The sequence below is a fragment of the Astyanax mexicanus genome, unplaced genomic scaffold (genome assembly GCF_023375975.1).
Source record: "Astyanax mexicanus isolate ESR-SI-001 unplaced genomic scaffold, AstMex3_surface scaffold_48, whole genome shotgun sequence".
NCBI lineage: Eukaryota > Metazoa > Chordata > Actinopteri > Characiformes > Acestrorhamphidae > Astyanax > Astyanax mexicanus.
Window position 1 is genome coordinate 243,382 of NW_026040058.1, and position 72,089 is coordinate 315,470.

The following is a 72,089-nucleotide window of genomic DNA, read 5'->3' on the forward strand; positions in this document are numbered from 1 at the left end:
TTGATTTTAGTACCTTTAGCACTAATTATTGGAACATAACATTTGCATGGTAAGTTCATTGACCCTTGACCTACATACACAGGTGAATCCAAATATGGTTAAGGGTTATGGTGGCCAGTTGCACGTTTTTTTCCTCTTTGCATCTTCTCTGAAGAGTGGCAACATGGGAAGGATTTACCATGTTTGGGAAGGATACATAGTGGAACATAGTGAGGAAATGGAAGACCACAGGCACAGTTCTAGTTAAGACTCGAAGTGGCAGAACAAGAAAAATCTCAGATAATCAGAGGAGAAGGATGGTGAGAACAGTCATAGTCAACCCACAGACCTACAGACCAGCTCCAAATTCCAAACATCATCTTGCTGCAGATGGTGTCACTGTGCAAAACCAGGTAATGGTCATTCTTTCCAGTGGAGGTATGGCAGATTAAACATAAGTGTCTTAACCACTGAGAACATTTCTTCCAAGATATGAATACAAATATTGTCATTTTGAGCTTTTATCTGCAGAAAATGAGAAAGGTTCAAAATAATGAAAAAGGTACAGTGTTTTAAAACCTTAAATAATGCAGGCCTTAAATAATAAAGTACAATTTTTAGCTTTGCTCAACATCTGGCCGTCAAATGTTTAGATGGAGACCTGCAGAGGTGTACTGGGGATGCTTCAGCAAGGCTGGAATTGGGCAGTTTGGTCTTTGCGAAAGACGCATGAATAAAGACGCATACAAGGTTATCCTGGAAGAAAACTTGCTTCCTTCTGTTCCCCAACTTTGAGGACTGTTTTTCTCTAGCAGCACAATGCTCAATTCCACACAGCTAAATCAATTATGAAGGACCACCAGATCAAGACAGTGTCATGGCCAGCACAATATTCAGACTTGAAGCCCATTGAAAATCTATGGAAAGTAATCAAGAGAAAGCAAAGTTGAACTGCTTGAATTTTTGCGCTAGGTGTGGCATAAAGTGAAAGCATGCTGAGACACAATAAAGCTGTGATTAAAAATGTGGGTTATTCTACCAATTATTGATTCTGAATTCTTCCTTAGATAAAACTGTTAGTATTGTTCTTGTTTCTAAATGAAAACCACAATTATAATTTTAACATGTACCTATAAATAGTTACATCAGAGAAACTGATTATTTTGAAGTGGTCTCTTAATTTTTTTCCAGAGCTGTGTGTCCCGGGTAACACTATCTGTTCACAAGCAGTCATCCTCATCCTCCCTTTTTTTTACCGCTTCAAGGATTAAAACACACTGCATTCACAAAAAACTCCCTCTGCATCACGATCAGGGAATTCAACTCGTCCCCTTTTTTTCTGAGAGGCCTCACGTTCCTTATAATGATGGACAGAATGAATAGCTTGCAACATCTCCTCTTTGCCTTCGTCTTAGCTCCAGCTCTGCATCCTCTGAACGATTTCTGCACTTCTTTGGGAATGTAAACATTGACGGAGCGTGAATTAAATTTACAGAGGTGCAGTAACTGCTTGTGTGAGTAGGCAAAATGAGCCACACTCTCTCTATTGTTCCCCATATCGAGTTAGGAAATAAAGCTAAGTGATGAAACATCTAATAGAGCTAAAATAATAGTAAAAACTTTTCTTAGGATGGAGTTGCTGCAATCTGCTTTCGCTTGCATGGCACATGCCTAGTCTAAGTTCGGCCTTTAGTTTGGAGATGGTACCAGGACTCACTCTAAATAAAGCCACAACTTGATTTTGCAGAGACCTACTGACTACTGTAGCAGGACCCATGCTCACAGCTGCTGCACCTGGGGTACCATTAGTTTAAGCTGTTTGGCTTTGGCAGAGAAGATTTGGCCATTTTTTTATGGGCACACCCTAAACACACAGCTCTGCTGCTCATCCCAAAAATGCATGTTCCTTACAAATGTGGCTCCATTTAAAAAGAGACTAACAGGCTTTTCAAAGGTATAAGATTTATTTCCAAGAAGCACTGTTACTCAGAGGACAGAAATAACAAATTTGTCAAGCAATCTCTGTGGGGGGACTGCCATTAAAGATTCATGCTGTTTGTGACATGTTTTTTGTGTGTGATCTTCTGTAATGCTAAACCCATGAGATTTTATAAAGATCTAAAACCTCATCTCACCCTTGTCTATTATTATAACTGGTTGAGCCGCCTTTTGCAGCAAAAACTGCTATCAAGCTTTTGGGGTAACTTACGTAATGGAATTATTCATTTAAAAGAGGAAAACATCAAATGTCTTTGAGTAACATTTATTTTGAGAGCAGGCATTGAGACAGACATACAGAGTATGAGTCGAAGACAGCTGTCAGGAATACCCAGGCAGGGTGACGAGGAAAGCGGACACAAGTGCAGTTAGGGTGAAATCAATAAATAATAATTTAATAAATAAATAACAAGTAACAAAGAAACAAGAAACAAGTAAACACTTAAATACGGAACAGGGAGATATATACAAGGAACAAGGGAGTGAACCAAATAAATGAAACTAGATAAACAAATAACCAATAACCAAAACAAACCAGTAAGACTAGAGAACATAAATTAAGCAAAACAAGAAGTACTAATGATAAACAAACAGGGAGTAAATAAACAAAGAAACAAACGAGGTAAGAACACAAAGAAACTAGAAACTACCAAGAATAACCAAGAAGATAAACAAAACTAAACAGGGCAGGGATATATATTTACAAGGGAAAACAAACAAGAAGCTAATACTAGACAGGGAAAAACTAGGCTAGATAATAATAAATAAACTAAGCAGAAAGGAACTAAACACTAAGCAGGGAACTGGGGAAACAAGGAAGAAACAAGAAACTAGAAAACTAAACAAGAAATAAACACGGAGCAAGAACTAGGGCTATGAAACGCAGAGAAACACAGAGAGACAAAACAACAGGGGAAGGTGCAAAGACCGACAGAGACAAAGTGGCACAGGGGTTCTATTTAACAAACAGGAAACACACTAGAATTGGAAACACCTGGGGAAGGGGCGGAGCTACAAATGAGAAACAGGTGGAAAAGTACTGAGACGGGAGACACAGGGGAGTACAGGTCACGTGGGGAAGACACACAGAGACACGAGACGAGGCCAAGATATGACAACAGCTCTGACCACCCCCGCCCCACTCTGGCCAACTGTAGATTATATATGTACATGGGCATTTCCCTCAGTTCAATCAATCACTCAGTTATTACTAAATAAGGTAAAGAAGATTAGCCATGATAAGTTGCACACACTCTCATGACACTATCGAGATAGGATGTATAGCTGGGACACCCAGCCCCCTGTTTGTTGGGTCTGTGACTAGAGGTGTGAAGTTTCAGATCTCACTTACCAGATCTTAGATCTTAGATAGCAGAACTTCTTTTCTCGTTTTCGTCTAGGAACTCTGCCATTTAGGCCATTTTTGACCAGTCTCCTTCTGATGGTGGAGGCATGAACACTGACCTTAACTGAGGCAAGTGAGTCCTGCAGTTCTTTGGATGTTGTTGTGGGGTCTTTTGTGACTTCTTGGTCACAAAAGTCGTTGCTGAGCTCTTGCGGCAATTTTGGGCGGCCGGCCACTCCTGGGAAGGTTCACCACTGTTCCATGTCTTCGCCATTTGTGGACAATGGCTCTCACTGTGGTTCGCTGGATTCCCAAAGCTTTGGAAATGGCTTTATAACCCTTTCCAAACGAATAGATCTCAATTACCTTCTTTCTCAATTGTTCCTATATTTCTTTGGATATCGGCATTAAGTGTAGCTTTTAAGGGTCTTTTGGTGGACTTCACTTTGTCAGGCAGGTCCTATTTAAGTGATTTCTTGATTGAGACCAGGTGTGGCAATAATCAGGCCTGGGTGTGGCTAGAGACAGTGTACTCAGGTGTCAGAAACCACAGTGACGGTATGTTTTAACAAGAGGGCAATCACTTTTTCACACAGGGACATGTAGGTTGGGATTTTTTTTCTCCCTTAATAATGAACACCTTCTTTTAAAAATAGCATTTTGTGTTTATCTGTGTTGTCTTTGACTAAAATCTAAATTGGTTTGATGTTCCGTAACATTTAAGTGTGACAAACATGCAAAAAATTCATGCTCCTTAGGTATTTTCTATTTCAAGCACAATGGATCATCGACATGCTAAATATCAGTTTAGCATCTTTTGTTAACTCCACCACTTTTGTCTGCTCTGTGATTTAAATTTTTATTGAAATGATCTCTAATAGGTATTTCAGAATTTCTCTGATACAGGAGCTCAGTTCTAATTCTTCAGGTTAAAAGGTGCTCTCTTCTTTAAAAAGCTTAGATATGCATATGCAATGTGTATGCATTTCTTCTTTTTTTTGCATGTTTATCACTCTTAAATATTTCAGGTTATCAAACAAATTTAAATATTAGTCAATATTAGTAAAGACAACACAGTAAATACAAAATGCAATTTTTAAATGAAGGTTTTTATTATTAAGTGAGAAAAAAATAAAACCTACATGGCAGTGTGTAAAATTGGTTGCCCTCTAGACCTAATAACTGGTTGAGCCGCCTTTTGCAGCAAAAACTGCTATCAAGCTTTTGGGGTAACTTACGTAATGGAATTATTCATTAAAAGAGGAACACATCAAATGTATTTGAGTAACATTTATTTTGAGAGCAGGCATTGAGACAGACATACAGAGTATGAGTCGAAGACAGCTCTGACCACCCCCGCCCCACTCTGGCCAACTGTAGATTATATATGTACATGGGCATTTCCCTCAGTTCAATCAATCACTCAGTTATTACTAAATAAGGTAAAGAAGATTAGCCGTAGCAACAGTAAGTTGCTACGTACATGATAAGTTGCACACACTCTCATGACACTATCGAGATAGGATGTATAGCTGGGACACCCAGCCCCCTGTTTGTTGGGTCTGTGACTAGAGGTGTTAAGTTTCAGATCTCACTTACCAGATCTTAGATCTTAGATAGCAGAACTTCTTTTCTTGTTTTCGTCTAGGAACTCTGCCATTTAGGCCATTTTTGACCAGTCTCCTTCTGATGGTGGAGGCATGAACACTGACCTTAACTGAGGCAAGTGAGTCCTGCAGTTCTTTGGATGTTGTTGTGGGATCTTTTGTGACTTCTTGGTCACAAAAGTCGTTGCTGAGCTCTTGCGGCAATTTTGGGTGGCCGGCCACTCCTGGGAAGGTTCACCACTGTTCCATGTCTTCGCCATTTGTGGACAATGGCTCTCACTGTGGTTCGCTGGATTCCCAAAGCTTTGGAAATGGCTTTATAACAATTTCCAGACTAATAGATCTCAATTACCTTCTTTCTCAATTGTTCCTATATTTCTTTGGATATCGGCATTAAGTGTAGCTTTTAAGGGTCTTTTGGTGGACTTCACTTTGTCAGGCAGGTCCTATTTAAGTGATTTCTTGATTGACACCAGGTGTGGCAATAATCAGGCCTGGGTGTGGCTAGAGACAGTGTACTCAGGTGTCAGAAACCACAGTGACGGTATGTTTTAACAAGAGGGCAATCACTTTTTCACACAGGGACATGTAGGTTGGGATTTTTTTCTCCCTTAATAATAAACACCTTCATTTAAAAATAGCATTTTGTGTTTATCTGTGTTGTCTTTGACTAAGATCTAAATTGGTTTGATGTTCCGTAACATTTAAGTGTGACAAACATGCAAAAAAAAATCAGGAAATCAGGAAGAGGGCAAACACTTTTTCACACCACGGTAGTAACTGTAATACATCTTTATTTAATAAGAGTATTCAATACTTATCTGTCTGATTTTAAGCAGAAAAGTGTGAATAGTAAGGAGCTTGCAAAATAAACAGATAACCAGGTAGTATCTTTTCTGTCATTTTTCTGTACGAGTCCCACAGCTAACTAGCAAGATAGCTACCTGAGCAATAGGTTTAGCTAAGTTCCAAATGAGCAATTATGAAATGTGAAGGGAACAAAGCTTTATTGCGGGTGATGCCCATGCTCCTTAGGTATTTTCTATTTCAAGCACAATGGATCATCGACATGCTAAATATCAGTTTAGCATCTATTGTTAACTCCACCACTTTTGTCTGCTCTGTGATTTAAATTTTTATTGAAATGATCTCTAATAGGTATTTCAGAATTTCTCTGATACAGGAGCTCAGTTCTAATTCTTCAGGTTAAAAGGTGCTCTCTCCTTTAAAAAGCTTAGATATGCATATGCAATGTGTCATGTCTTAGCCCTGTCTCATGTCTCTGTGTGTGTCCCACGTGACCTGTGCCCCTGTGTTCTGTCTCAGTACTTTTCCATGTGTTTCTCATTTGTAGCTCCGCCCCTGCCCCAGGTGTTTCCAATTCTAGTGTGTTTCCTGTTTGTTAAATAGCCCTCCTCTGCCACTTTGTCTCGGTCGGTCTTTGCACCTTCCTCTGTTGTTTTGTCGTTCTCGTGTTTTCTAGCCTAGCCCTCGTTTTCTTAGCTTTAGCCCTTGTTCTTTGTTTATCTCTTGTTTCTTGTTTATTTCTGTGTTCCCTAGTTCCTTGTATATTACTAGTGATGGCAAACCGGGGCTTTCTGAAGCACTGAAGCCGTTTTCCTAATTGTATCGAAAAAAGGTTCATTACTCGGAGCTTCATAACACAGTGGACATCAGCGGCACCTGGTGGGCAAAACCTGAAAGTGCTTTGTGTATTTAAAGGACGAGGGGCGTTTTTTTGTCTTTTTATAGTTTTTAAATCTGTTCCAGTGCATTTACATGACATTTGAGGTTTAAATAAAAACTGAAAAAAGGAAATGGAAGAATACTTTGATGTCTGGATAATTTAATGCATTATATTAAAAGACATAACTGTAATATAGTTTTAATTAATATATAATACACTTAGAATGTACCTTGATAAGGCACACTGGAGAAACTACACTTGTAATTCTAATTGCATTCACATTGTTGCTTTTTTCCCTTCACCATGTTATTAATCTGTTAATATACCAAATTTTAAAATTATATTATTCACTATTATTCACATCTTTCCAAGCAGGGTTTGTAACATGTTTACATGTATCACTAGTCCATTGCCTATTTTTCCATAGGCAAGGCTCATGTAGATATGCTGCATGGGGGATATGGAAGAATTTGATGAAAGAAATGTATGCTCATAAAGGTGAAGGTGTTTGTGTAAGGGGCAGGGGGCACATATTTAATGGACGTGGTTATGTACATGTGTAATTTAGTTTTTATTTAGGAATAAATTTTTTTCCACAGTGCTGGGGTTCAGTTGGTTTCTTTTTTTAGTCACAACTTCTCCAGCCTTTGAAAAAATCCGCTCACACGGGACAGAGGAGGCTGGTGTGCATAAAAACTCCAGTGCAAGATGATAAAGGTGGGGATACACATTTTTCTATGATGCCCAGAATCTCAAGGGATCCTCAGTCCGTGGTATGATTGGATCACTTAGGTACCTCTGGACCTCAACAGTGGCATCTGCAGTGGCATTTCTTACTCTCCTGGTTTCTACCACATGGCTGTCCAACAAATCCCACAGCCCTTCACCTGAAAGAATTAAGAAGCATAATAGTCAAATATTTCTTAAAGCATTTGGCACTACATTTTCATGACAGTTATAAGTAAAAACAAAGTTTCATAGGGAGTACCTGTGCTAGGTGTAGTACTGGATGAGGCTACTGTTGCTTCTAATTGTGGCTGACTGGTGGCACTGGAAGTAGATGGAGTGTTTTGTTGTTCTTGGATCCTTATTACAGTTGCACATTCTCCTGTGAGACGTTTAACAGCAGCTTAAGCATTAGACTGGCTACAGAATCCCACAGTTTTATATCGTGGGTCTAAAAGAGTGGCCAGTGTCATTATGCTCATTGTTTCATAGGAGGACACTCGGTCATTTAGCAATCTGAACAGGTTGCTGCACAATTGTATTGACTTTTCATCCTGTGCTTGTGACTGCTTTGTATTCAAGGCATGTCTCAGCATTCGAATGAGGGGAATTACCTTGGATCCTGACACTCTCCGTTCCTCGGATAACTCCGTGGTTGCTTCATTGAATGTAGATAACACACCGAGACACTCATTAATGGTGTGGTATTCTTCTGAAGTCAAAGGTGTCAAATCTGTCTTCAGTGTGACTAAAGCGGCACCAACTGGCTCTCTTTGCTGATACATCCTCTGCAGCATGGCAAAAGTGCTGTTCCAGCGGGTCTCTACTTCTTGAATGAGTTTAAGTGTAGGCCTACCCATTTGCCCTTGCATTTGGAACAGTCTTTCTTTGGCAGTTGTGCTGGATCTGAAATATCCAGCAATCTTTCTGGCCTTTGATCTAATGTGCTCCAGTCCAGGTGTTTGATCTATGGCCTTCTTTACAATCAAATTTAAGGCATGTGCAATGCAGATTGTGTGACGCATTTTTAACAGTCCTGCGCATGCCACCATATTAGGTGCTGCATCTGTCACAAGACATCTCACCTTCTTCTGAATACCCCACTCTGCCATCAGAGCTGTCTTCACCTCAGCCAAGTTTTCAGCAGAATGAGACTTTGGGAATTTTCCCACTCCCAGCAGAAAAGTTGATAGCTCATCCTTCTCATTTATAAAGTGACATGTGATGGCCAAATATGCATCCATATGTATAGATGTCCACATGTCAGATGTAAGGCTCACAGCTGTGGCTTTCTGCACCTCTTCTTTGGCCTTTTCTTTTGTCTCTGTGTACTTCGCTTCCACCATACTTTTCAACGCTTTTCTTGATGGGATGACATAAGTAGGATCCAAGATACCTACAAACTCCCTAAATCCAGCATCATCCACTATTGTGAAGGGCTGTAAATCCTTAACAATCATATTCACCAAAGCACTGTCAAGCATTTGTTGTCTTGGCCCTGAACAAATATAGGGATATGTTACATATGTTTAATTGTACAGAATTTGTAATGTGATTCACTAGAATTTGGCATACTGTGTATATACCAATCTATGTTGGAAGGTGACCTTTGCCAAATAATACACAGGATTCACAAGAAAGAATAAATAATGAGTGGCATACGATGAAGGATAGAATATGTAAACTAATAAAAAAGAGTAAGCAATACCTTGGGTACTTGACAGAGTTGTTCGGCTTTGGCAAGGAATGTTTTCATGTTTTGCTCGAAAATGTCTTAGCAGCAGACTAGGCACTTCACCTGAGGCAAAACATCCACAACTTTTAAACCAGGAAATGCATACAGGGATTTTAACATTTAAAAATGGTGTGCATCTCTGTATAAAAATTATTTCAAAATATGTTGTCATAAGGCAACACTTTTACTGGATGTATGCCATGACAGTACACACATTGAACTATGAGGATATATATATATATATAATTATTGTACACTCTTACAGAACTAATAAAATGCCATATGTCTAAAAGGCATAGTTTTCTTCCAAAGTTTATATTTTCTAAATAATAATTTTCTACCTTATTTGATGGCAAAAGTTCAAAGTGTTCCCAAACTTCAGAACGGCCTCTTTTTCTTACTGGTTCCATTCTAATATTTTATTATCTACTATCTATATCTTATCTATCTATCTATATATGATCTATCTATATCTTATCTTATCTATCTTATCTATCTATCTATCTATCTATCTATCTATCTATCTATCTATCTATCTATCTATCTATCTATCTATCTATCTGTCTCTCTCTCTCTCTCTCGCTCTCTGTATCTGTATCTCCGCTAACAACCCTCGAACTGCGCGCCAGGATTTGCCGCTTTTGAATCTTTCCCTGAAGCAGTCACGTGGTTGTGTGCCGAAATGAAGCTTCGGACGTCATTGGTCACGTGATCTTTGTAGAACGAATCAAGAATCGGCTCAGTGATTCGAACCAATGCGTGTCGTTTTTTCAACACACGCCTCGAAGCTTCAGGATCAAGGGTAGCATCACTATATATTACTCTGCTTTGTGTTTATTAGTTTATTCCCTTGTTAATATATCCCTGCCCTGTTTAGTTTTGTTTATTTCTTGTTTGGTTTTTCTAGTTTCTTGTTTAGCTCCGTGTTCCCTAGTTCCTTGTACATACCCCTGCTTTGTGTTGATTCCTAGTTTAGCTCCTTGTATATATTCCCTGTTTGTTTATCATTATTATTATCTCTAGTTTGTTTGTTTTAGTTCTCTGGTTCCTCTCGTTTGTTTCTGGTTATTTTCAGTCATTTAGTTTATTCCATAGTTCCTTGTATGTATCTCCCTGTTTTATGTTTAAGTGTTTACTTGTTTCTTGTTTTTGTTTATTTATTTATTAAATTATTCATTTTTCCCTTACCTGCACTTGTGTCCGCCTCCTCGTCTCCCTGCCTGGGTCATTCCGTGACACAATGTGTATGCATTTCTTCTTTTTTTGCATGTTTATCACTCTTAAATATTTCAGGTTATCAAACAAATTTAAATATTAGTCAATATTAGTAAAGACAACACAGTAAATACAAAATGCAATTTTTAAATGAAGGTTTTTATTATTAAGTGAGAAAAAAATAAAACCTACATGGCAGTGTGTAAAATTGGTTGCCCTCTAGACCTAATAACTGGTTGAGCCGCCTTTTGCAGCAAAAACTGCTATCAAGCTTTTGGGGTAACTTACGTAATGGAATTATTCATTAAAAGAGGAAAACATCAAATGTATTTGAGTAACATTTATTTTGAGAGCAGGCATTGAGACAGACATACAGAGTATGAGTCGAAGACAGCTCTGACCACCCCCGCCCCACTCTGGCCAACTGTAGATTATATATGTACATGGACATTTCCCTCAGTTCAATCAATCACTCAGTTATTACTAAATAAGGTAAAGAAGATTAGCCGTACATGATAAGTTGCACACACTCTCATGACACTATCGAGATATAGCTGGGACACCCAGCCCCCTGTTTGTTGGGTCTGTGACTAGAGGTGTGAAGTTTCAGATCTCACTTACCAGATCTTAGATCTTAGATAGCAGAACTTCTTTTCTCGTTTTCGTCTAGGAACTCTGCCATTTAGGCCATTTTTGACCAGTCTCCTTCTGATGGTGGAGGCATGAACACTGACCTTAACCTATGTAAGTGAGTCCTGCAGTTCTTTGGATGTTGTTGTGGGGTCTTTTGTGACTTCTTGGTCACAAAAGTCGTTGCTGAGCTCTTGCGGCAATTTTGGGCGGCCGGCCACTCCTGGGAAGGTTCACCACTGTTCCATGTCTTCGCCATTTGTGGACAATGGCTCTCACTGTGGTTCGCTGGATTCCCAAAGATTTGGAAATGGCTTTATAACCCTTTCCAGACTAATAGATCTCAATTACCTTATTTCTCAATTGTTCCTATATTTCTTTGGATATCGGCATTAAGTGTAGCTTTTAAGGGTCTTTTGGTGGACTTCACTTTGTCAGGCAGGTCCTATTTAAGTGATTTCTTGATTGAGACCAGGTGTGGCAATAATCAGGCCTGGGTGTGGCTAGAGACAGTGTACTCAGGTGTCAGAAACCACAGTGACGGTATGTTTTAACAAGAGGGCAATCACTTTTTCACACAGGGACATGTAGGTTGGGATTTTTTTTCTCCCTTAATAATAAACACCTTCTTTTAAAAATAGCATTTTGTGTTTATCTGTGTTGTCTTTGACTAAAATCTAAATTGGTTTGATGTTCCGTAACATTTAAGTGTGACAAACATGCAAAAAATTCAGGAAGAGGGCAAACACTTTTTCACACCACGGTAGTAACTGTAATACATATTTATTTAATAAGAGTATTCAATACTTATCTGTCTGATTTTAAGCAGAAAAGTGTGAATAGTAAGGAGCTTGCGAAATAAACAGATAACCAGGTAGTATCTTTTCTGTCATTTTTCTGTACGAGTCCCACAGCTAACTAGCAAGATAGCTACCTGAGCAATAGGTTTAGCTAAGTTCCAAATGAGCAATTATGAAATGTGAAGGGAACAAAGCTTTATTGCGGGTGATGCCCATGCTCCTTAGGTATTTTCTATTTCAAGCACAATGGATCATCGACATGCTAAATATCAGTTTAGCATCTATTGTTAACTCCACCACTTTTTCTGCTCTGTGATTTAATTTTTTATTGAAATCATCTCTAATAGGTATTTCAGAATTTCTCTGATACAGGAGCTCAGTTCTAATTCTTCAGGTTAAAAGGTGCTCTCTCCTTTAAAAAGCTTAGATATGCATATGCAATGTGTATGCATTTCTTCTTTTTTTGCATGTTTATCACTCTTAAATATTTCAGGTTATCAAACAAATTTAAATATTAGTCAATATTAGTAAAGACAACACAGTAAATACAAAATGCAATTTTTAAATGAAGGTTTTTATTATTAAGTGAGAAAAATAAAACCTACATGGCAGTGTGTAAAATTGGTTGCCCTCTAGACCTAATAACTGGTTGAGCCGCCTTTTGCAGCAAAAACTGCTATCAAGCTTTTGGGGTAACTTACGTAATGGAATTATTCATTAAAAGAGGAAAACATCAAATGTATTTGAGTAACATTTATTTTGAGAGCAGGCATTGAGACAGACATACAGAGTATGAGTCGAAGACAGCTCTGACCACCCCCGCCCCACTCTGGCCAACTGTAGATTATATATGTACATGGGCATTTCCCTCAGTTCAATCAATCACTCAGTTATTACTAAATAAGGTAAAGAAGATTAGCCATGATAAGTTGCACACACTCTCATGACACTATCGAGATAGGATGTATAGCTGGGACACCCAGCCCCCTGTTTGTTGGGTCTGTGACTAGAGGTGTGAAGTTTCAGATCTCACTTACCAGATCTTAGATCTTAGATAGCAGAACTTCTTTTCTCGTTTTCGTGTAGGAACTCTGCCATTTAGGCCATTTTTGACCAGTCTCCTTCTGATGGTGGAGGCATGAACACTGACCTTAACTGAGGCAAGTGAGTCCTGCAGTTCTTTGGATGTTGTTGTGGGGTCTTTTGTGACTTCTTGGTCACAAAAGTCGTTGCTGAGCTCTTGCGGCAATTTTGGGCGGCCGGCCACTCCTGGGAAGGTTCACCACTGTTCCATGTCTTCGCCATTTGTGGACAATGGCTCTCACTGTGGTTCACTGGATTCCCAAAGCTTTGGAAATGGCTTTATAACCCTTTCCAGACTAATAGATCTCAATTACCTTATTTCTCAATTGTTCCTATATTTCTTTGGATATCGGCATTAAGTGTAGCTTTTAAGGGTCTTTTGGTGGACTTCACTTTGTCAGGCAGGTCCTATTTAAGTGATTTCTTGATTGAGACCAGGTGTGGCAATAATCAGGCCTGGGTGTGGCTAGAGACAGTGTACTCAGGTGTCAGAAACCACAGTGACGGTATGTTTTAACAAGAGGGCAATCACTTTTTCACACAGGGACATGTACACTGAAAAAAGAGAATTGTTGGACCAACTTAAAAAAATTACTTCAATTGGTAACACATAAATAAATTAAGTTTTTCCAAATTAAATAAATAAGTTAGATTAACACAATTCCTTTAAGTTAGCGCAACATAATTATTTGATTACTTTCAAGTTGACAGTTTTCATTATCTCAACTTAAATTTAAGGCAAATCAACTTAAATTATCCAGTTTATCCAACTTAAATATGTGCTTTACTTAAAGTAAAGTAAGTAAAATTTTTGTGCTTCACAATTTAAAAGTCTGATTTCAAATAAGGTAGCATTTTAGTTTCTTAAATGTTATTAAATTTAAGTCCAAAAATAAAAACAAATTAAGTTGGTTAGGGAAAAAACAAAACAAAAAAAACCCACCACTTAAGTCCAATGTTTCACATTTTATTCTGTAAGCAAAGTTCACAGCTCAAAAATCTGCATAAAACCTGCATAAAACAGATGTAATTTGTCCCTTCCTCTTAACACACATGCAAAACATGCTTAAACATTTAAAAATAGCATAGAACCCATATGAATTTAAGAGGTCAACAAATGTAGCACAAACAGTAACAAATTATCAAAATATTCCACAATTCCAGCTTCTCAAATCATTTCAAACTACATGTTAAGGCACTTCAAGTTTCGTACATCGATTATAACAATTGAAACCATCAGCTCAGAAAATGTTTCTTTCTCGAAAAATAGCCAAACAGAAACCAATTGGAACAAGCAATAATGTGCCCCTGCAAAAATGTGCGCATAATCAGAGCTAAGGCTTTTCCACATTGCGGTAGAGCAAATCCAATATGTACGTTAAAACATAGAAAAGATTCAACACATGAAAAAAGGCCAAATATCTGTGCTTAAGTTGCATGACTATTTCCGTGAGCACTTTAAGAAAATATGCTTCCTTTTGTTTCAGTTTAACTGGTTTTGAAATGCATTAAAATGAAATACATGGACAACAAAAAACTCTTGCTCCTACAAAGATTGGTGAAAAAGCCTTAACTCTTGCAGTGCAGTAGGAAAACATGTTTTGTGCCAGTAAATGCGTCCCAACTCGGACCTTTATGTCACATGTAACCCATATCCTTTGTATTTGTGTTACCAGGAAAAAAATAAAAAAATGAAATTCAATTCCATTTCCCACTTCAGCATGAGTTACTGAAATCTGATACATATCCGATAAGAGATTCAATGAGACTGTAAGAACAGCCATCAAAACTGTACACTTGTCAATGAGAAGAAAAAAAAAATTACTGGGAGAAGACAGCAGCAGCAGAGAGTCGCAGCTCCACAGTGTTACTAATAAACTGCCCAAACATAGCTGTAACATCTAAAGAAATTTAAACTGAAAAACTGAAGAACTCCCCACCCCCCCTATTGACAAATTCTCAGCTAATGTAAGCTAACTTCAAAGTCTAACACAGAGGTTTTGGACTTTTGGGGACATCTTCTGCTGCTCAAGTTGCATGATGATTTTTTTGGAGCACTTCAAAACTGAACCGGAGGGGTTTTGGATATGCTAGGTTAAGCACATATATCAAACCTAGGAGCAGGGCACAAGCTGAGGCCACTGAGGACAGTTCATGCAACACAGTCACACCCTCAATGACAATGCCAACGTCTTCTGGTGGCTCCTGTGCTCCACCCCCCCCTCTTCGAATGACAAACACAGCAATGGTCTGCTGTTCCAGGTCCCCCTGAGCATCATCCAAGTCCTAAAAAAAGGTTACATGGGGAAAAAAATAGATACTAGAAATACTTCATATTACAAAGTAACTGTATACTAAAAAAGGGAAAAGAGGCTTGAGTGGCAGTTTACGTTAACTTGGACATTACTACACAGATGGATTATCTACTTCCACAGTTTTTGAAAGGTTAAGGCTACACAATTATTTAATAAATTGGCTACAAAAGATGTCACTAAAATAAGCCAAAAGGGACCATGTTTTTAATACATGTTCAGCCACAAAGCTCATGATTGCCAAAGTCAAAAGAGGAAAAGAAGAAAGTCTATTTTTTAAACATAACATAGAAAAAACTACTGTAAAAATAAGTATTTTATCCGATCTCTCATTTAGGTATAGTTCACAATTTCACAGGATTTTCAGTCAACAATGCAAACAAAAAAAAAAAAAATGCTCAGAGGCAAATTTGCAATCTCGCTTATTCATGAAATGTAAACTGCTGAAAGATGCTCACTCTGAGCAGTCACCAACTGATTGCAGACCAATCACAGGCACCCGTCAAACATTCTGCAGGTTTAATATCAAGATTGCAAAGAGAGAACCAACATATCTTCTGCATGGTCATTGACATTTATGTAAATCCTGCTCTGCTGCTGACCAGTCATGTAGTTTGAACGACATAACCTGCCAACTTGCGTATAGTGTGAATCAGGAATGAGCATTACAAGGTGGCTTCCTTGTGAAAAATCACTTAACTTTAAGAGTTACAGATTAGTTAAGAATCATTCTTTTACATGATACAGGATAGCTGAAAATCTAGAACATTTAGTTTCCTCTCTGACAAGAGATGACACGCATATTGGTTGTTGAAACATACATGATATTCCTTGATCAGGTCATCTGCATTTTCACCCAGGAAGATGATTAGAGCTTTCAGCACACACTCTCTCCGAAGATGAATGTCCTCAGTCTAGAACAACAACAACCAGTGGTATGTCAAACTGGCATCCATGATCTTGTAATACATTGCTAACAGTCTGTTGAGTAATTGGCAGAGAAAGAGATCCAATTAAATAGCTAAACTCCTGCAAAAGCTCATCTACTGCTGCATTAGACACAAGATAGACATTTTGTAACTTAAGGAGGATTGAAGCAATCTTAAGTTCAATGTCCTTCTCCAAGTTTTCAGCAACCCCAATGCCCAAATCAGTATCTAAATTGACAATGCTCCCTACACTTTCCACATCTGAAGTGTCATTAGTGACACTGGCACTAGATTCTTCCACAGAACATATTTCCGGCTTAAAGATGTTCACGGTACCAGAGTGTTTTCTGTACTTGTGGCTTTTAAAGTTCTCATAAATGTTAGTTTTATATTCACAGTTTTGGAACACACACGTTACAGTCTCCTTATTTTTAAGATGCTGAAAGATGTGTTGGAAATATTCCCTTTCACTGGAAAGTTGATTATAACCACAAACAAGGCATTTGAATGTGGATAGGGCATTTGTTCTTTGAGCGGGGTGATTTCTGGACAAATGGCTCAGTAAGGCATTCCAGGTCTTCAGTCTACATGAACAATTTAAGTAAGTGCATGGATAGGTGTGACCCCGACCGTTATGTCTATGATTTAGCTTGTAGTGCTTCAGCAGTTCAGATCTTCTTGTAAAATCCCCACCACAGTCTTTGCATCTCCACATGCAGTACCACACTGGAAGAACAAAGAAAGGGGCTTTACTAGGCATGCCTTTGTATGCAATAAATTACATACAAACGTTTTGAATGAAAAGGTAGGGCTGCTGATTAGACTAATTTGAGAAGTTAATTACAAAAAAAAAAATTAAATTACAGTAGTTCTGTCGTATGCATTAATCAATTTATCTGATTCACACGTGAACTAAAGGGAACTTACTCATAAAAAAATATAAGTTCAGAACATTTGTATAATTCAGAGTGAAAGTCTAATTGTAATTATACCGTTTCATTCTTTCCCATTTGAATTGGGATTACTACAATGTTATGTGTGAGCACCATAAATTAGCTTACCTTAGGTGGTCTAAGGAGTCGTGTTCCCAGGCCTGAATTCACCAACAATCAAAACAAACAAAAAAAAATATATTACCCACACGTTTATATAAAAACATATATTTGACATGGTGTTAATTTCTATCCTACGAGTCAAACACATCTAAGGTAGCAAGTTACCTAGCTAGCTAACAGAGTTCAGTCTTATTCGCAAAGGGTCGATGCTGCAGCAGCTTGTATTAGCTAACCACTTTTCTGAAAGTTAGCGAGCTAACTGCACGGCTTATTGGGCCGCGATAGCGAGCTAGCTAGCTAACTGCACTGCTATTTTGAAAGCGCTATAGACAAATATATGTAAAGCACACCGTCTAACTTTTTTTTCTAAAAGTTAGCGAGTTAGCTATGGAACTGCACAACCTATTGGACCACGCTAGCGAGCTAACATTAACTAACTGCAAGGTTTAATGGACGCGCTAGCGAGCTAGCTAACGTATTTGACCGCGCTAGCGAGTTAGCTAGCTAACTGCATAACCTATTGGACCGTGCTAGCGAGCTAACATTAGCTAACTGCAAGGTTTAATTGACACGCTAGCGAGCTAGCTAACGTATTTGACCGCGCTAGCGAGTTAACTAGTTAACTGCACAACCCATTGGAGCGCGCTAGCGAGCTAATGTTAGCTAACTGCAAGGTTTAATGGACCGCGCTAGCGAGCTAGCTAATGTATTTGAACGCGCTAGCGAGTTAGCTAGCTAACTGCACAACTTATTGGGCCGTGCTAGAAAGCTAGCTAGCTTACTTATTGGACCGCGCTAGCAAGCTAACATTAGCTAACTGCAAGGTTTGATGGACCGCGCTAGCGAGCTAGCTAATGTATTTGAACGCGCTAGCGAGTTAGCTAGCTAACTGCACAACTTATTGGGCCGCGCTAGCGAGCTAGCTAGCTAACCTATTGGACCGCGATAGCGAGCTAGCTAGCTAACTTATTGGGCCACGCTAGCGAGCTAGCTAGCTAACTTATTGGGCCGCGCTAGCGAGCTAGCTAGCTAACTTATTGGGCCGCGCTAGCGAGCTAGCTAACTAACTTATTGGACTGCGCTAGCAAGCTAATATTAGCTAACTACATGGTTTATTGTACCGCGCTAACGAGCTAGCTAGCTAGCTAGCTAACTGCACAGCTACGGGCCCCAACCCGGGTTCATATGAGCTGGCTCTCTGCAAGTGTCTGTGTGCCGCGTGGAACGTGAGGAATATGTGGGAAAGAAGCCAGGTAAACCTCACCGCTGTGCCCGCCCGGTGTTCGGTGGAGCGAGAGCTAACTAGCCAATAAAGCCATGCACAGCGATAGTTGGTTCGGTTAAGCGAGTTCGCGAAAATGTAAAAACAGATTAACCAACTATAGTGGATCACTTCATATCAAACATTCCACATTATTTAATGAAAAATATAAGATAATTTGCCTAAGACTCACCTTCTTCCAAGTCCAAACGGAGAGAGCAAAAATGGCGGTTCAGCTGCCAGAGAAAAATCTCCAAAATGTGGACGTCACAGCAAGCATGGACGTCATGACGTCAGACGCACAAGCAAAACTTAACAGATGCGCTTTTATTGAAATCACAATTTTAGGTTCAGCGGACAATGTGTATTTTTGAGTTGATATAATCCACAAAAGTATACTTTTATCACTAAAGCAGAGAGATGAATTATATTTATTCAAAGTATTACATTACTTCAACTACTTCTCAAATACACTTTTTACAGTGTAGGTTGGGATTTTTTTTCTTCCTTAATAATAAACACCTTCATTTAAAAATAGCATTTTGTGTTTATCTGTGTTGTCTTTGACTAAGATCTAAATTGGTTTGATGTTCCGTAACATTTAAGTGTGACAAACAGTGTTGGGCACGTTACTTTGAAAAAGTAATTAGTTATAGTTACTCGTTACTTCTCCAAAAAAGTAACTGAGTTACTAACTGAGTTACTCCACTATAAAAGTAATTAGTTACCAGTAAAAGTAACTATCGCGTTACTTTTTATTATTCGCCCGTCAAAAAAAGAAAATCAATTATGCATTTACTATTATTATTAGAAAAATAACAAACGAAAATAAACCCAAAATGTTGACAAAAATATAATCTAAAGAATTTCAAAAGAATAAAACGAAATTCTCCACACAACCAAAGAAAATTACTAAAACTTGTAATACTGAAAAACATGAAAAACGCGTCTGGGGATGAAATTAAACAAACCAAGCCACACTCAAAGGAAATATGTATATATAAACAAAACAAAATAATGGACAAAAACAACAATTTAATGCCCGTTAAAATGGTATTAATATAACAGCTTCACCAAAAGGGAATAGAGGTTAGATCGGGCGCAAAAAATCCGACCCGACCCAGCCGGAGCCCGTGCACGTTCTGCCCGAGCCTGAACCATGAACTGTCATTATGAGCCTGACCCGATCCGCCCCATAAACTGTCTGTTTTCGGGCTGATTGAATGAGCGAAATATAATCAGAATTATGTTAATTTACACTGTAACATAAAAGCATAGAACTATTATTTAATTTAAATGTTTTTTTAAGAACAGCTACACACAGTGCTGCAAGTCAAACGCGGAGGCGTTCACGTGCGCCCAGAGCTACGTGATTACATTTTTCATTATTATTATAGTTTAATTTTATTTTGTTTTTATTTTTTCTGTTCAGTAAGTTTTTAGGGTGGGCTTGCTAGCGCGAGCGCTTTACACAAGAACTAAAGGACCACGAGGTGCCGCGCGCTCGGCACAACACCGCCCGCTGTACAACTCCGCTGTACAACAGCGCTTATAAATAAATTAAACACGAAAATGAGGATATTCTATCTGTAATTTCAGTTCGTTTTAGTTAGTTTTATAAACACAAAATACAGTTCGAGATAGTTATGTTTTTTCCTTTTAATTACCTTTTTTATTAGATTCAGTTAACACAAATGTTTTTTTCACTTTCAATTTTCGCTATTTCGTTCGCTGTAGTGAACAATAATAATTGGTTACTTAGCAACATTGTGATTATCACATCAGAGCTTTATATAAAATAAAAAATAGGAGCTAATAGGAGCTTTCTCTAAAAGAGGAAGCAGCAGCACCACAAAAACCGGAGCAGCTAAAAAGAGTTTAACGTCCTTAATTCGGAACTTGGGCTGTCCACGGCAATCACTGAATTAATTAGAGCAGCAAATCGTCACAATTGTGCCTCACTTCACCACGCCAAACCACAGGCACAGCGGCCAGAAGCTCAAGTTCACCGGACAGAGGATCGGTTAACCAGGGCAAAGCGAAGTAAAAAAAAGTGCGGCCAAAGTAACGTGCAGTAACGGGGTGTCGGAAATGGTAACGGCGTTATAGTTACAGTCAGAGTAATTAGTTAGATTACTCGTTACTGAAAAAAGTAACGGCGTTAGTAACGCCGTTAGTTTTAACGCCGTTACTCCCAACACTGCTGACAAACATGCAAAAAATTCATGCTCCTTAGGTATTTTCTATTTCAAGCACAATGGATCATCGACATGCTAAATATCAGTTTAGCATCTATTGTTAACTCCACCACTTTTTCTGCTCTGTGATTTAAATTTTTATTGAAATGATCTCTAATAGGTATTTCAGAATTTCTCTGATACAGGAGCTCAGTTCTAATTCTTCAGGTTAAAATGTGCTCTCTCCTTTAAAAAGCTTAGATATGCATATGCAATGTGTATGCATTTCTTCTTTTTTTTGCATGTTTATCACTCTTAAATATTTCAGGTTATCAAACAAATTTAAATATTAGTCAATATTAGTAAAGACAACACAGTAAATACAAAATGCAATTTTTAAATGAAGGTTTTTATTATTAAGTGAGAAAAAATAAAACCTACATGGCAGTGTGTAAAAGTGGTTGCCCTCTAGACCTAATAACTGGTTGAGCCGCCTTTTGCAGCAAAAACTGCTATCAAGCTTTTGGGGTAACTTACGTAATGGAATTATTCATTAAAAGAGGAAAACATCAAATGTATTTGAGTAACATTTATTTTGAGAGCAGGCATTGAGACAGACATACAGAGTATGAGTCGAAGACAGCTCTGACCACCCCCGCCCCACTCTGGCCAACTGTAGATTATATATGTACATGGGCATTTCCCTCAGTTCAATCAATCACTCAGTTATTACTAAATAAGGTAAAGAAGATTAGCCATGATAAGTTGCACACACTCTCATGACACTATCGAGATAGGATGTATAGCTGGGACACCCAGCCCCCTGTTTGTTGGGTCTGTGACTAGAGGTGTGAAGTTTCAGATCTCACTTACCAGATCTTAGATCTTAGATAGCAGAACTTCTTTTCTCGTTTTCGTCTAGGAACTCTGCCATTTAGGCCATTTTTGACCAGTCTCCTTCTGATGGTGGAGGCATGAACACTGACCTTAACTGAGGCAAGTGAGTCCTGCAGTTCTTTGGATGTTGTTGTGGGGTCTTTTGTGACTTCTTGGTCACAAAAGTCGTTGCTGAGCTCTTGCGGCAATTTTGGGCGGCCGGCCACTCCTGGGAAGGTTCACCACTGTTCAATGTCTTCGCCATTTGTGGACAATGGCTCTCACTGTGGTTCACTGGATTCCCAAAGCTTTGGAAATGGCTTTATAACCCTTTCCAGACTAATAGATCTCAATTACCTTCTTTCTCAATTGTTCCTATATTTCTTTGGATATCGGCATTAAGTGTAGCTTTTAAGGGTCTTTTGGTGGACTTCACTTTGTCAGGCAGGTCCTATTTAAGTGATTTCTTGATTGAGACCAGGTGTGGCAATAATCAGGCCTGGGTGTGGCTAGAGACAGTGTACTCAGGTGTCAGAAACCACAGTGACGGTATGTTTTAACAAGAGGGCAATCACTTTTTCACACAGGTACATGTAGGTTGGGATTTTTTTTCTCCCTTAATAATAAACACCTTCATTTAAAAATAGCATTTTGTGTTTATCTGTGTTGTCTTTGACTAAAATCTAAATTGATTTGATGTTCCGTAACATTTAAGTGTGACAAACATGCAAAAAATTCAGGAATAGGGCAAACACTTTTTCACACCACGGTAGTAACTGTAATACATCTTTATTTAATAAGAGTATTCAATACTTATCTGTCTGATTTTAAGCAGAAAAGTGTGAATAGTAAGGAGCTTGCGAAATAAACAGATAACCAGGTAGTATCTTTTCTGTCATTTTTCTGTACGAGTCCCACAGCTAACTAGCAAGATAGCTACCTGAGCAATAGGTTTAGCTAAGTTCCAAATGAGCAATTATGAAATGTGAAGGGAACAAAGCTTTATTGCGGGTGATGCCCATGCTCCTTAGGTATTTTCTATTTCAAGCACAATGGATCATCGACATGCTAAATATCAGTTTAGCATCTATTGTTAACTCCACTACTTTTGTCTGCTCTGTGATTTAAATTTTTATTGAAATCATCTCTAATAGGTATTTCAGAATTTCTCTGATACAGGAGCTCAGTTCTACTTCTTCAGGTTAAAAGGTGCTCTCTCCTTTAAAAAGCTTAGATATGCATATGCAATGTGTATGTGTGGTGTATTAAAATGGTAAAAACGCTGTATTCATATGAAAATGTATTAGGAGTTTGTATTCCATACAATAGAATACTGGGTCATTGAGTTTGAGAGGAGCACTGAGTTTGCCTGGACTGAGGGTCCTGAGAGATGTTGGAATGTGGGCTAAGAGCCAAGAACACCCCACATCTGTTTCCTACTTTTACTTTGCCTGAAACATATACATGTCCTTTTATGGTAAAGAGATGTGATATGCTGTGGTCTGAGGTATAAAAGCCCTTGAACACAAAGAAAGAGGAAGAGAGCTTGGGATCAGATTTGGGAACCTCTCTCCAAGCAAAACCGGTTTGCTTGTTAATGATGCTGTTATCTTTTGTACTAATTTTCCTTTTTTCTGTAATAAATTTTCTTATATACAAAGAACAGTATCAGCGAAGACTTATTTCATGCATCTACATGGCATCACAGCGCAAGATACTACATATGCATTTCTTCTTTTTTTGCATGTTTATCACTCTTAAATATTTCAGGTTATCAAACAAATTTAAATATTAGTCAATATTAGTAAAGACAACACAGTAAATACAAAATGCAATTTTTAAATGAAGGTTTTTATTATTAAGTGAGAAAAAAATAAAACCTACATGGCAGTGTGTAAAATTGGTTGCCCTCTAGACCTAATAACTGGTTGAGCCGCCTTTTGCAGCAAAAACTGCTATCAAGCTTTTGGGGTAACTTACGTAATGGAATTATTCCTTAAAAGAGGAAAACATCAAATGTATTTGAGTAACATTTATTTTGAGAGCAGGCATTGAGACAGACATACAGAGTATGAGTCGAAGACAGCTCTGACCACCCCCGCCCCACTCTGGCCAACTGTAGATTATATATGTACATGGGCATTTCCCTCAGTTCAATCAATCACTCAGTTATTACTAAATAAGGTAAAGAAGATTAGCCATGATAAGTTGCACACACTCTCATGACACTATTGAGATAGGATGTATAGCTGGGACACCAAGCCCCCTGTTTGTTGGGTCTGTGACTAGAGGTGTGAAGTTTCAGATCTCACTTAGAAGCAAATCACAGATCTTCTTTTCTCTTGCAGTAAGAAAATTCTTACACAGAATCAAACAGAAATATATGAACTATGTTATATGAACTAATACAAGCATTAAGTTCAGTTCAATTAAATTTTATTTATATAGAGCTTTTTACAACAAACGTTTTTACAAAGCAGCTTTACAGAGAAATGGGTCCAAGCCTCTTATTAGGGATCACAACAGTGATGCCAACAGTGGCAATGTTGTGGTGGCAACAGTGGCAAAAAAGCTCCATCATCCTAAGAGGAAGAAACCTTAGGAGGAACCAAGACTCAGTCAGAGGAACCCTATCCCCCTCGAGTCGACCCGGACAGTACAAAAAAAAGAAAGCTCAAAAACAAATATACAAAGAGATAATGTGGAATGTAAAAAACAATTGTTGGGAAATCCACACTACCCCCTACTGCTCCAGTGTGTTCCCCCTGGATTCTTTTGATGGAAGCCCGAAGTAGAGTTGATAGAGAGACAGGACCTGCCAGACCTTATATCACCCAAAACCCCACCCAGACATATTGTGTAAAGGTCAGTGAAGTGGTTCCTCAAAAACTGGTTCTAACTAATTGAGTTAAAAAGTTATCTATTGATTACTACTATTCTCTACCTGCCAGGTGGCCTACCAACCGGCCTTATCTCTGATACTTAGGCGCTGACTTCTGCATTACATACTACAGACAGGACATTCAGTTTTGATGTGTCAGCTTAACTGTCCTTTGCACAACCACCCACATACACAGTTCAATTTAAATATCAAGAAAAAAACTCACTAGTCTATTACTATTTAATATTTCTTAACAAGAACGCACATAGATAATAATGCAGAGATATAACTAATGTAAAAACAGATTATGAGTTATAAGTGTGAACAGGTGCTGTGCACATGGTTAATAATGTGGAGCTATAACTAATGTAAAAACAGGTTATGAGTGTGAGTAGATGATGGACACATGCTAATGTTGTTAATGTTAATCAGTGCAGGGTTGTAGAGCAGGAATGCATCACAGCGGGCAGTGAAGAGCCAGGCCGGGCAACTTCAGGAACAGGGCATCTCGATACATGAAAAAGAAATCAGAAAGGATAGAAAGAAGAAAAGGGTTTTGAATGGTTGTGTGAAACTCTGATGAGAAGTGGGACAGGCAGCTCAGGACAGGGGGAAGAAAGAGAAAAATAAGGATTAGAACAGGCTTTATGTTTTATTTGTGACCTGTAAGAGAAATAGTTAGAGGGACAACAACAATAATGATTCAGTCCCTGTGATCAGAGAAAGTATTAGATGATGAGTGTAGATTTAAAGACTGAGAGTATGTCTTGTACATTCATTAATTCATTTTCCAAAGTTGGGGAGCTTTATTAAAGAATGCTGTTTGTCCTGCATTGTTTTTCTAACATGCGGGACTGATAATAGGCAAGCGTCTTGGGAGCAAAGTGTACGTGGCGGGTTTTAAGGTGTAAGAAGTTCTGCCAGATAATGCAGGGCCAAACCATTGAGAGATTTATACGTCCGAAGAAGTATTTTATAATCTATATGAAATTCAACAGGTAACCAGTGTAGGGATGAAAGAATAGGTGTCGTACCTTAACCTGTGTCTGTCTTGTGTTTTCCTTTTTTTAGTCCTTCCTGCTCCTGTCCTTTATTCTCTTGTATGTCTCTGGTATCAGCTCCAGCAGCACAACCCCTCTAGCACAGCTTCAGTATCAGCTCTAGCAGCACAACCCCTCTACCCCAGCTTCAGTATCAGCTCCATCAGTGCCCGCTACCCCAGCTTCAGTATCAGCTCCAGCAGTGCCCACAACTCAAGCTCTGGTACCAGCTCCAGCAGCACCAACAACTCCAGCTTCAGTATCAGCTCCAGCAGCACCCACAACTCAAGCTTCAGTATCAGCTCCAGCAGCACCCGCAGATCCAGCTTCAGTATCAGCTCCAGCAGCACCCACAACTCAAGCTCTGGTACCAGATCGAGCAGCACCCACAACTTCAGCTTCAGTATCAGCTCCAGCAGCACCCACAACTCAAGCTCTGGTACCAGATCCAGCAGCACCCACAACTTCAGCTTCAGTATCAGCTCCAGCAGCACCCACAACTCAAGCTCTGGTACCAGATCCAGCAGCGCCCACAGATCCAGCTTCAGTGTCAGCTCCAGAAGCACCCACAACTCAAGCTCTGGTACCAGCTCCAGCAGCGCCCACAGATCCAGTATCAGCTCCAGCTTCAGTAACAGCTCCAGCTTCAGTATCAGCTCCAGCAGCACCTACAACTCAAGCTCTAGTACCAGCTCCAACAGCACCCACAACTTCAGCTTCAGTATCAGCTCCAGCAGCACCCACAACTCCAGCTTCAGTATCAGCTCCAGCAGCACCTGCAGCTCCAGCTTCAGCATCAGCTCCAGCAGTGCCTGCAGCTCCAGCTCTGGTACCAGCTCCAGCAGCATCCACAACTCAACATCTGGTACCAGCTCCAGCAGCACCTGCAGCTCCAGCTTCAGTCTCAGCTCCAGCAGCACCCACAACTCAAGCTTCAGTATCAGCTCCAGCAGCACCCGCAACTCAAGCTTCAGTATCAGCTCCAGCAGCACCCACAACTCAAGCTTCAGTATCAGCTCCAGCAGCACCCACAACTCAAGCTTCAGTATCAGCTCCAGCAGCACCCGCAACTCCAGCTTCAGTATCAGCTCCAGCAGCACCCACAACTCAAGCTTCAGTATCAGCTCCAGCAGCACCCACAACTCAAGCTCCGGTACCAGATCCAGCAGCGCCCACAGATCCAGCTTCAGTATCAGCCCCAGCAGCACCCACAACTCTAGCTCTGGTACAAGCTCCAGCAGTGCCCCAGCTTCAGTATCAGCTCCAGTAGCACCTGCAGCTCCAGCTTCAATATCAGCTCCACCAGTGCCTGCAGCTCCAGCTTCAGTATCAGCTCCAGCTCTGGTACCAGCTCCAGCAGCACCTGCAGCTCCAGCTTCAGTCTCAGCTCCAGCAGCACCTGCAGCTCCAGCTTCAGTATCAGCTCCAGCAATACCCTCAGCTCCAGCTTCAATATCAGCTCCAGCAGCGCCCACAACTCAAGCTTCAGTATCAGCTCCAGCAGCACCCACAACTCAAGCTCTGGTACCAGATCCAGCAGCGCCCACAGATCCAGCTTCAGTATCAGCCCCAGCAGCACCCACAACTCTAGCTCTGGTACAAGCTCCAGCAGCGCCCCAGCTTCAGCTCCAGCTTCAGTATCAGCTCCACCAGCACCCACAGCTCCAGTTTCATTATCAGCTCCAGCAGCACCCACAACTCAAGCTCTGGTACCAGCTCCAGCAACAACCACAGCTTCAGTATCAGCTCCAGCAGCACCCACAACTCCAGCTTCAGTATCAGCTCCAGCAGTACCTGCAGCTCCAGCTTCAATATCAGCTCCAGCAGTGCCTGCAGCTCCAGCTTCAGTACCAGCTCCAGCTCTGGTACCAGCTCCAACAGCACCCGCATCTCCAGCTCTGGTACCAGCTCCAGCAGCACCCACAACTCAAGCTCTGGTACCAGATCCAGCAGCACCCACAACTCCAGCAGCCCCCACAGCATCAGTATCAGCTCCAGCAGTGCCCACAACTCAGGCTCTGGTACCAGCTCCAGCAGCACCCACAACTCAAGCTCTGGAACCAGCTCCAGCTGCTCTAGCTTCAGTATCAGCTCCAGTAGCACCTGCAGCTCCAGCTTCAGTGTCAGCTCCAGCAGCATTACATTACATTACATTACATTTGGCAGATGCTTTTGTCCAAAGCGACTTACAATATTGAAGTGCAAATAATAGAAGAGGTTAAGTACAAAAATAATAGAAGTTAAAAAATAAAACATCTTTAGATAGGGCCTTAAGGAGGTCAGAGGGAAATAATGGGATAGAGGAGTAGAGAAGAGGAAGAAGGAGATGAGGTTAGAATTAGTTTGTTAGAGGTGTTAGGAGAGTAAGTGCTCTTTGAAGAGCTCTGTCTTCAGGAGTTTCTTAAAGATAGCGAGAGATTCTCCTGATCTGGTAGTGGAAGGTAGTTTGTTCCACCATTGTTTGGCAAAGCGAGGCGACGTTCATTGGAGGAGCGCAGCGGCCGGGAGGTAGCGTAAGCCTTCAGGAGCGAGTGCAGGTAGGAAGGAGCCTGTTCTGTTATCACCTTGTGGGCGATTGTAAGCGCTTTGAATTTGATGCGAGCAGCAACCGGTAGCCAGTGGAGCTCAATGAGCAGGGAAGTGACATGTGCCCGTTTTGGCTGGTTGAAGACCAAACGTGCTGCTGCATTCTGAAACATCTGTAGTGGTTTTACTACACAGGCCGGGAGGCCAGTTAGTACGGCATTGCAGTAGTCGAGGCGTGAGATTACCACAGCTTGTACCAGGAGTTGGGTGGCCTGTTGCGTCAGAAACGGTCGAATTTGTTGTAAAGCGCAAAGCGGCAGGATCGAGCAACTGAGGCCACATGGTGCGTGAAGAGAAGCTGGTCATCAATCATGACACCCAGGTTCCTAGCAACCTTTGTCGGTGAGAGAGAGAGAGAGTCGATGGTTATAGCGAAGTTGTGTTGAATAGAAGGTTTTGCTGGTATGACCAGAAGTTCAGTCTTTGAGAGGTTTAGTTGGAGGTGATGTTCCTGTGATATTCGTGTAGAGATTGAGTGATCATCGGGTGAGAACGACAGGTATAGCTGAGTGGCGTCAGCAAAGCAGTGGTAGGAAAAACCATGTGAGCGGATAACCCGACCTAGAGAGGTGGTGTATATTGAGAAGAGAAGAGGTCCCAGTACCGAACCCTGGGGAACCCCAGTGGATAACGAGTGGGCTGAGGACAGCCGTCCTTGCCATGACACCCTGAACGAGCGCCCAGTGAGGTACGATCTGAACCATGACAGCGCACTGTCTGAGATCCCCATGTTCGAGAGTATAGTTAGGAGGAAGTCATGGTTGACTGTGTCGAAAGCAGCCGAGAGGTCCAGCAGAATGAGCACTGAGGACTGTCCTGCAGCTCTAGCAGTTTTTAACGCTTCCGTCACAGACAACAGAGCCGTCTCAGTAGAGTGCCCTTTCTTGAAACCAGATTGGTTCTGGTCCAGGAGGTCATTTTGGGTGAGGAAGCCAGAGACTTGATTGAGAGCTGCTCTTTCTAATGTTTTAGAAAGAAAAGGCAGTAGGGAGACCGGTCTGTAGTTATCAACCTGGGCGGGGTTGAGAGAAAGCTTTTTAAGCAGTGGTGTGACCTGTGCTTGTTTAAAAGCAGTCGGGAACACACCAGATGTTAAAGAGGCATTGATCGTGTGAGTAATAGCCGGAATGATTGCAGGTGCAATGGTTTGCAGAAGGTCTGAAGGAATCGGGTCAAGTGGACACGTAGTAGGACGGCTACAGCTCAAGCTCTGGTACCAGCTCCAGCAGCACCTGCAGCTCCAGCTTCAGTATCAGCTGCAGGAGCACCTGCAGCTTCAGCTTCAGTATCAGCTCCGGTTGCCCCTGATCCTGTGTCCACAGCTCTGGTTGCCCCTGATCCTGTGTCCACGGCTCTGGTTGCCCCTGATCCTTTGCCCATGGCTCTGGCCACCCCTGATCCTTTGCCCATGGCTTTGGCCACCCCTGATCCTGTGACTCTGGCCCCTGAATCCAGAACTGAGCACATCCTCAGGTTGTGTGCTCCCAGACCCACCCCAAGATCTCCTGCACCCTCTTCTAGAACTTTGCCCAGGCTGGCCCCTCAGACTTTTGTCAGTCCTGGGCCATTAATGTTTGTACATGTACTTGAACCTGTGTCTCTCCCAGTATTGGTACCTGTTTCCATCTGTGTCCCTGTACCAGTGTTGTCATGTTTCATTTCCTGTCCCCGTCGCTGTGTTTGTGTCCATCCCAATTAATGTTTTTGTCCCTGTTCCCTTGTCCAGTTTGCCCTCCCTGTCCAGTCCCCATTCCCATCTTCTATCCAGCCCACATTCCCAACTCCTGCCCAGTGTACTGTCCAGCCTCGGTTTTGTGTAGTGTTCAACCCCATGTTCAGTCCCCATTCCTGCCTTCTGTCCAGGCCTGTATGCATCCCCTGTCCAGTCTATTTAAACCCCCTGTCCCGTCTATGTTTTAGCCCCCTGTGCAGTCTTTCGTCCAGTCAGTGTCCTCTGTCCAGTCTTTTGTCCATTCTCTGTTCCTATCCACAGTCGAGTCTCCATCCACTCTCTGTCCAGTCTAAACCCCTTGTCCAGTCTGCGTTTCCTGTAGAGTCTCAGCCCCCTGTCCAGTCTGCATTCCCTGTCAAGCCAAAACCCTTGTCCAGTCTGCATTTCCTGTCCAGTCTCAGCCCACTGTCCAGTCTGTGGTCCAGTCTATGTTCCCATCCACAGTCCAGTCTCAGTCTCTGTCCACTATCTAGTCTTTCCTCATGTCTAGTCCTAAGTCCAGTCACCTGTCTTGTCCTGTGTTCCAAACTCTTAGTTTAGTCTCGTCTTGTCCTCTGTTCTCCCTCTTTCGGGGCCTCTGGAAGTGGCACCATTGAGGGGGCGTTATGTCACACCTTAACCTGTGTCTGTCTTATGTTTATTTTTTTTTGGTCCTTCCTGCTCCTGTCCTCTGTTCTCTTGTTTTGTTCACCTCCCCATGTCCTTCATGTGAAGCAAGTGGCTCTGTTTTTATGTTTGGTCTTGTGTCTGCCTTAGCTCCACCCTGTCATCTGTAATCCCTCCTGTCTCGTTTGTAACCCCACCCCCTCGTTACTTTCACAGGTGTTCCTTGTCTGTGCCTGTACATAAATACCCCATTTGCTTCTTTGTTTTCTGTAGTGCTTTTTGTTTGACCCTGTCCTGGTCTACCCTGTCTGAATGTTTTTTTATCAGAGTTTGTTGAGCCTCTGACCTGCTGTGTTTTGGTCTACAGAGTTCTGGTTTGTTTTCATTAGTTTGTTTGATTCTTTGTTTGTTCATTGCACTTCTTTGTTAGTTAAGACCTGGTTAGTCATTTGTTTTATAGTATTTAGTTTTTAGTCTTAGTGTTTATTTCTTTGTCTCAGTTTTGTTTGTTTTTGTAACATAAAAAAAAAAAACAATTTGCATTAGCATCCTGCCTCCAATGTGTTACAATAGGATTAATGTGATCCAATTTTCTAGATATAGTGAGCACTCTTGCAGCTGCATTCTGAACTGGCTGAAGCTTGAAGTTATGAAGTTATTTACATGGACTTTCAGCCAACAACAGATTGCCGTAGTCCAGCCTCAAGGTTATGAATGCATGCACATGCTTCTCAGCATCTTCCAGAGAGAGTATATTTTTTGTTATTATACAGTTATTATACAGTTATACAGTTTTGTTATAATGTGGAATAATAGTGGACGAATGCAGTTTTAAATATACTGCATGTGTGTGCATCAAATGAGAGAACAGAGTCAAAAATGATCCCTAGGTTTCTCACAGTTTTACCAGGTATAATTAAATGGCCGTCTATGTCAACAACAATATTAGAGCAAGCATTCTAACATACAGAGTATGAGTTGAAGACAACTCTGCCCCCCCAGTCGTGCAACCTCTAGGTCATATATGTACAAGGGCATTTCCCTCAGTTCAATCAATCACTCAGTTATTACTAAATAAGGTAAAGAAGATTAGCCGTAGCAACAGTAAGTTGCTGCGTACGTGCTAAGTTGCACACAAGCTCATGACACTATTGAGATAGGATGGGACACCCAGCCCCCTGTTTGTTGGGTCTGTGATTAGAGGTGTCAAAGTTTAGGATCTCACTTAGCAGCAAACAGCAGAACTTCTTTTCTCTTGCTGTAAGCAAATGATTATACAGAATCAAACAGAAATATAGTAATGATATTATATTAATTAATTCAAGCTTCCTGAGTCCTTCAGTTGTTGAGACATGTACACTACATGACTGATCAGCAACACAGGGTCACATATTTACACGATTTCTCATCATGGGAAATCGCAGACTCACTGGCTGCTCTTTAGAAACGCACAGAGAACTAGAGATGCCATGCCACAGAATCTCTATAAAGGAGAATACGCACTTGCAATGAGTCATGAACATAAACAGGTTCATATGAAGCAACTGAGCAAAATCTGAATTTATAAATGTCTGATCATCTTATACTGAAATATAGACTTATGTTCTCAACACAGAACTATGTCAAATGTTTTTGTACCGCAGACATCTTTTTTTTTCATGTTGAACTCCAGTTATACGCCTTTTAAACATGCTCTACCTGTATCTCCAGGATCAGCTCGCCAACCAATCAGTTCACAGTGGCAGTAATGTTTTCTTTAGATAAACTGAAATATAAAGGCAAACTTTCTTAGTTTTTGTTTTAGTAAAATACATTATTCTACTTTTAAAATAAAAAAATATATATAGAACAAATAGTTCAAAATTATATTTAGTTTAAAGTTTTTAGCGTTTAGCTCCATTCAAACATATTCATATAGGACTCACTTATGGGCTCCCTCTAGAGTCATTTCATGATATAACAGGGGGAATGGTAGGGTGGTCAGACTCTCCATAAACAGCTCTGGTGTGTTTTGGACCCATGGTTCTCTCTTTCTGTGCTCTTATTGGCTGTATGTAGCCACTTCTTCTGGTGTCTAGTCGCCGACTGAGCCAGATATTAAACATGTTAAATATTGGCCGGCCGTCTGCGACTGGTTGGTGATCAGTCGGCGGCAGGTCAGTGAGTGTCTTTCAGTTGTTCACACTACATGACAGCGTGAGCGCCGAGAGATCCCCAATTTCCCTCCGAGTTTTTGTCGGCGATCAGTGAAAAACTGTTGACGACTGAAAAACTGGCCCAAACTTGTGTAGTGTGAACCTGGCATTAGGAGAAACCAAGACAGTCAGAAAAAAAAAACAAATCAAAAACAAATGTACAAAGACATAATGTGGAGCTATAGCTAATGTAAAAACAGATTCTGAGTTATAAGTGTGGACAGGTGATGTGCACATAGTTAATAATGTGGAGCTGTAAATGAAAGCGCAGTGAAAGTTCTACTAAAGACTCCAATGCTACGTCACCTAATTACCTATCCAATCAGCTGTTCCCTTCTGCCTTTAAATAAGATCACTCATTCAGTACCTTTGCTGCCTTTCAGACTTCTTCTGCCGTTCTTACTACTGGCGCTACTCCCCTGGTCCGGTCGGCGGTGCACGGAAGACGAAGTCTGTCTGCCTCGCGCCGCGACGTCGGCTGGCCGGCCCGCTCCTCAACCTCCTCCTGCTCTGTCCCACCGCCGCCCCTGCCCTCTGTCGGCAATAGTGGATCTGCTTCCGGGTTACCTCTCCCTGTAACGCCAGTGTTCTGTCAAATTGTGCAACCCATTGAGATGTGCTTCTCGATGCCAGTGCTCATGCGTGGGACCATTATTTATTTCTTATTTTCTGTCAAGTTATAATCTCCCCTCATAACTGTAAACTGTCTCACGATAATTTGTTTCAGTCTTTCCGATTATCCCGCTGATGCATGTTAAAATATGGGGCTTTTCTAGGGTAGCACAGTTTGACAGGGTGGCGAAACCCTACAGAACACCGGATCGCCCGGGCCCCTCTGCCTTAGTGACGCCTCCCATGGCCTCTGCTGTTGCCGCGCTGCCTGGCGCGCTCTTACCCGCATCTTTCTCCTGCTGCCGCACTTTCCCTGGCCTCTGCTGTTGCTGCGCTGCCTTGCACGCTCCTGCCCAGATCTTCTCCTGCTGCCGCGCTTCTCCCTGGACCTTCTGCCTTTGCTGCGCTGGCTGGCGCGCTTCTGCTCGGATCTGCTGCTGCTTTGCTGCCTGGTGTGCTTCTGCCTGGATCTGCTGCTGCACCGCCTGGCGCATTTCTGCCTGGGTCCTCTGCTGACATGGCCTCTTCATCCTTCTATTTAGCTGCTGCGGCGCGCGGATGGTCCTCTCCACGGTCTTTGAACTTTTGGCTGGCTGCCCTTCTACCCTTTTTCGTTTATTCCGATCTGTCTTCTTTCCTGTTTTCTTATCCTGTTCGCTGTTCTGTTGATTTTCGCTTCAACTTTGCTTATTGTTTCAATGCTTCACTAACAGAATTACCCAGTTATAAAACGATCTGAGCTACTCTTCCAACACATGTTTATACCTAGCTTTAAGGCTTTATGGTCCGTGGTCATTTACATAACACATGCTTAGGGGACGATCCCCTCTTTAGCTTGGGCTCACAGCCCAGCAAACATGACATGAGGACTATGGCATGTTACTAACAGCATGTTTCTTCAGGGGTCGAACCCTGCGCTTGCCAGTCTCGACGCCCAAGCGTTTTAAAGGGTGTGCAGCCCGTTACTAACAGCAACGCATGCTTTGGGGGCAGTCCCCACGCATGATGGGCTTGACGCCCAACCTAGATGCATGTTTGGCCCATGGCCCTCACTAACAGCAACGCATGTTTTGATCGGGCGCGATACAAGCGCATCACTGGGCACTACACCCACGTTAACTTTGCTTGAAAATGCACAGAACACCCCACATTTACATAAAGCAAGCATGTGCTCACCTCCACCTAAGCTTCCAGCTACCAGTATTGAAGGTGAAGCATTTCCTTGTGACTGGGGCAAAAGCAGAGAGGCAGCGCAAAGAGCAGGAGATTCAGTTAAGTCATTTGCACCCCCTTCTCCAGGGAGGGGCTCAGGGAAAAGTCCAAGCGCCTCCTCCTAGTCGCCTTCCGAGGCCCATTTGTTCGCGGGGCCAGGCGCAGTGTTGCAGCTGAGTGCGGGGAGGAGCAGTGTGGCTGTGAGCAAACAGCGGGGGCGCGTGGCCAGGAGCACGGAAGTAAGCTCTCCAGCAGGGGGGTCAGGTGGTGGAAGTGGGGCCTGCAGTGTGTCCCTGAGGCCAACAGGGGTCACTCCATGAAAAAATGGATGCTCTTCACCACGGCTGTGTGTGCTGCAGGGCCGTTAAATCCCGGGCCACACTCCAGAACAGATGGGGATGCTGCAGCTGGGGAGGCCCTTGGGCTGTCCGACAGGCCTCTAGTAGGTGGGGGCCCACTATCCTCAGTGGCTGCTGGTGTAACAGGTAGAGGCTGTCACTCTCCCTGAGTTAGGGATTTTGGGCTTGGGTGGCCACCATAGTGCTGGGAGCAGTCTCCCCCCTCCCCTCTGTGTTTGGGCTGCTGCAGGTAATTTAGCTCCAGGTGTATATAGCCACAGTCAGCGTGCCTCGGGCTAAGCTCGTGCTTCCCTGGATTACTGGGCCATATAATTGCAGGACTTGCTGCTGGTTCGCTGTTTAAGGTATGTGCCCGTTCGTTTCAGTGCATTGGTTCTTTTTAAAGGCAAATATAATGCTCAGTAACGCTAATGCGTTGTGCTTAGGGGTTTCTGCCGGAAAACGGGCGTCCCTCTCGCTCCACCTCCCTCCCTGGATTTTCCACGCTGTTAGCTGCTAGCTGTTAGCACCAGTACCCTTTCAAACATCACATTTACATCGGTTTTACGTGGATGTGAGCTGTGTTCGCTATAAGGTAGGCTTGTGAAGCTTCTTAATACTTATTTGCGTTGGGTTTTCACCTTGTATATGATGGGGTAACCGTAAATAAATCTGATTTAGGTGGGTTTGGCGAGAGCGTTGTTAGGTAGGGAGTTCCTTTCCTTTCTTACATAATATTAAGCACATTGCAGCATTGTTTTAATGGGGTTTGTTAATCTTCTTGTAGATTTGTGCATGAAACGACCCTATTACTTCAAATATTGAAAACAGTGTGACCAAAGCAAGTATTTATATTAATTCCAGCTTAAAGGTGGGTTTGCTTAGTTGTGGGGTTAAGGGCTCCTTTATTTTAAATAAATACTTTTTCTTATTTAAATAAACTGTTTTGTTTTTAGGTGTCCCATTGATGTGCCTCATTGACGGTGTCTAAGTGGCATTGAACACACTTTCTTCCCTAGCGTCTGCTGCTGTTTTGCCTAGGCTGGTGTTTGGCCTAGGCTGTTTTGCCTATATTGTTTTGCTTATATTGTGTGTTTAATCTGATTTGAGATTTTATATTTGACTGCTCTAACACTGCGTCTAATCCATGGGGTTGAATTATTAATTTTGTTTATTTTCTTTATTTTTGTTTGTTTTTTGTTAATTTGTTTTGATTCTGATATTCTTTGTTTATTATCTATTTTGTTTAATATTGTTATTGGATCTCCATGACAACCCTGTTTGTAGCCTGGGTTTTGGCATAGAGCTAAGTGTTTTATTATGGATACTTGCTTGGGTCAACTGGTATAACCTGTGATATCAATTGTGTTATTAACAGTGTTGGGCACGTTACTTTGAAAAAGTAATTAGTTATAGTTACTAGTTACTTCTCCAAAAAAGTAACTGAGTTACTAACGGAGTTACTTCACTATAAAAGTAACTAGTTACCAGTAAAAGTAACTATTGCGTTACTTCGTCCTGTAAAAATAAATAAATAAAGAATAAATAAAGAAAATAAATGATGTAATTACTATTATTATTAGAAAAATAACAAACGAAAATGAACCCAAAATGTTGACAAAAATATAGTCTAACGAATAAAAAAAAATAAGAAACGAAAAACTCCACAGGACCAAAGAAAATTACTAAGACTTGTAATACTGAAAAAAAAACAGAAAAAACAAATACGCGTCTGGGGATAAAAATTAAACAAACCAAACCACACTCAAAGAAAAAATGTATATGTAAACAAAACAAAAGAATGGACAAAAACAATCCGTAAAAAAAAACTCATTTAAATCCATTAAAAAACTCATTTAAAACAATCACAGGCTTTTTGCGCAGAATAATAAAAGTTTCGGTTAGTTTCAGTTTCAAATCATGAAAACAGCTCACCAAAACCTCAACCTATCCTTTATATTTGACAATATTTGATTAACTTACAGGTCCTTACTTATTTTTATTTAACTGAACTGAGTTGTAAATTATTTATAGCCTCGCGCTGAATTCAGCTCCGCGCTGCGAAAGAGAGGCGCAGCGCATTTTGCCTGATTTCTCTTTATTAATTAACAGTACATTTGTTGGCTTTAGTAAGTTTAATAACATTAATTTTAGTATACTTGTCAGATCTTATTTATAAAAACTTTTTTAGAAGACAGAGGTTATTCTGTGCGCAATGCCGCGCGCGCTGCGCCAAGCACCACTTTGCGTGCCTGACATTTCAGAGAGCTGGACGAGATTTTAATTCATGAATTAATATATTTAATATTTTAATAAATTTGCCCTGGTGATAAGAAACGAATGCTAACATATAGCTTTATATTTCTGTGTATTTCAAATGTTTTAAGTTTTATATAATTGACGGGCAGCACCACGTGCCAGATTGACAATGTGCTTTGTTTTTCAAATATAAAAGTGAAATTCAGTTAAATAATAGCAAAGTTAACTAAAATAAATTTATGTTCAGTCAAAGTTATTTTCTCTTTTAATTTTCCATTTCAAAACTCCAGCATTTGAGTGAGAATAAGCATCTGTTGAAATTTTTAAACAGCAGAATGCCTAGTTACAGTTATTTAGTCTGTGTACTAAACATAAATATAAATCCTTATAACTGACAGAAATAAATATAACTAATAATAATTTATAGTTACAGTGCAGATTTTTAAGTATATATTTTTTTTTATAGTTGATTGCTGAAGGCTCTGGGTGTGTTTTATTTTTATGTGGTAAAGATGTGATGGTATGGAGTATTTTGGAGCGCAGGGTGAGCAATCGCGCTAAGCTTTTTTCCGCCACCAAGATAGAAACACGCCAGAAATTTACCTCAACATACATCATTTCCAGACCACCACGCCCATCTGTGTTAATATATTCCAAAAGTCCAACGCTATTTTAAGGACGCCTGCAAGGCCTAAAAATAGACTGTTGATGGGTGGCAACGCGCCACACTATACGCCTTGCGCGGGGTGTATGATAGGGCTCTTTGTCTGTATGCGCAAAGTTAAAAAAAAGTTCATTCAGCTGCTAAAGTAACGTGCAGTAATGGAGTGTCGGAAATGGTAATGGCGTTATAGTTACAGTCAGAGTAATTAGTTAGATTACTCGTTACTGAAAAAAGTAACAGCGTTAGTAACGCCGTTTATTTTAACGCCGTTACTCCCAACACTGGTTATTAATCATCTGTCTATTGTACTCTGTTTTTAGAACTTCAGCACACGTTTCTCCTTTAGGCTGACTGGTTATCTTCTTTGGAGATTCCCTTTTCTCTTCACTTCTATTACACTGGGGTTGCTGTGATGGATTTGAGGTTTTGTAGTGTGTGTGTGATTTGTGTATTCTCAACTGTGAACTTAAAACAGAATTTAAATTGACATTTGATGATAACATTTTGAAAGAATTTGCTAAACCAGTAAACTTTTATTTGATTTTAATTCTTAAAGTAATCACTGAGCATTTTTCTTTTATACAATAAGAATGTATTATTAAAGTGTTTACTGGTTTGATGTTGTCACGTCTGGTGCTGTAGGCACTTCCTGTCCTTCCACACTGGTCTCCAATGGAGGTTGTCAGCCTAACAACTACAATACCCAGAATGCACCACCCGCTGACAACACACACACTGCTGATCACGTGACACCTCACCTGCTCCGGCCAGGAAGCCCTGAGTATTAGCACCAGTATAAAAGTACTGCTCAGACGCTCATCTGCGCCGCGTATTGCCTAGGTTTCGTCCGACATTACAAAGCGTTATTTCTGTGATTATTTTCTGTGTATGACCTTGCCTTTTGTTTTTTGACTACCGATTTTTGCCTTTGCCTTCGTTGTGGATTTTTTCGTGTATTACCCTGGACTGTTTATCGTTTATGTTTTTCGGATCACCTTTGATACTGCCTGCCTCGTATATGACCATTGGACTGTTTATCGTTTCTGTTTTTGGATTGCCTCTGATACTGCTTACTTCGTGTATGACCACTGGACTGCCTCACTATCCTGTTAAGCTCTTCGCTCCCAGGTATACCTTTACTGGTGTTTTGTTTACACTGCTAATCTCATTCTCTGTACCCTGTGGGTTTTTAATAAAATCCTTGACTGGTTCCGCGAGTGTCTGTATTCTGTACCCCACCATGACAGATTTATTGTATTTGCTATTTTAAAAACGTCTAGTAAAGCAGTTAACTGAACTCCATTCCATGTCTCATGAGTCTCTTCCTCTCAAATGAACCTGTGTGCTATAAAGGTGTTTTCAAAGGTGTATCTGAACCATATTTCCTGAGGTGAAATTCCCCAGGTGGCGTAGGCGAGCTATTAATTATTTAAGTGGTTTTATATAAATAAGTATAAATCATCTGATAATGTTCTAAGGGTCACACAGGGGCTGCAGCAGGGGTGGAGACAGGGCCACCATCCAGAGTGGTCCTGGGGGCCGCAACGCGGCAGGGGTTCAGGGCAGGCTGGAGCTGGATCGTGGGCCGCTTCTGACTCCAAACCAACCGCCGAGGAGACCCGAAGGGGAGGCGGAGCATTGTCGGAGAGTGGGCCGGGAAGAGAGCCAAGTAGCTCTCGGTCATCCCCTGGCCTTGCATTTGGCACAACAAAAAAAGGGGGAGGCGCGAGGGAACCTGTTGTCGGAGACTACTCCGGAGCACTTAACACCGATAAGGTTGAGGAGGTTGTCGAGCTTGTCTTCTCCTCCGTGAATACACAGCAGCACCAGAAGTCTGGGCCGGTGTGTGTGCTGTCCCCCTCCCAGTGCCTGGGCTGAGGGGCACCATTCACACTATCCGAGCTCTGGGCGGGGCATCCACTGCTGCTGCAGGCGCTCCTCACTGGCCTCTTTATGGAGCTGGTGGAGCCACTTCAGGGTCTCTGGCGTCGTTCTGGTCGGCTGGGGTTCAGGCTGGGACGCTGGCTTTACTCCTCCAAGCCAGTCGTAGTGTGGATCCAGGAGGAGGGAGGCAAAGAGGTAATCCATGGGGTCCCAGTCTGAGAGATGCGGTGAGTAACTGAAGGCTGACTTGTTTTTCTTCTTCCCGTGTGCCATTGTGTACTGCGGTTAGCGCCATAGAAAAATCAAGGCAAATAAAACTGAGGAGTGGTTTCTGGGAGCCAAACAAAGGCATGAATTGAGCCATTGAACCCAACACAACCCCACCTCAGGGGGCAGTTCCGGTATTCTCCACCAATGTGACAGATGCCCCTGGGGATAGGAGCAAGGCCACAGTGACCCCGCAGTCAGGAAGCACACAGATACACAGACACAGGGATTGAATGAGCTCAAAAGCTTGCTAGGTCTAGGCTATGATTCATTGTTTTAAGTTTGTTTGGAGAGCTTTAAATTTTATGAGTTTAGGTGTAGAGGTGGGTAATCTAGGTTCAAAAAGTAAAACTCCATCCCAGGATTTCACTCCCACTGCCTGGCTGGCTCTGGAGCTAATTGGACCTAATCCCTGGTGTAATTGCCATCGAAGTAAATAAAGTTCTCACGGCATGTTATCATGCTCTTTGTGTGATTAAAGCCCGTAACGTAAAGAACCATTTGATTCGTGATTGCGACTTGAGAGGAAGTTACACCTGGGATAGATTTTTTATTTTTGCACCTGGATTAACCACCTTTAGCTACATGTGAGTTTGGGCCATCCTTAAAGAACCATTCTTGGTTCCAAGTTGGCTAAGAGAGCATTGAGAGTAGGTAACTCTGGCATCAAAGCAAAAGCTTCTACTTTATCCTCTTAACGTGCCCTGGCCCGCAAAATGTCATAATTAATATCTGGCTGTGTTTATGAATATTATAGGCTCAATATAGACACCCAATATGCCATATTAAGGCTTAGACTCTCTGGTTTTCATTTGTCTATCTTATTTAGCTGTATTTCCTTTTAGAAAATAAACATTAAGGGTGAAATATGCCTTTTTTATTTAAAAATATTATTCATAATTTGCATATTTGCATTTTTCATACGTCCATATTTTATCCAATGCGGACATGTTATACATCATTCCAACCATCTAACTCTCAGGATTACGGAACTGCAAGCCATTTCACTGTATGGTTCCTTAATTAGAGCTGAAAGAGTGCGTTATGCTGTTTTATTCAGTTTTTCAGCAGCTTGTGTAATCCTCTGGGGTTTCTAGAGGTCAACACTTACACACCCAGCGCTTTCCTGTCTCTGCTGGCTTCAAAATCGCTCCAAACATGAGTAAATCCATCAGTCAATTTGCCAGTAATCCTCATTTATGTCCTAGCAGTGCTTCAAGAAAGTTGATGCGTAAAAAAATATATAATATCGGGTTTACAGCTTACTAATGCACATGCTCATAATCTCCAGTCTTCTCTGAAGAAAGACATGTGAATGAGAAAGGTGGGGAGGGGGGTGTAACCCGACCCTGTCACTAAGCAGAGAGTCCTGCAGTAGTTTTTGTTCTTATTAAGTTTCCAGCCCTTTGGAGAAAGACAAAAATATCCCAGGAGCAGATCACTACTTTATCTCACCAGTGAAAGGGAGCAGATTATAATTTTACATGGTGAATGTAAACTCCTTATAGCAAAATGTAGAGCTGCAAAAACACTTAATCCATATAAATATTTCATTTTATGGATATGAAAATAAAAATAAAAATTTAAATATTGAAAAGCAAGTGTATTTTTAACTATATTTTGAGTATTTAAATTTAATTGTTTGTGTTTTCAGTTAATTTTGTAAAGACTTCTACGTTATATTAATTAATAACATTAAATTCTCTGACTAATTTAATATTAGAGTGAAAAGCCTTAACATTTGGTTATGTATTTTTAGGCAGAAATTTGTAAAATTAGGCTTGGAGCTTAAGAGGTTATAGGTTTTGTTGACTATTTTTCTGTTTTGTTTACTGCATAACTGTGTAAATTTATATGCCATAGATTTGATAGCGTCAGTATCAAAACTGAGAATTAAATGTGTCGAAACTTTTGACTGGTACTTTATATTATTGCTATATGCAATATGTAACGAGGAGAGCAGACTGGAGGCAGACGCAAAAACGGGTAAGACAGATAAAGGAGTGGAGGATGAAGGAGGTGTTGATAGGTCAAAGGTCAAACGGAAAGCAGAGGGGTAGGGAGAAAGGAATCGGTCAAAGATCCAAAGTTAAATGGCCAGGCACAGGAGACAAGATGGTATGGAGGAGTATTAATGATGATTTGAAAGGTATGTTGGAAGGTTTGAAGGGAACAGCAGAGAGTAAATTGAACAGGCTAGGTAAAGTTATTTATGATTATGGAATGGCAAGATTTGGTGTTGTGCAGAGGAACGTAAAGGGTCAAGATGTATTTAAATCAAGGCGGCAGGTAGAAATAGAAAAACTGGTTAAGGAATCAAGGTTACTCAGAAAGAAGTGGATAGATAGATAGATAGATAGATAGATAGATAGATAGATAGATAGATAGATAGATAGATAGATAGATAGATAGATAGATAGATAGATAGATAGATAGATAGATAGATAGATCCATCCATCCATCCATCCATCCATCCATTTATCCATCCATCCCTTTGGGAGGTTCCCTCACGGAAAGTAAGGTTCCAGTAGCAGCATCAATGCAGTACACACAGATAGAAACAGATAGTAGGTGACAGGGAGTAATAAAATAAAACTAAACAATCTTACAATATAAAAGTGCAAAGCAAGTAGACAAAAGTATAAAACAGCAAATATAATTAGTATAACTATAAATATAAATATGCAGTGAATGTATTTGAATAGAATTTTTATTGCACTTATTCCGTATGTATTATTTTATTGCGCTTAGTCCGTATGTGTTATTTTATTGCACTTAGTCCGTTTGAGTTGCTACTGCTCCTCCTCATCCTCGGTCCTCCTGTTACTCCTCCTCCCCCCAGGGGAGGAATTGTAAAGTCTGATGGCATGATGGACAAAGGAGTTTCGGAGTCTGTTGGTCCTGCATTTGGGGAGGAGCAGTCTGTCACTGAACAGGCTCCTCTGGTTGCTGATGACGGTGTGCAGAGGGTGACTGGCATCGTCCATGATGTTCAGCAGTTTGTCCATAGTCCTCTTCTCTGCCATCGTCACCAAGGAGTCCAGCTTCATGCCGACCACAGAACCAGCACGCCTGATCAGTTTGTCCAGCCTGGATGAGTCCTTCTTTGATATGCTGCATCCCCAGCACACCACGTTGTAGAACAGGACACTGGCCACCACAGACTGATAGAACATCCACATGAGTTTCTTGCAGATGTTGAAGGACCGCAGTCTCCTCAGGAAGTACAGCCTGCTCTGACTCTTCCTGTACAGGTGGTCAGAATTACAGGTCCAGTCCAGCTTGCTGTCCAGCCACAGCCCAAGGTACTTGTAGGAGTCCACAGCCTCCACCTCAACCCCCTCAATCAGAACTGGTCGTGACCTTGGTCTGGACCTCCCAAAGTCAATAACCAACTCCTTGGTCTTTGAGGTGTTGAGCTGCAGATTGTTCCTGTGGCACCAAACAGCAAAGTCCCTCACCAGAGTTCTATACTCCTCCTCGTTGTCGTCCCTGATACACCCCACGATGGCTGTGTCATCTGCAAACTTCTGAATGTGACACAGCTCGGAGTTGTAGCAGAAGTCTGCGGTGTACAGGGTGAAGAGGAGAGGGGCCAGCACCGTGCCCTGAGGTGCTCCAGTGCAGCTGATCACAGTGTCAGACGTGATGTCCTTCAGCCTGACGTACTGCGGCCTATCAGTGAGGTAGCTGAAGATCCAGGCGACCAGGTAGGGGTGCACTCGCATCCCATCCAGTTTATCCTGGAGCATAAGGGGCTGGATGGTGTTGAAGGCACTCGAGAAGTCCAAGAAGAGCATCCTCACTGTGCTTTTCCCCTTGTCCAGGTGTGAGTGGGCTCGGTGTAGCAGGTAGAGGATGGCGTCTTCCACACCAACACCTGCCCTGTATGCAAACTGTAGACAGTCCTGGGCATGCTGCACCTGCGGTCTGAGTAGACAGAGGAAGAGCCGCTCCAAAGTCTTCATCAGATGTGAAGTGAGTGCCACTGGTTGGAAGTCATTCAGCTCACTGTGCCGGTTCTTTTTCGGAACTGGCACTAAGCATGATGTCTTCCAGAGGGTGGGCACTTTCCCCAGCTGCAGGCTCAGGTTGAAAATCTGTTGTAACGGTTCACCCAGTTCTGCCGCGCAGGTCTTCAGGATATGGGGGGACACCTTGTCTGGGCCTGCTGCTTTCCTGGGGTGGAGCCTCCTCAGCTGTTTCCTGACTTGGTCTGCAGTGATTTATGATGGAGTGTGTGTTGGGGTGGAAGAAACTGCTGGAAAGCCTGGGGGGAGGTGTTGAGGGAACAGGGAGAGATGGCTGCAGTGTGGTAGAGAGTATGGGGGGGGGGGGTGGACTGGTTAAACCGGTTGAAGAAGTTGTTCAACCTGTTTGCCTCCTCCATTGTTCCCCCTGCAACTCTGGTCTTTGAGTTGTGGCCTGTGATGGTTTTCACACCTTCCCAGACCTCCCTCATGTTGTTCTCCGTCAGCTTCTGCTCCACTTTTCTCCTGTAGCTGTCCTTAGCTTCCCTCACACAGCGTTTCACCTCCTGTTGAAGAAGGGGAATGAGGGGAAGAAGGGGAATGAGGAATGAGGGGAATGAGGCAGAAAGAGGGGGCATTGAGTTATTGCAGGAGGAGTTGAAAAGTAAGTTGGTGAAATTGCGGAGAGGAGAGGCTATGAGGAAAAGGAGGAAGAAGAAGGAGCATGCTAGGATAGTTCTTTAAAGATCCATTTAGGTTTGTTAAGAGTCTGTTTAGTAAGGAGAAATCAGGAAATCTAAAGGTGGGCAAGAGGGAGTTGTAGGAGCACTTTCAGAAAGTTTACACAGAGAGGTGATGTAGAGTGGAAGCTGGAGGTTAACCCACCTAGGAGGAGTGAGGTTCAGGAGGTGGTTCCATATAGATTATATAAAAGTGCACCAGATGTTTTGAAGTTTCTATGGAAACTAATGGCTATAGTGTGGAAGAAGGGGATTATTCCAAAGGAGTGGCGCAGAGCAGGTGGTGTCCTTATCCCAAAAGAAAAGGATTCTGTGGCTATTGATCAGTTCCGTCCCATAAGCTTGCTGAATGTGGAGGGTAAGATCTTCTTTAGTGTGGTTGCACGTAGACTAGCAACACACCTGAAAAGAAATAAGTTAATTCATACGTCTGTACAAAAGGCAGGAATTTGCATAGAGCATAATAGTATGATTTGGCACCAGATTCAAACAGCAAGAGCCGAGAAAAGGGATCTACATGTGGTGTTTTTAGATCTGGCTAATGCTTTTGGTTCGGTACCACATGCACTGTTGTGGAAGGCATTCAAATTTTAGGGTTCCAGAAGAGATTTCAAGGTTAGTTAAAGCCTATTTTGAAGACATACAGTTTTGCTTTAGTGCAGGGTAGTTTGTCATGTCTTGGCAACGACTGGAAACAGGTATAATGGCAGGGTGTACAATTTCACCATTAGTGTTTATGATGGCAATGAAGGTGATTAGTAGGGCTTCTAAGTGGGTCGTAGGGGGGGGGAGGCTGCATGATGGCACCCGGCTGCCACCAGTTAGGGCATTCATGGACGATATGACAACATTAACGACTACAGTGCCATGTACCTGGCGACTACTAGGAAAGTTAAATGATAATCTTAGGTTGGCTAGGATGAAAGTTAAACCGAGCAAGTCTAGGAGTGTATCAATTGTTAAAGGGAAGTTGATACAAGAAAGGTTTATGATGGAGGGAGAAGTCATACCATCTATATTGGAAAAGTCAGTTAAGAGTTTAGGTAGGTGGTATACTGCAGCACTGAATGATAAAGAGCAGGTGGAAGGGTTGAGGACGGAAATGGTGGAGGCCATTAATAGAATTGATAAGTCTTTTCTGCCAGGTAAATTAAAATTGTGGTGTCTGCAGTTTGGTTTGTTGCCTCGTCTAAGGTGGCCACTAACAGTTTATGATATTCCGATTTCTGAGGTTGAGAGGTTAGAAAGGGTTATGAACAAGGCTGTAAGGACATGGTTGGGGGTGCCGCTTTGCCTCAGTAGTGTGGCGTGGTGTGGGAGAGGGATGCTGGATTGTGGTGGTTGTGGCTATTGTTGTTAGTTGAGTGAGTAGTAGATCCTGGCTGAGCCCTATGCATAACCCCAGCTGTTAGGTGCAGGATTTGTCAATTTCCTGTATTATATTACTTACTAACAGGAAACAATGAACACCTGGGGAGACAGGTAACGAGGGGTGGAGCTACACATTACAGACACATGACGGAAAATAACAGGGGAAACACACTGGAAAACGCAGAAAACACAGGGAAACACAGCAGGGCATGACAGAAGCCCCTCCCTAAACGCGCAGCTCCCGAGGCGCGTAAAAATGAACCCCGGGGGCCGGCGGCGGGGAGGGGCTGGAAAAAAATTGGAGACGAGACTGGGGACTTGACATGGGGCACAAACGGAAACTGGACTGGAGACTTGACAAAGGAAGAAGACTGGACCAGGGACGTGACCGTAGACTGGACATTGGGTGGAACACTGGACAGAGACTGAACACTGGGCAAGACAGTAGACTGGACAGGGAACTGGACAGGGGGCGGTGACTGGACATGGGACAGAGACTGGTGACTGGACATGGGAACAGGGACAAAAACATTAACTGGGACAGACACGAACACAGTGACAGGATCTGGCACAGAGAAACCACCCAAGACAGTAACAGTAAGTAAGTAAAAAGTTTGAGTTGATACTTCAACTTCTACAGAAGTATTTTTAAACCCCAGTATCTATACTTCTATTTGAGTAATGAATGTAAATACTTTTGACACCCTTGGTCCTGATGCAGACCAGCTGGGACAGGTAGGGGCTGCCTGTCACGGCGTGGGGCGGACCCACGGCTCCCCCGCCTTCGCACGTCACACTAGATTTAAAGACTAAGAGTATGGCAGTATTCTGAATGGCATACTACTATACTGCGTACTGCATACTGCACTAGTATGTACTGCATACTACACACTGCCCAGTATGCAGTACGCAACACTTTTAACCTTTTAATGGTAGCGCACTACAAGGTCATGTGACACAACACAGCCACATGACTGGTTAACGCGCATTTACCTAGAATGCTGATGTGAACTGTAAACAGAAAGAATGTGAAAAAATGTCCTACCTTTCCATTATTAAAGCCAATAACTCTGCGAGGAGGAAGAGGACGACAAGGAGATCTGCACTGCTGTCCAAAACAGCAATTGCTGCTTTTATTTTGGAGTTCAGTGTAAGTGCAGTTAACATAATTATAACAAACATTTAGCAGCAGCCCCTCAACCCAAGTATGTCCCAGTTATATTTAATTATATTTTCAGAAAAAACATTTAGCAGCAGCCCCTCAACCCAAGTATGTCCCAGTTATATTTAATTTTGTTTTCAGACAAACATTTAGCAGCAGCCCCTCAACCCAAGTATGTACCAGTTATATTTAATTATGTTTTCGTGTTTATTTATTTAATACATTATTTTCATCCATGTAAATACCAACAAGAAGAGAAAATTTTTACCAACACTCATTCATATTTAAACAATCACTGCAATAAAAGAAATGAAACACACAGCATAAGTGAAAATTGTTTTACTTTGTATTCAAATGTATTAATCCATTAAATATGTACTTTAATGTATTATCCAATATTAAACACATTCTGGTATGAACAAGTAAAAACACAATCTTTTTGGTTTAAAAGCCACTTTTAGCAACCCAGGGAGTTCAAACACAATACTAGGGAGGATTTTTTTAAAGGGGAAAGCCTGTTTGGACACACTGCACAGCATTGCTGCATCATAGAATACTGCAGGAGAATGGGGTGACCAAAAGTCAATTTTACACCGGATTCCCCTTTCACTTGAACTTAGTAAATAATGTGTTACACAAAATGTGCAGACTGCATTGGAGTACGGAAAGTCGAAATATGCTAACATGAATGTACTTATATTTTCCTTCAAGGCTGACTGCAGGGTACCATATTGCCAGTTGAATATGAGCACCCCAATACTCCAGGAGTACTTTCGCCTGTCCAGAGAAAGTGTCAACACACTTGTTCACACACTTGAGGCGCAGCACTACCATGGTTGGGGAAAAGCACTAGAAATAGGCATTTTTCGTTACTGGCTTGCTAGTGCCACATCATACCGTGTGGTTTCTGAGGCCATTGATGTTCCCCAAACTACAGTCTATGATGTAGTCCATCGCACTGCAGAATGCATAATGGCCGTCTTCAAAAGAGTAGTTCATTTTCCATCGCCTGAAGAACTTGAAGCAATTGGTGCTGGCTTCTGCCGCCTTTCCATCATGTGATTGGCAGCATAGATGGCAGCCACATTCGGATTAAGCCTTCTAAGGAATTCAAGGAAGATTATTTTAATCGCAAACTTTTTTACTCTATACAGCTACAAGCCATCTGTGACCACAGTGGCCGCTTTCTGAATGTGTTTTCAGGTGTACCTGGTTCAGTCCATGATGCTCGATTCCTAAAGCTGAGTTCTGTCTATGTGCAGCAGCTCTACCCTCCACCAGGCTGGTGCATCCTGGGCGATGGAGGTTATCCATGCCTGTCATCCCCCATCTGCCTAATGACTCCTTTTAGAGAGCCAGTGCAGAACCCAGTGCAAGCCAGGTACAACAGGCACTTGTCCAAAGCCAGATCGGTGGTGGAGAGGTCATTCGGGATGATGAAGACCCGATGGCGATCCATCTTTTTCAAGGCTCTTGAGGTAAATCAAATAATGTAGCAGTTTAGAGCAAAACATTTAGTAAATTACTATCTGGAACTACTATAACCTATAACTACTAAAATCAAACTTGCCTTATTCTCAGGTGAAGTTCACGTTTGCACCAGTGGTGGTATCCTGCTGTGCATTTCTGCACAACCTGTGCCTTTCCAATGGTGACATTGTAGAGTCAGCAGAGGGTGAACCAGAAGATGAGCCTGGGGAAGCAGAGGCTGAGGAACACACTTCTGCAGCACAACCTGGAAACAGTCTTCGTGACAGACTGGCCGCTGCTGTGTCAGCCCCAGGTGCTGCCATCTCAGCCCTAAGGGAACATGATTATTAAAAGGGGAATATTCATGGTGTCACGTGACCCACTGGAAGATGGCGGCTTGAGATTTTGCTCCGCTCCATTTAACTTTTATTTTTAGTGCTACTTTCTTTAAATTAGTTTGGAACACCACTTTTTTGACCCTGAATGTGAAATAAGATGTCTGAGAGTCAGGAGGCACGAGACTTTCCGCTATTTTCGTCTGCCCGGCCGGCCAGAGGGACCAAGCAGAAACTAGCTAAGCACGAGGTACCTCAGGCGCCATTAGCACCAGCAACTCAAGACGACTTGCTGTCTGAGATTCGCGCACTCGGCTCTCGGCTAGATACACGCCTGGAAACTATTGACAGACGCCTGGACACTTTAACTTCAAGTCTTTCCTCACTTTGTACAGCTCTCTCTGATTTAACGGAGAGAGTTGCTTCAAACGAGACCAGGCTGTCCGGAGCGGAGAACCGTGTCTCTGATATGGAGGATCGTTCAAACTCTCAGAGCAGCCAAATAGCCGCACTGGAGAAGAGGGCTCAGCTGCTTCAGTCTAAGGTTGATGACCTGGAGAACCGCGGGCGGCGAAAGAATATCAAGATAATCGGTCTTCCTGAGCAAGCGGAGGGCTCTACGCCTCTCGCGGAATTCCTACGCGTAATGCTGCCGAAATGGCTCGGCCTTCCATCGGGCTTTGCTCCTGAAATAGAGCGTGCTCACAGATCCCTCGCACCGGCGCCTCCTGAGCGCGGTCCGCCGCGGTCGGTGCTGGTGCGCTTTCTCCGATACCCAGACAAGGAGACAGTCCTGCGAGCCGCGCTACAGAAACGCGAGGTAACACACGATGGGGGGCAGCTTCGATTTTACCAGGATCTCTCTGCTGAGGTCCTCCGGAGACGCCGCGAGTTCGGTCAGCTGAGACAGGAGTTTACGGCTCGGCAGATGTTTAGAGGATTTGCTTACCCTGTGAAGCTCCGGTGTCTTTACGGCGGTAAGATCCGCCTGTTCTCGACCGTAGAGGAGGCTAAAAGCTTTCTGTCCGGTATCGAACGTGACAAGTGATTCTGCTGAAAATGTACACACTATGGTGTTCTTTCTGTTTTCTTTATAGACATTATTAGAGGTAGCCTTTTGTCTGGATCTCATATTTATCGTTAAGGTGTCAGGAATTGCGCTGTCTGATATTTAAACAAAGGAGAAAAAGTTTTGGTTATTTCTTATTATATTCTTGATATATTTTCTGTTCTAATTCAGCTGATAATTCTTTACTTTTTCTTCGAGACCTGGACAAACTTTACTGTTTACTGTAAAACTCTGGAGCGATGTTTGGTTCCATTTCACGGTTTATGTGGATGGAGGTTTTTTTTATTTTTCTTTCTTTTTTTCTGCGGTCGCCGTTTTACGGGCCTGGTGACCTACAAGTCTTTGATCTGCCCCGTCGTTTGGGGACGGGGCTTGGGGCGGGTGGAATGGGTTGTTTGTGTTTTTTTTTGTCTCTTAAATTTAAAAAGGTTGCACATAAGATTCTTTGTTTAATTAAGTCGGCGCTCTACGCATCTGCGGTCACATTCTGGTTTCTTATTTTTCAAACTGAAAATGAAGGATTCGTTTAAATATATAACTTGGAACGTGAAAGGCTTGGGACATGTTATTAAAAGAAAGAAAATTTTGACTTTTCTTAAAAAGGAGGGAGCATCAGTTGCCATGATTCAAGAAACGCATCTATCAGACCTTGAGCATTTAAAACTCAAAAGAGATTGGGTGGGACAAGTGTATTTTGCATCTTACAACTCTAATACGAAGAAACGAGGTGTGGCTATATTAATTAATAAACATTTACCATTTATTCTTGAGCAACAAATAAACGATCCTGAAGGTAGATACGTTCTAATCTCGAGCTTGTTGTACGGACAGCATATCACTATGTTCAATATTTATGCCCCAAATGAGGACTGCCCTAAATTTATGTCTGATGTAATCCTGTTGTTTAATAATAACTGCAAAAATTTAGGGATTATGGCCGGCGATTTTAATTGTGTCATGGATCAAAACTTAGATAAGTCTTCCTCTCTTTCAACCAATTCAAAATCGGCAGCGGTGCTCAATCAGATGTGCGCGGAATCTGGGCTAGTAGATATTTGGAGGGAATTAAATCCTAGTGTCTGAGACTATACCTTTTATTCTAATCCTCATAGTTCATATTCACGAATTGATTACATACTTATACCTAATTTTTCGATCCACCTTGTATCTCATAGCAAAATTGGTCCTATTGTTCTGTCTGATCACGCTCCAGTCTACATGGAAATGAAACTGGGCATCCCAGTATCTAGCAGTCGGACTTGGCGGTTTAACTCTTCTTTGCTTACAAACAAGGAATTCTGTGATTTTATGCGCCTACGTATCCGTTATTTCTGGGAGGATAATAAGTACTCCCCTGTGTCATCAGCCACTTTATGGGATGCAGCTAAAGCCACAATCAGAGGTGACATTATCTCATATTCTTCTTCAGTCAAAAAGACTCAGGCTCAGGAACGCTTGGATTTGGAAGCAGAAGTTATTCGTTTAGAAAGATTACATAAATCCTCCCCCACTCAGTCAAATTTTGTGAAATTATGTCAGATGAGAGCTAAGCTTAACTTTAATCATACGAACCATATTAAAAAACTACTTAATTTTTCGAGACAGAAGTTTTATGAATTTGGTAACAAATCTAGTCGGCTGCTTGCTCATCAACTTAAGAAGGAACAGAGTGACAGAGCTATTAAATCTTTGAAAAACTCAGACGGTTCTATTACGGTTCTATATGATCCTTTGGTTATAAACAGGTCTTTTAAAAGTTTTTATCAGTCTCTTTATAAATCAGAGAATACTATGTCAGAGACAGATGTTTTGGCTTCTCTTGACACATTATCCCTTCCTGTCATATCAGAGGAGGACAGGGAAACTCTAAATGCTGAGTTTTCTGTTGAGGAAATTTTTCAAGCACTGCAAGTCATGCCTTCCAATAAATCTCCCGGTCCAGACGGCTTTCCACCTGAGTTTTTTTAAAATTTTCTGGCCTGAGCTTCACCCAATTCTGCTACCTGTTTTTCATGATCTGCTTGAGTCTGGTTCGGTACCTGACACTTGGAAAATGGCAACAATCTGCTTAATCTTGAAAAAGGGTAAGGACCCTCAGGATTGTGCATCTTATAGACCAATAAGTTTACTAAATACTGACTGCAAAATTTTAGCTAAGGTACTTGCTCGCAGGTTGGAGGCTGTACTACCAAAGGTAATTAAACCCGATCAAACTGGCTTTGTGACGATGCGATATGCCTCTGATAACATACGCCGGCTACTAAATATTGTGGATTTTCTTGATAAATCTAAACACCCCGCACTTATAGTTTCACTTGACGCCGAAAAAGCCTTCGACCGCGTCGAATGGTCTTTTCTTTTTGCTACACTTGAGAAATTTAATTTAGGGCCAAATTTTATTAAATTAGTTAGACTTTTATATTCCGATCCCCGAGCTACAGTTCTTACTAATGGACAAATGTCACAAGTTGTACATATTAAAAGAGGAACAAGACAAGGATGTCCTCTGTCACCCCTATTATTTGCTCTGGTGATTGAGCCATTAGCCGAGTTGATAGAACAGATGCCAATATTTTGGGTATTGACGTGGGAAATGAGGACCATAGAATCTCTCTTTACGCTGATGATGTTTTATTGTTTATTTCTAACCCTATCCATTCACTTCCCAGAATATTGGAAAATATTGCTCAATATAGTACACTTTCTGGTTATAAAATAAATTTTTCAAAATCCATGGCACTGCCATTCAATGTCCCTACTTGCTCCTCTCAATCCTTGTCTACTTTTTTGGAGGATGACTTTCCATTCCATTTGGTTGTTGATGGATTTAATTATTTGGGAATTTTTTTAACACCAAAACTTAATAATCTTTTTTCTAAAAACTATTTGCCCCTGGTGAATAAAATTAAGGTGGACTTGGTTATCTGGTGCTCCCTCCCATTATCATTTTTTGGAAGGATAAATGTTCTGAGAATGAACTTTCTTCCTCGTTTTCTATATTTATTCCAGTCCCTTCCTTGTTATCTATCCAACTCTTTTTTTAAGGATTTAAATACTTACTTTTCAAAGTTCATCTGGAACAATAAAAAACCTAGACTTAAATTTACCAATTTAATGAAACCTAAAGAGAATGGGGGTGCAGGTGTACCAAACATGCAACTGTACTATTGGTCAGCTCAGGTTAAACATATCATTAGCTGGTGTACCAACAGAACTGACTCACTGTGGGTTAATATGGAATCCAAATCATGCTTCCCTCTTTCACTATCTCATTTACCTTTTATTAATAATGTGGAAATGTTGAAAGATGTATCTGATTCTTTTGCTATATCCAATACTCTGCTGACCTGGAAGGATGTTAAAAAGTATTTAAAAATACCTGTTTGTCTCTCTGTGTCTTCCCCATTCGCACTCAACCCAGACATTCCCTCTCAGTTGCATAACACAGGATTCCTTGAATGGTTTACACGAGGAATTAAGTGTATCTCTTGTCTATTTTCAGATGGGACCCTGTTGCCTTTTGGGGTCATTCTGGAGAGGTATAGTCTATCAAAATCAGATTTTTATAGATATCTCCAGATTAGACATTTCTTTAAGTCTCTTCTAGATAAGGGGGAGTTGCGGGTCGAGATGACAGAGATGGAAAAACTTTTTTCTAAAAAGTATGATTCAAAAGGCCTGATTTCAAGGGTATACACTATGTTGTCTAATGAATCCTCATCCACTCTGATAAGTTTAAAGGCTATTTGGGAGAAAGATCTGGAAATTGACTTGGATCAGAATTTATGGGACTCTGTTTGTGTGAACTTGTTTCCCAAGTGCACTTCAATTAATGTGCATGAACTTAATTTTAAGTTCATGCATCAAACCTATTTAACACCAGTACGATTACAGAGGATATACCCAGAGAGATCGGACCTATGCTTCAAATGTCAGACACAGAGAGGTACATTTATTCACTCTTTTTGGACCTGCAATAAAATTAAACCATTCTGGAGGGAAGTGCATCTGGTTATTGAGGATATTTTCAGTGTAAAGTTTGCCATGTGCCCCGCACTGTATTTGCTGAATGCTCAGTTGGATGACATGTTTGATGCCCAGTTGAGACAAGTTTTCATTTTGTTGGTTTTTATAGCCAAAAAATGTATTTTGTTGCTTTGGTCTTCCAAACAAGCCCCATCACTGACCTTATGGCTCTCTCAGTTGACATCTCTCCTTCCTCTTGAGAAATTGACTTATGACCTCCGCCAGAGGTCTGAGAGCTTCTGGCAGGTATGGTCCCCTCTTTGGAACTATCTGGAAGATCTTGGGTAGAGCCTATGAGAGACTACCTTCTGTTGTTTTGTATCCTATGTGTGTGATCGCTATTAATGTACGAGGGTATGGCGCTATCAGTGTAATGTTTTTTTTTTGTGTGTGTGTGCAACCACTAAAAAAAAAAAAAAAAAAAAAAAAAAAAAAGGGGAATATTCAAATAATAAGTTATTTCAGTGATTAGTTGTTTTGTTTCATTAACTGGTTAAATGTGTCATCAATCTATTCGATATACTGCAATCTGTTTTTTCTTTTACCTCAATTAATACTTTTTATATTCATATGACTAATTTAGTTTCAACTGTAAATAAATAACTGACGTTTTAAATTTCCTGCATAATGAAGAATGTTACATTAGTAAAAATATGACATACACATCTGTGTTTTGTGCCTAACTTACTTACTTCCTGTCCCTTCCTCAGTTGTTCCACAGAACTTCTTATACTTTGTAATGACATCGAAGTATTATAGTATGTTTAAAATTTAAAGTAATAAGTATGGCAGATTCGAATTTAGATTACTTTCCACTGAAGGTCAACCAAAAAATTACTCCATTGTATCATGTGGATGTTTAAGAACATAATTTTTGGAAATGAGCCATCTTCGCTGTACATACATTCGTACATCCAGTTTGACAGAAATGTAATGTCTGCATGTAAATAAGCTAAACAAACCGATTAGCAAGGCTTGTTCAGTTCGGGGCTGCTCACTTGACAGTTTTGACGTTTTGGATAAAAGGAAAACGCCAACACTTACCGTTATCCCGGACAAAACATTACACCCTCTCCACAATCTTCCAGAAAGACAACAATGCAACAGACTCATTCAGTTCCCTGCAGCAAAGAACGGTGATCATTGCTACCCACAGCAAATCACTTTGCTCATCTCCACTCTGCTGGGACATTGTAAAGTACCAATTAACTTTAGACACTTAATATTTATAAATTAATATCCAGTTTTAACACTGCCTACAGCACTTATCCAGTCATACATATGCTACAATGTTTACAGTGGACTGACATTTTGCCATACTTACAGTTTACAAATATAGATATAGCTATACAGTAGAGCCTATATATACCTGTGTAAAATTATGAGATTTTATTTGCTATATTTATTTAATTGCCATGTCTGCATGTAAGGTCCTGGCCCTGTTTCCTGTCTGTCATCGTGCCTGTGTTGTCCCACGTGACCCGTGCCCATGTGTTCTGCCTGTGTTTTTCCACTCACCTGTGTTCTTTTGTAACTGCTCCGGCTCCAGCTCAAACACCTGCAGCTCCCAGAACTATGTTTGGGCCCAGGCCCTGTATTTCCAGGCCTGCTCCAAGGCCTCCTGACTTTGCCCCCAGTCAGGTGCCCAGGCTGTCCCCACAGACTTTTGCCAGTCCTGGGCACCTACCTATGTTTTTGGTCCCCCTGTCTCTCCCTGTCCTGGTCCCTGTATCTGTGTTCGTTCCTGTTCCTGTCCCCTGTGGTTTTACTGTTTCTGTCCCAGTCACCGTGTTTGTGTCCGTCCCCGTCAATGTTCTCGTCCCTGTTCCCATGTCCGGCCCTGTCCAGTCTCCGTCACCAGTCCAGTTCCCCGTCCAGTCTCCGTCTCATGTCCAGTCTCCGTTTACATCCCCCGTTCTGTCTCAGTTTCAGTCTGTGTCCAGTGTCATGCCCGAGTCTCCTGTCCTGTCCAGTGTCCAGTCCCCAGTACAGCCTTATGTCCAGTCTCTGTCACCTGTCCAGTCTCCGTCTCCCTTTGTGTCCCCTGTCCAGTCCCTGTTCCAGTGTCCGTCCCTGTCTCCTGTCCAGTCTACTGTCCAGTTTCCGTTCCCTGTCCAGCCCCACGTCCAGTGTCCGTTCCCGGTCCTGCCCCCGTTTCATGTCCGGTCTCCTGTCCAGTTCCCTGTCCGGTCTCCATCCTAGTTCTGTCTTGTCTTGTTCTTTGTTTTCCGCCCTCTCCTGACCTGCTCCTGGGGTTTCGTTTTTCGCGCCCCGGGAGTTGCGCGTTAAGGCGGGGGTTATGTAAGGTCCTGGCCCTGTTTCCTGTCTGTCATCGTGCCTGTGTTGTCCCACGTGACCCGTGCCCATGTGTTCTGCCTGTGTTTTTCCACTCACCTGTGTTCTTTTGTAACTCCGCCCCTTCGTCCCAGGTGTTTCATGTTTCCTGTGTGTGTGCACCTCTATTTAAGGTCCGTGTTCCATTTCCCCGGTGTCGATCCTTGTACGTTTAACGTCTGTCAGTGTTCCATGTTTTCCCCAGTTTCCTTAGTCCGGTTATCAGTAAATCCCTGTTTATTTTGTATCTGTTTTTGTTAATAAATCCCCTTTTGTTTGCAATTGCGTCCGCCTCCTCGTCTCCCTGCACCCACCCTGACACTGCACCTTGGGCTAATGCAAACTGAACTTTCCCTGTGATTAAAGTGTGTTATCTGTCTCTCTCTGCAAGCAACAAAGTAAGGGTACTTTTTCATAATTGGCTATTTCAATGACCAAGACAAGATGTGAAACAAGTATCAATTTAATTCTTCTCTAATAAAAGTTTAAGAACATCAAGAAGCTTATTTTCCCTTGCTGCACTCTCCCTTTCTCTTCTTTCCTCCCACTCCCTCCGCTCTCTCTCTCTCTCCGTTCCTCTCGCTCTTGCCATTCTTTCTCCTTCCTCTCTTCTCTTTCAAGACACTCTCTTTCTTTTCTGTCCTCCCTTTCCAGTGCCTCTCTCTCTCTCCTTTCCTCTCTCTTCAGACAAGCCCTCCCTCGCTCCTCATCCCTGTCTTGCATCGCCTTCAGGAAAGACAGCAACTCTGTCTCCCTTCTCCTTTTTGATGGAGGTGTTGGAGACTGTCTTAGGGGCACCGAGGGAGAGGAAGCCACTACAACATCCTGGGCGGATGAGTCCACTACAAGTTATATAGAAGGCCTCCACTGTAGTGCCTCATCAATTAAACCATACCACCTCCAGGATGCTGCAGTGGCTTCTCCTCCCTCTGTGCTAACCCCAGTCCTGGGGGCCTTCAACTCCAACAAAAAATATGCCTAAACTGAATATCACCCTAACCACTAAAACACAAATTGAGATATTTATTTAACTCACATACTGTTACTCTGCATGGATACTATTGTCAGGACTGGACAGAAGTCAGACACATGCAGATTAAAAAAAGAGAGAGGCTTTATTTACAAGACTAGGATAAATGCAAAAAGAGGTACATACCCAAGAATGCAAGGCCGGACAACTTAGCAAATAAGGGCTAGGCAAAAATGCAAAGTCAAAAATAGAGTAGCAAAGGTTATACATGAAAAATCTAACAAGAGCGACAGGAATGCTAGTAATGCTATGTGGCTAGTCATAACTTGGCAAGGAACTGAACAAAGGAGAGGGTATAAACAGACAGATTAGCAGGTGAAAACAATCAATTAGTCAGGTGACTAAGACTGAGTGAGGGTCATGTGATGATCAGGAGTGTCAGTGACATTCTGGGAAATGGAGTCCGGATCAGCTTGGAAGATGGAGGGAAGCGTGACAGTACCTGAAAGGAGGCCGACCACGGCGACTCACACCCACGCAACCGGAGGAACCAGCAGGGTAGGAGGATGGAATTCCCGGACCGGCGGAGGACTGGACAGGACGAGGACTCGGGGAGTGAGACAAAAGACGAACTGGGCAGGACCTGGAAACAGAACCCCTGGGACGACCTCTTGGTCTGCGAGCAGGCTTATCTGGAAACCGAGCATGAAAGTCCGCGATAAAACCAGGATCCAACACATCCAGCAGGTGGCAGAGAAGAGGACTATGGACAAACTGCTGAACATCATGGACGATGCCAGTCACCCTCTGCACACCGTCATCAGCAACCAGAGGAGCCTGTTCAGTGACAGACTGCTCCTCCCCAAATGCAGGACCAACAGACTCCGAAACTCCTTTGTCCATCATGCCATCAGAGGAGGAGTAACAGGAGGACAGAGGATGAGGAGGAGCAGTAGCAACTCAAACGGACTAAGTGCAATAAAATAACACATACGGACTAAGCGCAATAAAATAATACATACGGAATAAGTGCAATAAAAATTCTATTCAAATACACTCACTGCATATTTATATTTATAGTTATACTAATTATATTTGCTGTTTTATACTTTTGTCTACTTGCTTTGCACTTTTATATTGTAAGATTGTTTAGTTTTATTTTATTACTCCCTGTCACCTACTATCTGTTTCTATCTGTGTGTACTGTATTGATGCTGCTACTGGAACCTTAATTTTCCTGAGGGAACCTCCCAAAGGGATCAATAACGTTCTATCTATCCTTGGCCGGAACCCAGGAGCGTTCCTCCGGACCATAGCCCTCCCAGTCAATGAGATACTGCAAAACTCCGCCACATCATACAAAAGAGAACCATCCACCTCTACCGGAGCGTGGGGCGAGTCACCGGGAAGCACTCCCTCCAGTGGGCCAGGGACAACAGGCTTGAGGAGAGATACATGAAAAGCATTAGAAATACGGTATTGAGCAGGTAAGTCCAATTGGTACGTAACATCATTAATTCAAGGATTCAAGGAGATTTTATTGTCATTCGCATCTTATGTGGTACATGAGGTGGAACGAAATTGTGATCTCACGATCCAGTTTATACCCAGGAGCTGTTATTAAATAGATATATAGATAAAAGTACAATAAAGGAATACAATAAAAATAGAATATACAAAATAGTTAAAGATAAATACCCCAAATGAAATAAATAGAAAGAGTAGACAGGTTGCAACAACAAGTCCAGAGTGCAAATGTGCTATAGCAGCATGAAATGAATTAGAGCAGTAGAAAATAAAGTGTCTCAGTGCGGGTAAAGTGACCGTGTTTGTGCAGTAATTGTCCTTGTGTGTCAGTGCAGTGTGTTGTTAAGTGGAGTTTAAGAGTCTTACAGCTTCCGGAATGAAGCTGTTTCTCAGTCTGGTTGTTTTGCACTTGATGCTCCGCAGCCTCCGTCCTGAGGGAAGCGGGACAAAAAGTGCATGTGCTGGGTGGGTGGGATCCTTCCTGATGCAGGTGGCCCTCTTCCTGCATCTGGAGGTGTAGATGTCCATGGTGCTGGGGAAGCTGACTCCAACAATCCTCTGTGCAGCCTTCACCACCCTCTGCAGAGCTTTCCTGTCTGCAGCAGAGCAGCTTCCATGCCACACGTTGATGCTGGAGCACACGACGCTCTCCACCACACATCTGTAGAAGGAGGTGAGGACTGCGCTCCCGAGTCCAGCTCGTCTCAGCCTCCTGAGGAAGTAGAGCCGCTGATGTGCCTTCCTGACCAGAGTGGAGGTGTTGTTGCTCCAGGTGAGGTTGCTGCTCAGGTGCACCCCTAAGTACCTGTAGCTGTCGACCACTTCCACCGCAGATCCTCCAATGTGCAGGGGGAGGTGGACATGCTGGCCTCTTCTGAAGTCCACAATCATCTCCTTCGTCTTCTTTACGTTGATGCAGAGGTTGTTCTCTCTGCACCAACCCTCCAGGTGTTCCACCTCCTGCCTGTAGCTGGACTCATCTCTGTTTGTGATGCATCCAACCACTGCTGTGTCATCTGCAAACTTCACAATATGACAGCCTGGATGGAGAGGTGAGCAGTCATATGTGAGCAGTGTGAACAGGAGGGGGCTCAGCACACAGCCCTGAGGGGAGCCAGTGCTGAGGATTATAGTGGGGGAGGAGATGTTGTGAATTCTCACAGACTGCGGCCTGTTGGTCAGGAAGTCTAGGACCCAGTTGCACAGCGAAGAGCTCAGTCCTAGTGAGGAGAGTTTATTTATCAGGGTCTGTGGAATCATGGTGTTGAAAGCGGATGTGAAGTCCACAAAGAGCATACGGACGTAGGAATCCTTCTGCTCCAGGTGGGTGAGGGCAGTGTGGACCACGGAGGAGATGGCATCCTCTGTGGATCGGTTCTTCCTGTATGCATACTGGTGTGGATCCACAGTGACGTTGATGGTGGCTTTGATGTGGGTCTGAACCAGTCTTTCAAAGCACTTTGTGACTATCGGAGTGAGGGCCACTGGCCGGTAGTCATTCAGACCTGTCACTGCGGAGCTCTTGGGGACTGGGATGATGGTGGCGGTCTTCAGGCAAGTGGGGACAGCTGCCTGGATGAGGGACGCGTTGAAAATGTCGGCCAGGACGTCCGAGAGCTGGTCTGCGCAGTCTCTTAGCACCCGTCCGGGGATGTTGTCCGGGCCAACAGCTTTTCGGGGGTTGATCCTTCTCAGCGTTCTCCTTACTTCTGCTGGTGTCACGCTGAGGGGCTCCTCTCCTGGTGAGTGTGGGAGTCTGGTGCTGGGGGGGGTGTCAGGATTCTCAAAGCGGGCGTAGAACTTGTTGAGAGCCTCAGGCAGGGATGGGTCTTTGGAGCTTTGTGCAGCGTTGGATTTGTAGTCCGTGATGCACTTGATGCCCCTCCACATGCTCTGTGGATCCTGGGAGGAAAAGTGTCCCTGGATTTTCTGAGCATATGCAGCTTTTGCCCTCTTAACTCCAACAGTCAGCTCTCTTCTAGCCCTTCTGAGTTCGTCTGGGTCTCCAGACCTGAAGGCAGCATCCCTGGCTTTCAACAGAGAACGCACCTCTGTGTTCAGCCAGGGCTTCTGGTTGGGGTAGCAAGTCACAGTCTTGGTGGTAGTGACATCCTCAGTGCACTTGCTGATGTACCCAAGAACAGCAGATGTGTATTCCTCCAGATCCAGCTCCCCCTCACACTCAGCAGCATCCCTGAAGACCTGCCAGTCTGTGCAGCCGAAGCAGTCCTGCAGCACAGCGTCGCCGTCACTGGGCCACACAGTGATGGTCTTCTGTGTGGGTTTGGAGCGTCGCAGCGGGGGGTGGTATGCGGGGACCAGCATGATGGAGATGTGGTCTGAAAGCCCGAGGTGGGGGCGCGGGAATGCCCTGTAAGCGTCTTTCACGGAGGAATAAACGCGGTCTAACGTATTATTACCTCGCGTTGGGATGTTCACGTGTTGGTAAAACCTCGGCAGCGTGTTCTTCAGTTCTACGTGGTTAAAATCCCCCGCTACCACGTAGAACGCGTCCGGATGCTTGTTCTGAAGCGAGCTGATGTTGTCATGGAGCTCCTTCAGCGCGTTGTTAGCATTAGCATCCGGTGCTATGTAAACAGCAATCACGAACACCGCCGAAAACTCACGAGGCAGATAGTGAGGGCGACACTTCACAGTCAGCTGTTCTGTCGCCTCGGAGCAGTGGCTGTTTACCAATACGCAGTTTGTGCACCAACCTTTGTTTATGTAGACGCACAAACCGCCCCCCCCGGGATTTTCCAGATAAAAGGCTGCGGTCCGCTCGGAAGAGCTGCCGGCCGGCGAGCTGGAAGGCTGAGTCCGGCATGGTCTGGTTCAGCCAGGTTTCCGTGAGACAAATCACAGCGCAGTTCCTCATCTCCTCAGAAACATTCATCCTCAGCCGCAGCAGGTCCAGTTTGTTATCCAAAGCACGGACATTAGACAGGAAAAGCGACGGAATCGGGGGCCGGTTAGCATTAGCCTTTAGCCTGGCTAGCACACCACCGCGTTTACCTCGCTTCTGATGCCGCTGGCACCGCCTCCTCCTGCCCTTTGTCTGCAGCGATCCGCTCCCCCACGCCGGAGCGCGGAGGAGCTGTAGCTCGCCCAGCGTAGCTCGGATATTATTGTCCAAAGTTGCTGTTTTACTGACCAAACTGTCCATAATCCTCAAAAGTTCGGTCCTGCTATAACTCACACGCGTGGGGTGCGTGAAGTTGGGTTCAGAACCGACGGAAAAACAGCTCAAAAAAGGGTGTTCGCTAGGAGCGTGAGTAGCCGCTGCACTACTGCGCGCCGCCATCAGGTTATACTGATGGCGGCGCGCAGTAGTGCAGCGGCTACTCATTAATCTACTGATTAATCTTTTTAGATACCAGATACGGACCAACATACTTAGGCTGCAACTTTCTGCAGCCACCCTCAAACCTGAAATCCCTGGTTGAAAGCCACACACGGTCACCTGGCTGATAGGATGGAGTCTCGCCACGGTGTTTATCAGCTTGGTTCTTGTAACGCTGAAGAGCTTCTTCTATGCGCAGGTGAGTCTCCTCCCACACCTTCTCACTCCGTTGCATCCATTCATCAATGGTACGAACATCAGAACGAATGGCCGTCCAGGGTGCCAAGGGTGGTTGATAACCTAAGACACACTGAAAAGAGGTAATACCTGTGGTTGAATTGATCAGGGAATTTTGGGCTATATCAGCCCACAGCAGATACTGAGACCAGTACTGAGGCGCAGAAATTTTCCCAGTTCCTGATTTGTTCTCTCACATTGGCCATTAGTTTGAGGATGATAGCCTGAGGAGAGACTAATACTTACTCCCAAATGCTCAAAGAAAGCCCTCCAGACTTTAGACGTAAACTGAGCTCCCCGATCGGACAGAATGTCTTCTGGAATACCGAATTGTCTGAAAATGTGCATGTAAAGGGCTAGAGCAGTGTCCATAGCACTCGGCAGAGATGGAAAGGGAATGAATTTAACACTCTGAGAGAACCGATTAACAATGGTGAGTACCGTAGTAAACCCTCAGAAAGAGGTAGATCAGTAACGAAGTCTACAGCTAAATGTGACCATGGACGGGTTGGAATGGGTAAGGGCATAAGCTCCCCTGCAGGTAAGGTTTTGGGTGTCTTGCTTTGAGCACATGTAGAGCACGAAGCAACAAATCTATGTACGTCGTCCTTAAGGGACTCCCACCAGTAACGGGCAGATATAAGCTGCTGTGTACGTGTCTCTCCAGGGTGACCACACATCAATGAAGAATGTGCCCATGTGATTAACCTTTCTCTAAACCTCTCTGGGACATAAAGCTTACCCTCAGGGCTACCTACTGGTGAAGGTACCTCAGCGAGAGACTGCTCGATGTTCATCTAGTTCCCAACGAATGGGTGTGACTGTTACAGAAGAAGGAAGGATAAATTCTGTTTCTTTCTGAACCTCCTCCCTACTGTCCTCCTGATACACTCTAGAGAGAGCATCAGCCTTAGTATTACGAGTACCAGGACGATAAGTGATGGAGAACCTAAACCAAGTAAAGAAGAGGGACCAACGAGCCTGACGGGAGTTCATACGCTTCGCAGTGCGAAGATACTCCAGATTCTTATGATCAGTAAGGACCTGGAATGGGTGTGCAGCCCCCTCCAACCAATGGCACCATTCTTCTAAGGCCAACTTAACTGCAAGAAGCTCCCTATCTCCTAAGCCGTAAATCTGTTCAGTGGGTGATAACTTGTGGGAATAGAAAGCTACTGGGTGAAGCTTAGGTGGGGATTCACTCCGCTGGGATAGTATGGCCCCTACCCCTGTCTCAGAAGCATCTACTTCTACAACAAAAGGAGAACCAGGATCGGGATGTTTCAAGATGGGGGCTGTGGTGAAGGCTTGTTTAAGCTTATTAAAGGCAGACTCAGCTTGGGCAGACCAGGCGAGTTTCTTAGGGGATCCCTTAAGAAGGGCAGTAAGCGGGGCTGCAATAGAGCTGAAGTTGTGAATAAAACAGCGGTAGAAGTTAGCAAAACCTAGATAACGTTGTAGATCCTTGACAGACTTAGGGATGGGCCAACTTGTTATGGCTTCTACCTTTTGGTCATTCATAACTACTCCAGTAGGACCGATAACATACCCCAAGAAGGAGACAGACTTGAGGTAAAATTCACATTTCTCACCTTTGACATACAGATTATTCTCCAACAGGCGTTGTAACACCTGGCGTACTTGTTGGACACGTGACTCTAGATCAGGGGAGTATATCAAAATGTCACTTATAAATGCAATGATGAATTTACCAATCATATCCCGTAGGACCTCATTAATGAATGATTGGAACACTGACGGGGCGTTTGCTAACCCATAACTCATGACCTGGTACTCGTAATGGCCTCTAGTGGTGACAAAGGCAGTCTTCCATTCGTCTACCTCACGAATACGGACCAAATTGTAAGCACTGCGCAGATCTAATTTTGTGAAATATTGTGCACCTCTCAGTTGCTCTAGAGCTACTGGTATCAGGGGAAGCGGGTAAGCAAAATTTTTGGTTACATCATTGAGGGCACGATAGTAAATGCATGGTTTCAACCCACCATCTTTCTTTTTCACAAAAAAAAACCCCAGAGGCAGCGGGGCATTTAGACGGCCGTATAAACCCTTGTGCTAATGCTTCCTCTATATATTCTTCCATAGCCTTCTCCTCTTCTAATGTGAGAGGATATATGCGAGACTTGGGCAGAGAAGCGTTCTCTATGAGATCTATGGCACAATCATGTGAGCGATGTGGTGGCAATTTGGTGGCCTTGTCCTTACTGAACACTTCTAATAAATCAGAGTACACCTCTGGGATATCGACTGGATAAGAAGCATTAGGGCTTTCTACTGTGGTGGATCCTACTGAGATTTTACGGTGCTGTAGACAATGATCTAAGCAAAAAGGGGACCAAGACAAAATGTCACGCGGGGACCAAGATATTACAGGGTTGTGCTTCTCCAACCATGGCAAACCCAAAATGAGTGAGTAATCTGATGATGGGAGGACTAGAAAGGAGAGTTCCTCAGTGTGTAAAAAGCTAGCTTGTAACTGAATGGAGTCAGTTCTATGTGTGATAGGTGATTGTCCAACAGGCAGTCCATCAAGGGCAAAGACAGTGAGATGATGAGAGAGTGGCTCCACTGGAATGTTGAGTTGGGTAACGATGTCTTGATGGATAAAGTTACCCTCAGCTCCGGAGTCTATCAGGGCTGAAACACAAAGGGACATCTGTTGGCCGCATACAGAGACAGGTAAAAAAATGATTTAGAAACCAACCCCTTTGTGGGAATGCTCACCACATTAGCACGTGGAGTGTAATCCACGTGCTTTCCCGGGGTCGGTGCCTGGGTTCTGTGTGGACGCAGTCCACAGTCACGCCGTACATGATTCGAACCTCCACAGTATAGGCATAGACCCCCATGGAGCCGCTGGAGACATTCCTCCCTCGACAGCCTGTAGGAGTCGCTCTGCATGGGCTCTGGATCAGGACCTGCTCTGGAGACTGGACTGGAAATAGTAGACTGGGCCTTCAGATTTATTGAACCAGACTGCTTAACACGCTCCTTAGGACGTTTACATAGTAGCTGATCCAAACGTATGGACAATGAAATAAGAGAGTCCAGCGACAGTTCATCATCGCGACAAGCTAGTTCGGTAAGTACATTTGGATTAAGACCTTGCCGAAAAACATTCAGAAGGGCTGGTTCGTTCCACCCACTAGCAGCAGCTAATGTGCGAAACTCCAGTGCATAGGAAGCTACTGAACGATTGCCTTGTTTTAATGCAAGGAGTAGCTCACCACTACTTTGTCCCTCTGCAGCGTGGTCAAAAACTTGACAAAAATCCACCAAAAACTGTGCAAAAGTCTTTACTTGGACCTTCTCCCAAACTGCTGAAGCCCAATCTAAGGCCTTACCAGTAAGACAGGAGGTGACAAAAGCTATTTTAGCTTGGTCAGTGCTTAGAGGGGAATTACTGAAAAATATAGAGCACTGTAACAAAAAGCCCTTACATTTGTCTGGATTACCATCATAAGAGTCCGGGTTACAGACAGGAAAAGTTGTCTCAGTGCCGATATTAGCTAAAGGGGTGGCTGGTGTGACTCTAGTAGTGCTAGATTGAAAATGGGTAGATAACCCTTTGAGGCTATCCAGTATCTGAGCTAATTGTTGTTGTTGGTTCCTCTGCTGTTGAGCAAGCTCATCTATGGACTTCTATGGGTAACACCTGACAAAAGCTGTTGGTGTTGACCAAGCAGCTGGCCCTGAGTGGAAACAGCGTTCCTTATAGCCTCTAAATCTGCTGTCTGCATGGTGGCCAAGTTTTCTGTCAGGACTGGACAGAATCAGACACATGCAGATTAAAAAAAAGAGAGAGGCTTTATTTACAAGACTAGGATAAATGCAAAAACAGGTACATACCCAAGAATGCAAGGCCGGACAACTTAGCAAATAAGGGCTAGGCAACAATTCAAGTCACAAATAGAGTAGCAAAGGTTATACACGAAAAAATCTATCAAGAGCGACAGGAATGCTAGTAATGCTACGTGGCTAGTCATAACTTGGCAAGGAACTGAACAAAGGAGAGGGTATAAATAGACAGATTAGCAGGTGAAAACAATCAATTAGTCAGGTGATGATGATCAGGAGTGTCAGTGACATTCAGGGAAATGGAGTCCGGATCAGCTTGGAAGACAGAGGGAAGCGTGACAACTATGTTTGACAAGAAACAGACATTTTGATCAAATAAAGTAACGAGACACATTAGACCACTTACAACTCACCTTGTACTTTTGTTTTAAATTCTCCCATTTTCTTTTAATTTTCATTGGATCTATGGATCCAGTCAGGCCACGCATTCTGATGAATTTCCTGAAAAATAGCAGAAGAGCAAAACAACAATAACTGCATTATATGATCGATGGCCTTGACAATATTGATTTTGTTAAAAAAAACATGCAGTATACATGCACTAATAAACTACAGAGAATAGTCTCATAACATAAGTTTATGGGCATGCAATCTTCATGGTATTTTGGCGCACCATTACAAAAATAAACTTACTCAAATCCCTTTTGAGCAGCATTGTGCCTGCCGGTAAACAGCGCTTCGTTGGCTGAATGTTGGGATGCAGTACACCACGAAGATAGGTCCCCATGCACACTGCGAAATCGGAGCGCAGTAGTACACCATCTGGGTACCTGTAGTGTACTACAGATCCTCAGTTTGGTCGCATACTGCGTACTGCATACTAGCTTTAGGCAGATTTAGTATTCGAGTAGTATGTAGTATGCCATTCCGAATACAGCCAATGTCCCGTATATGAATTGGTAGGTTGTTACAAAGTTGGGGAGCTTTATAAAGAATGCTGTTTGTCCTGTATTGTTTTTTCTAACACGCGGGACTGATATAGGCCGGTGTCTTGGGAGCAGAGTGTACGTGGTGGGTTGTAAAGTGTAAGAAGTTCTTCCAGACAATGCGGGGCCAGACCATTGAGAGATCTATACGTCAGAAGACGTGCACCAGCTTCTCAGCATCTTCCAGAGAGAGTATACTGCGGGGTTTTGTGATAATTTCTGAGTGGAAGAATGCAGTTTTAAACATACTGCATGTGTGTGCATCAAATGATCTCTAGGTTTCACGCAGTTTAACCAAGTATAATTAAGTGACCATCTATGTCTACTACAGTATTAGAGCAAGCATTCAGAAAGACATACAGAGTATGAGTCGAACACTCATGTACAAGTCATTTCCCTCAGTTAAATCAATGACTAAGTTATTACTAAATAAGGTAAAGAAAATTAGCCGTAGCAACAGTAAGTTGCTACGTACGTGTTAAGTTGCACACAAGCTCATGACACTATCGAGATAGGATGTATAGCTGGGACACCCACCCCCCTGTTTGTTCGGTCTGTGATTAGAGGTGTGAAGTTTCAGATCTCACTTAGCAGCAAACAACAGAACTTCTTTTCTCTGTTTGTTGGGTCTGTGATTAGAGGTGTCAAAGTTTCAGATCTCACTTAGCAGCAAATAACAGAACTTCTTTTCTCAAAGAAGCAAATGATTATACAGAATCAAACAGAAATTTGTGAATTAAAGTTGCAAGAAAAAGTATGTGAACCCTTTGGAATTATTTGGAATTCCTGCATAAATCGGTCATTAAATGTGTTCTGATCTTCATCTAAGTCACAACAATAGACAAAAACACCGTCTGCTAAAACTAATACCACACAAAATTATGTTTGCATGGTTTTATTGAACACAACATGTTAACATTCACAATGCAGGGTGGAAAAGGTATGTGAACCCTTAGGCTAATGACTTTCCTAAGAGCTAATTGGATCCATGAGTCAGCCATTAATGTGATAAGATTTGTTGTTTAAAGCTGCCCAAACCAATTTTAAGTTTGCTGTTCTTAAGAAGCATTGCTTGATGTGAATCAGGCCTCGGTCAAAAGTGCTCTCAGAAGACCTGCGTTCAAGAATTGTTGATTTGCGTGAAGCTGTAAAGGGTTACAAACGTATTTCTAAAAGCCTTGATGTTCATGTGTGCACGGTAAGACAGACGGTCTACTAATGGAAAAAGTTCAGCACTATTGCTACTCTCCCTAGACGTGGTTGTCCTGTAAAGATGACTGCAAGAGCAGAATGATCAATGAGGTGAGGAAGAATCCTAGAGTGTCAGCTGAAGACTTACAGAAATCTCTGGCACATGTTAACACTTTGGTTGACAAATCTACAATAAGGAAAACATTAAACAAGAATCTCCACAGGGATGTTTAAGAAGCTCCTTAGGAGGTGGGAGTTAAAGGTCTCTCTGACAGAGGTCTCCCCCAGACATTCCCAGTTTACCCGCACTACTCGTTTGGGCTTGCCAGGTCTATCCATGGGTTTCCCCTGCCGCCTGACCCAACTCACCACCAGATGGTGATCAGGTGACAGCTAAACAAGAATGGAGTTCATTGGAGGAAACAATTGGAGTAAGCCACTGCACACCATCATCAAAACCTCATTCCAACTGTGAAATATGGTGGAGGGGGCATCATGGTTTTGGCTGCTTTGTTGCTTCAGGACCATCAATGGAAAAATTAATTCCCATGTTTACCAAGACATTCTGCAGGAAAACTTAAGACCATCTGTCCGCCAACTGAAGCTCAACAGAGGATTGATGATGCAAAAGGACAACAACCCAAAACATAGAAGTAAATCAATCAAATGGCTTCAACAGAAGAAAATACGCCTTCTGTAGAGTCCTGACCTCAACCCAATTGAGATGCTGTGGCATGACCTCAAGAGAGTGAGTCACACCAGATATCCCAAGAATATTGCTGAACTGTGAAGTTTTGTGAAGAGGAATGGTCCAAAATTCCCCATGACCGTTATGCAGGTCTGATCTGCAACTACAGGAAACATGTGTTCACATGTGTTCAATGCAGCTTTTCAGAGAAATGGGTACAAGCTTCTTATTAGCGATCACCACAGTGATGCCAACAGTGGCAATGTTGTGGCAGCAACAATGGGAAAAAAAACTCCCTCATACTAAGAGGAAGAAACCTCAGGAGGAAAAAAGACTGAGTCAGGAACCCTACCCCCCTTGGGTCGACCAGTACAGTACAAACATCTCAAAAACAAACGTACAAAGAGATAATGTGGAGCTATAACTAATGTAAAAACAGATTCTGAGTTATAAGTGTGAACAGGTGATGGGCACATACTTAATAATGCGGAGCTATAACTAATGTAAAAAGAAATTCTGAGTTATAAATGTGAACAGGTGATGGGCAAATATTTAATAATGTGGAGCTATAGCTAAAACAGATATCCATCCATCCATCGTCCACCGCTTATCCGAAGTCGGGTCACGGGGGTAGCAGTTCTAGCAAGGAGCCCCAAACTTCCCCGTCCCGGGCAACATCTTCCAACTCTGACCGGGGATGCCTAGGTGTTCCCATGCCAGAGTGGAGATATAATCTCTCCACCTGGACCTAGGTCTGCCCCATGGTCTCCACCCAGCTGGACGTGTCAGGAACACCTCCTTAGGGAGGCGTCCTGATGGCATCCTCATCAGATGCCTAAACCACCTCAGCTGGCTCGGAATCCGCATTGTTCCTCTTCAATCAGAGGTTCGACAATCGGCCGAACCCTCCTTTCCAGCACCTTGGAGTAGACTTTCCCGGGGAGGCTGAGCAGCGTGATGCCCCTGCAATTGGCACACACCCTTTGGTCCCCTTTCTAAAAGAGAGGGACCACCACCCCAGTCTGCCACTCCTTTGGCACTGTCCCCAACCTCCATGCAATGTTAAAGAGGTGTGTCAACCAAGACAGCCCCTCAACACCCAGAGCCTTCAGCATTTCTGGAGGTATCTTATCGATCCCCGGGGCTTTGCCACCATGGATTTGTTTGACTACCTTGGTGACCTTGTCCAGGGAAATCAAAAAAGATTCCTCTGGCCCTGTCTCCATCACAGAGGGTGGGTTAGTGGGGTTCAGGAGTTTCTCAAAGTGCTTTTTCCAACGTCTGATTACCTCCTCAGTTGAGGTCAGCAGTGTCCCACTCTTTCTATATACTGCCTGCATGGTTCCCCACTTCCCGCTTCTGAGGTGCGGGATAGTTTTCCAGAAGCGCCTTGGTGCCGCCGAAAGTCCTCCTCCATAGCCTCGCCGAACTCCTCCCACACCCGCTGATTTGCCTCTGCCAATGCTGCAGATGCTGCCCTTCGGGCCTGCTGGTACCCCACAACTGCCTCCGGAGTCCCCTGGGACAGCATGTCCCGAAAGGCCTCCTTCTTCAGCCAGACGGCTTCCCTGACTACAGTTGTCCACCACAGTGTTAGAAGATTACCACCCCTTGAGGCACCCAAGACCCTAAGACCACAGCTCACAGCTGCAGCTTCAGCAATGGAAGCTTTGAACATCGACCATTCTGATTCGTTGTCCCCAATCTCCACAGGGATGTTTAAGAAGCTCCTTAGGAGGTGGGAGTTAAAGGTCTCTCTGACAGAGGTCTCCCCCAGACATTCCCAGTTTACCCGCACTACTCGTTTGGGCTTGCCAGGTCTATCCATGGGTTTCCCCTGCCGCCTGACCCAACTCACCACCAGATGGTGATCGGGTGACAGCTCTGCTCCTTTCTTTTCCCGAGTGTCCAAATATATGGCCTCAGATCAGATGATACGATCACAAAATCGATCATTGACCTTCGACCTAGGCTGCTCTGTACCATGTACACTTATGAGCCTCCTTATGTTCGAACATGGTGTTCATTATGGACAAACCATGACTAGCACAGAAGTCCAAAAACAGAACACCACTCATTGCATTGAAATCCTCCAGTTTAACTACGGGTTCCCCTCCTGGAGCTCCATGTAGAACTCCATCTAGGGACTCCAAGAACCACACGCTGCATCCGCAAAGCGACCAGCATTGTGAATGACCCCACCCATCCCTCACACGGACTCTTCGCTCTGATGCCGTCCGGCAGAAGATACAGGAGCATCCGAGCCTCCACTACTAGACTCTGCAACAGCTTCATCCACCAGGCAGTCAGACTTCTCAACGCACAGAGACAGAACTTTAAGCGCAGGGAGGCGACCCTCTCGTCCACCGGGGTAAACTCCAACACAGCAGCACTCAGCCTGGGACTTGTGAGTATCCCAACTCCTGCCTTACGCCTCACGCCTTGGGCAACTCCAGAGAAGAATAAAGTCCAGTACTACAGATCCAGAGCCCATACTGTGCGTAGAAGCAAGCCCTACCAGGTCCAACTGGTAGTGCTCCACCTTATGCACAAGTTCCGGCTCCTTCCCCCACAGTGAGGTGACGTTCCACGTTCCCAGAGTTAGCCTCTGCCGCCGAGATCCGGGTTGCCAAGGCCCCAAGCCTTCACCACCACCCTTGTAGCAACGCACCCAACCCCATTGGTCTTTCCTGTGAGTGGTGGGCCCACAGGATACTTTTGGATGAATTGCCACGTTGCTTTTTCGGGCTGTGCCCGTCCTGGCCCCGTGGCCGGGCTTCCTCCGAGCAGGGTCCCCTTCCTCTTCTTTCCGTTTTTCATGCAGTTTTTTGAACCATACTTTGTTTGGCCCCTCACCTGAGACCACTTTGCCATGGGAGACCCTACCAAGAGCACATGTCCCCCGAGAACACAGCTCCCAGGTTCCTGGGGGCACACAAACCACCACGATAAGGTGATGGTTCCCGGAGAGGTACAGATTATAACTAATGTAAAAACAGAGTTATAAGTGTGAACAGGTGATGGGCACATAGTCAATAATGTGGAGCTATAGCTAATGTAAAAACAGATTCTGAGTTATAAGTGTGAACAGGTGATTTGCACATAGTTAATAATGTGGAGCTATAGCTAATGTAAACACAGATTCTAAATAATGTAAAA

General features: G+C 42.9%; 1 long non-coding RNA gene across 1 annotated transcript; it reads right to left on the minus strand.

Moving 5' to 3' along the window:
- Positions 1–16,204: 16,204 nt before the first annotated feature.
- LOC125797539 (uncharacterized) lies at positions 16,205–18,805 on the minus strand. Its single transcript, XR_007436370.1, has 3 exons — positions 18,556–18,805; positions 17,108–17,139; positions 16,205–16,772 (listed from the first exon to the last, which is right to left on the minus strand). It is a non-coding gene; the product is annotated as an uncharacterized LOC125797539 (long non-coding RNA).
- Between the last annotated feature and the right edge of the window lie 53,284 nt (positions 18,806–72,089).